Here is a 55,273-nt window from a genome sequence, read left to right on the forward strand (position 1 = left end):
TGAGTTTGGAGATTAAAGTGACGGAGAGTATTGAGAAGCCGATCAAATATTTTCTTCTCAATTTCCGTCAGTTCAATTTTGTCCTTAACTTGAATAACTGCTTGAGGAGTTGAGGTTCCCATTGCTCTGCAACTAAAACGCCGCCGTAAGAAAGAATGGAGGTAGCGTGGAGTTTCGGGTCGGAAGTTTCGAAACGCGAAGGCACTGGTGCTGCTGCGGAGAAGAGGAGGGAGTAGAAGTTGAATAGGTCGGAGGTTTATAGCTGCGTTCAGGTATGGTCTCATGCTCTTTTTTTTTTTCTATTCAAAGAGGTTTCAGAATCCATCCCCAACTTATGCTTCTAAACCCGGTCTGGTCCAGTGAACCAGCCAGGTTATGGAATAAAATATCTCCATTTCATATTAACTACGTGTTTTAATAGTTTAATTGAATTAAAATATATTTAATAAATTTAATCATAAAAAATATCTAAATTAGATTAAATTATTTATATATATATATATTATAAATTTCATTATACTTATTTTAAAATAAAATAAAAAATTATTATTACATTAAATATATAAAAATAACAAATAATTATAATTTTTTATTTTAAAAAATAGTTAATATAAAATAATAGATAATAAATTAAGTTTAAAATTAAAATTTAGATTAGAAGAATACTTTACAGTTTTAAACTGGTTTGAAATCAGTTTAAAACGCGCAATTTAAATTTCTTTAGCCCTTAGAATAGAGTATAATAAGAAAAGAAGAAAAATAAAGATGAAAAATTAAAAAATATTTTAATTTTATATTATTCAAGAAGAACAGAGAAAATAATAAATGAATATAAGATTGAGTGGAAAATCTTACTATTTATTTTTAAAAATTAATTACAAAAAAAAAAACACATAATTTTAACACTTTTTGCAATTTAATTACATTATTTTAATTTTGATAATATCATTTGTGAGCTTTTAACTCTTTTACAATATATATACCACTAAAAATCAAATGAAAATAGTGCTGACATGGATTGATGACATGGATGTTGTTTAGAAAAAAATTGTACATGTGGCATATACATTAGAAACGATGTGTTTATTTTTTATACATCATATTCATTTCTATTTTTTTTAATGTACTTTTCTCAATTTTCTTATGAACCAAACATTAGAGAATTATAAAAATAATCATCTAACTAAATTATACAACAACGTTACTGCTTATTTCAATATAAAATTTGACTAGCTCAAATTAAAGAAAAATAATAAGAATTCAATTCGATAATTTTTTAATCTAATGAAACACAAATAACTCAATTAAATTTTAAATTCATTTATTATTTTTTGCACTAAAATTTCAAATAAAGTTTAGTTCGATTCAATAAAAATGAAATATTTTCAAAATTAATATATTTATTTTACAATTTCTCACTTTCCAAGCACAAAATGAAACCAACATCTTTCAATTCCTTCATTTGAGACCAGCTATATTTAATTTGCTTATACTAATGCATAGTTATTGATAATCTTTTGAGCTAAATTTTTAGTTTAAAATACTTTATGTTGATTATAAATATATTGTATTATAGAAGATAATTATATTTAGTTTTATAAACACTTAATATTGCTATTTTACTTTAATAACTTTAGAATTTAAGAATTATAAAAGAAGAGATATATAGTAAATTAGTAGTATTATTTTTTAAAATTATAAATTAGTGGCATTATATAATCACTAATTCTTTTATTATATTTAGCTATTATTTTATTTAATATGTACTTAATAATATCATTTTATTTAATTAGTATTTAATATTACAATATATTTAATATTATTAATTTATTTAAATTATAAAAATAAAAATAAAATAAATAATAAAATATAAATAGTATTTAAATAAAATATTTTACTTTTATATTTAAATATTTTTTTAAAATATTTTTTATTATAGAAATTATGCTATTTAAAATGAATAACACCGTTAGAATGTTTTAAATAAGTTGAAAAGAGAAAAGAGAAAATAAAAAGAGTTGATTTTCTTAGGTGTTAATTAAAACTCTTTATTTTATAAACAACTATTTTTCAAGAAAATTGGTGAATAATGGGCTACGTTAATGATTTTTAGAAATTGGTGTTTGAAAATTTAGTCGTTTAGTTGGAATTTGATTTTGGCTGTATTGGGGAGGGAAGAAGATGGTAAAAGAAAATTTGTAATTTGAGACACGTGAATTTTATATATTAAATAGCAAGAATTATCTATAAATATGAAGTAAAATAAAAAATTTAAATTTTATTTGTTTATTTATTTAATTTTAAAGCATACTATCATCTTCTTGCCTCGTGGATTAAGAGGAGGCATTAGGTCTCTTATTAAATAAAGAGTAAAAGAGTAAATTGTTAAGATAACAATTTTATTTCTTTTTATGTTTTATTTCATAAATAAGAAAAAATAAATATATTTTCTTTTTTTTAAAAAAAAAATTATAAAGAAAAATAGGGCTTGTTTGGTTCAGCTGATCAACGCAGCTGGTAGCTGGTGGCTGATAACTGGTGTTGGTAGTTAGTGGCTGATAGTTGGTAGTTGATAGCTGATAAATTAAATCGTTTAGTAGAATTTTATTAGCGGTTGCTATTAGTATGTTAAATGACCACCAAAAATATAATTTATCATTAAATATAATTTATTAGATTATGTTATATTTAATGATACAAATTAGTAAAAATTATTTATAATAATTAAAAATTTTATAATTAATTTCTTTAGCTCAATTATATTTATTACTAAAAGTATTTATAAGAGTTATTTTAAAAGTAAAAATTTAAATTTTAAATACCATAATTTTAAATATTATACTTATTTAACTATTAATAATAATTTTAAAATAATAATTATTTATTTTAAAATATAAAAATTTAATTATATGATATCAATTTAAAATAAGTTATTGTTAATAAGTTTAAATAAGAATAATAATTTTTAAATAAAAAAAAAATCAAATCAGTTATTCCCTAATAAGAAAAAGATCTAAAATAAAGCTGATATAATTAGCAGTTGATTGGGACTAAATCAATTATTAGCTGTTATTTTTTAAATATTTACTAAACACTTTAATATAATTATTCAATAAGAAACAGTTATTAGCTGCATCAAACTTTTGGACCAAACACTCTCCTAATCTTTTGTCTCTAAGAAACTTTGCAAACATAATATTAATGGAGGGACAAGAGAGAGTTAGATTGGTTTTGGATTGTTTGGATAAAATTTTTATTTGATAGTACAAAATTACATTCAAATTTAATTTATAGATTACTTAAGTAATTAAGCTAAATGACTGTATATATGTAATAATATTAATAATAATATTTTTAAAATTATGAAAAGAATAATGTAATAACAAATTGAAGTAATACAGTTAAATCTTAGCAGTATTATTTACAGAAAAAGATAAAGTGATTTTTTATTTATTATAATTTCAAATTGAGATTGGATCCCTTATTTTTAAATTTCAGATTAAGTTTTTAAGAGTGAAACTAAAATAGTTGTAATTTTGATCGAAGAACTAGAACAAAACCCTTACATGTCTCGTACCTATGATTAAATTTTTAATACAAAATTTACAAAAATAAACGTTAATTATTACAATTACATAGAACATATTTTGCACTCAAATCATTCATTATACAAGTTTATTAAAAATTTCATACATACATTAATTATAAATTAATATTCTCTGCATTTCATATTAATTAATTTTTAGTAGTTCATTTGAATTTAATTTTTTTAATAAATTTAATTATAGAGAAAAAAATAATTAAATTATACTAAATTACTCTTTTATATATATTGTAAAACTTATTATATATATTCCAACAATGATAGGTCCAAATTATATATAGATATTTAGGGTATTTTAGAGCTTTAATAATGTGTTTTTTATATATAATATGGTGAAAATTTATGTTTTTACCTCAAGGTCGATTGTCTAATTCTAGATAATATTATCCAAAAAATAAAAAATATGAAGCTAAATACTCAAAAAGGAGTTAATTAGACATATTCATGTCAATACCCAAAACTAAAATGCACTTATTGCGATTTGCAAAGCCTGACCAAAAATTATAAGGCATAAGGGGGGCATTTTAGTCACTTTATATAATTATTAAGATTTATATTAAGATTTATATTAAGAGTTATTTATGGAATAGTATTTGACGGAAATAAGGATACCTATAGTCTTATTTATTAGATAGACTTATATTGAGTATACATATCTTTAAAGAGACTTACTTAGAGGAGGACTCTTTTCTATATATATTTCTGCAAACTTAGTTCTAAAAGAAGAAAATGAGAGGTTTTTCCTATCTGCTCTCTGCATTTGTTCACCGTTCTTTTCTCTACAGTTCTTTCATAAATATTTTAGTTTATTTTTCATTACTCTTTTTAAGATCTAAGGAGCTTTTCAAGAAGGAGAGAGTGAGAACCAATCATCTTTCTACTTAAAGAAATTTTGAATTTAGAGGAAGCTTTTACTTTATTGTTTTATGTCTTTCTATTTAATATCATACAATCATTGTGTTAAATATGTTAGGCTAGTTTTCGTAAGTGTTTAGTTTAGTATTTTTATTTGTGTATGAACTTTGTTATTTATTTATTTAATGAATAATTTCTTATCTCCATTCCTTTATTAGTTTCAATTATTATTGTTAGTTAACTATCATTTTAATTCAATAATAATAATTATTATAAAAATATTTAAGTTGAATGTATTAGAAACACCATCTTTACTTCAATCTATGTTGGTAGAAAAAATCTTAGTTGCATCATTAGTTTGAGTGGCTAAAGAAAAAGGCACGCCACCGTCTCATTCACTAGATCTATGCTTAAAATAAAACAAAGAAATTACTAAGTAATTGACTAAGCTAAATACTATTTTTAGCATATAGTTTTAAATCATAAGCATAAGCATAAGCATTTGCATTACATATTTATTTATTGTTTAATTAATTTACTTTATAAATATTATTATTTCAAAATATTGGTTTAGAGTGTTTAGATTTATTTTTATTATTTCGTATTGGTAATTAGTTTTTATAATAAGTGGCATTATAGTTTCTTGAAAAATCGATTTCGAGGTGAATTTACTTATACTATAGGAATGATTTGTACACTTGCGAGTACTAACTTAGACACATCACGACATAAAAATAAAAATAAAAAGAAATTGATATTATATTAGATATATAAAAGTGACAGATAATTGAAATTCTTTTAATTTGAAACAGAGAGTTAATATAAAATGAAAAGAATAATTAATAATACAATTATTACAGCTATAATTTAATATAAAAAACCAATATTAAGAAAAACATACTATTACTATTGGCAAGATAGCACAAATGCTTTACTCAACAACAAAATCTGTTTTAATTTCTTTTCTTAATTCTAGAATTTTCAAACATTTATTTTTGCCTTTTATTTATACAACTTAAATTATACTTTTCCTTTAGAAATTATTTTTGTCCAACTTAAGTATCGTTTTAAGAAATCAATGAATTGGAGTGAAAAGAATATAATGAAATTTAAATATATAGTAATTTTGAATATCTTAATAATAGAAAAGTATTTTAACCATATTAAGTTTTTTTTTTTATTATAATAGAGGCTATTATTAGATTCTTTAATTCTTCTACAGAACATTAGATTCCTTAATTATTATGTAATTACCTCAAACAACATTTATTTTGGTAATAAGATACTCTCATTAAATATGCAGATGAAAATGAGATATGTTCCAAATTAATAATTACTATTTAGTAGATGTCACTAATTATTTACCATTATTTTTGTAAAATATATTTGTTAGACTTTTAGTTTTATTAGGAAATTCATGCCCCACTAAACCCTTTATTATTAACCATTCACAATAACTGAAATTTAAATAAAACAACTTATTTATTGTAAATAAAAAGAAATATTTATAATATTACACATTTCAAAGTAAGAAGGTAGAATCATCAAAGGCGAGTTATTTCTGTCCCTCTTTGCTTTCTGGTATAATTTCTTTTGTGATGTTCCCATAGAAAATGCTTGGCATTTTGTTTATTGATTGCCCTTTCGCCCCTTTTTGCTGGGCTCATCATGGTTGGGTTTGGTGTTGATGATGGGTATGTTCGTGCCATTTCTTCTCAAAATGAGGCTCAAGTTGGGACGTTGAGTGGCACATTGGAGACAGAAAAATGAGAACTATGGAATGAGACTCCTCGTTTAGGGGCTGAACTTGAACTGTTCATGTGGCAGTAAAGGTGCTATATGCAATTGGTTAGCAGCTACAATGTCATTTTCTATAGCAGTAAAAAGCGACCAGGAGTGGCATAGGTAGAAATTTTAGTCAGTCCTGTGCTAGGCTATAAACATATTATATAATAGCAACCATTAAACTATTTAAGCTAAGGTTGTGTTTTTAATTATTTTTTTTTTTAATTATCTTCGAGCTAAAATGAATTTCTAGTCATTTATTTTATTATTTTATAAAATTATATATATATAAGTATATTAAAATTGGCCTCTTTTAAAAAAAGTTAAACTATCTTAACTTAGGGTATCTATTTTTAACTCAGTTTATTTATTATAAAATTTAGACAAATTTTAAAAGAAGTTTACTTCTTTTAAATTATAAAATAGAAAAAATTTATATTTTCTAAAATTTAAATAAAAAGAAAACTAAATAGTTTATTATTATTATAAAAGTGTTAATACTGATGACTAATTTATGGTAATTTTTTAAAATTCTTTTATAATCATACACAAATGACCTATTTTGTATTTTTATTGCAAAATATGATATTTAATATTTTACATATTATTAATTCAAATTGATAAAATTAATATCTCTCTCTATATATATATATAAATTTTAAAATTTAATTATATTTTGAAACTTTATTCCAGTTTAAATATATTATTGGCTTTCCCACTACTCATACTGACTTGTTATGTACTGAAAGTTTGAATTGTTAATGTTATGGTTGATCGTTGGTTTAAAATAAATAAAGAAAAAGAAAGAGCGAAGGTAGAAATTCGATGGGACATTTGTTACTTATGTTAATCAATGAAGAGTTGGTTGAGAATAATGATTGGGTAGTTTGGAATTTCTTTTTTGTTCTTTAGTTACGCCCTACCTACTCGCTTAATCTTATCTTGCAATCAAAGTTTCACCCATGTTTTCAAAAAAACAAAAAAAAAAAAAAACATAAATCTTAGGTTAAGATATTTTTTTCCAAACATTTTGGATTGATTATGAAATTTTTAGATTATAAAAATTGACAATATTTAAAATTGATATTTAACTGCTTACATATATTTAATACTCTGTAAATAAAATGACGAGAGTTTTTTTTATAGTTTAATTAAAATTTTAAATTTGAGCGTTGAGGATGTCGTTACATTAATATTTTATTATCTGTTGACACGCTCTAAATTAATTTCAGATATATATATATATATATATATATATATATATATATATATATATAAAAGACTTCAAAACGAATGCTATGTAATTAATAAAGGCACAGATGTAACTTTTAATTTAATTATTATAGTAAAAGATAATTGAAAATATGTAAATATTAATTAGCCCCTGAAACCACTTGGTTTAGATTTTAATAGGCAAGGTACAGGCTTCTTCAAGCATCGAAAGTGAAGTGACAATCCTCAGTTATCGTCTTCCCTGTGGAATTTCCATACCGAAGCCATTATTCCAGTTGAGGTTGAAGATTTGGTCTTCCTAACCTGTTGGACCAATAGTATCACTAGCTATGGTGATTAGTAAAATATTATAATTATCAATAATAATAATAATAATAATAATAACTAAATAGCCTGTTATGTTTGCATGCTTCACTCACCTTTCTAAATACTAGGCTTTTTGCTTATGTTATTATTTTTATTTCAAACTTTAATGCGGAAACTAATATTTTAAAAATTTATATCGCCGGATACTGAAACGGAAAGTAAAAATTACGGAAAAAAGTCTAATAGTAAAGTAATATCACTCTTTAGGTTTGAGCGTTAAAATTTATATATAATCTAAATATTCCTATTGCAACTTTTATATAAGATAATATAAAAAATATAAGTACTTTAATTTAAAAATATTTTAAAAATTAACTATTTTGGATAAAATTTAAAATAGCTCTGAAAAAAATAAATTTCCACTATGAATTAATATGAAATGTTTCGATTTTTATAACATTTGAATAATCAATATATTATATTATATATTTATGAAAAAGAAATCAAAATGAAAACTAAGAATACGGTATCTTACTCTTTGTCTTGGCTTACTCCTTTCTATCTTTACAGTTTTGAATTGATCGGGTCTGTTTTTCAAATACTCTTTTAATTGCTCGTCATTCATAACATCTATCATCTCAGTCTGTTTAACATTAAAAAAAAAAATATGAATGAAATTGTTGAATAATAATAATAATAATAATAATAATGACATGTACCCATTGTCTAAGATCTTGTATTTCTTTTTTCAAGACCTTTTCTTCTTCTTCTTGATGTGGAAGTTCCTTCTTGTCTTGTGAAGAAATGGGAGTGGGCTCTATAGCTATCTGCCTTTTCTTTTTTCCTTCTCTCAAAGCAGACATGGTTTCTTGTTTTCTCCTTTTTCCTGTAATAACTAATATAACAATGCAGTCAATAAACTTATTGAGAATTTGGATATGGAAAACCCATTTAAAAAGAAAGAGAAGAGATCCAAATGTAACGGTTGTCTAAAAATTATATCAGCTATGTACGGTTATGGAAGTAAAGTAGAAGGGTATGACCAACCCTTCTCACATTACTTCCATTGCATAATATATATGAATATTTTATATTTTAATATTAAATAATTTATATATATATAATTATTTAAAATTAGTAAATATATTTTTAAAAATAATAAATACATATTAATTATATATTGAATTCGGGGTGTATGAACAATTATCACTGTAAATAAATACTATAATTTGCCAATTGTAATATTTGCCTTAAAATATTTAGTTAACTCTTACACGCCATTATTTCTGACTTCCCAAATGGAAAAACAATAATTAGGATAATGATTTTCCCATTAAGCTTTAACTAAATATTTTTCTTTTAATTAATTTTTAAAAAAAATTGTATAAAATGCCTTTTGTTCGTCCTAATCCGTTAGTTAGTTAATTAATTAATATATTTCTAATTTGTATATTTAAAATTTGACACATGAGTAAATATGTCACAGTAAAATGATCATGTTTATTCCAGTTGAGGACTTCTATAATTAGGTTTAGATTTGTATTAAAATAGCATATAATGACAAATAAAATCAAATCAGAGCCTAAAATAAAAACCTTTCCATTCTTAATCAATTAAGATAATAAAAGAAAAACATAATTGGTCATAATTCATAAGTTGTTTAAATTAAAATAAGAAAATAAAATATAAAAATTTATATATGAGACGTTAAGAGTTTTTTTCTAATTTAATTAAATGCTGAAACTTAAATTATATATATATATATATATATATAAAATTGCGTTAAAACTCTTGAGACAATAATTTGTCACCAGTAAAAATTCTATTTGACGCGTTTTAAATTAACTCTAAATACAGTGCACACAATAAAAGACAAAAAAAACAAACATTTTTAAACTGCTATAAACAAAAAAAAAATATTTCACTATTTTAAAATAAAATATTTCTTAAAATTTTTCATATTTCGTACAAAATTTTACCAATATTTTAATAACTCATAATCTATTTCAGAAATATCTTTTAATATTCCTCTTAAATCTTTCAAAAGTACATTTTTACACATATAAAGTCGAATAATATGTATTTATAATTAAATTAAAATTTTACTTATATATAAGTATTTTCATGTATTATAAATTCTCCACAATAAAAGAATTAAAAAGAAAAATCATGCTTTTAATATTTTGAGTAACACGCAAAAGCCTCCCTATCAGCCTTTGATGGACCCTCAGCCGCCGCCCCCACCCCCCGGACGGCTGCGAAACGCCCACTGCGGGATTCAGACGTTCCATTACAATTTCCACAGGGATAAGGTTCAATTTAACCCTTGAACTTATCACCAAAGTTCAAATCACTCCTTTTGTCCTTTTTTGGATAAATTGAACGCATTACTTATTCTTTTATGGAGAAATAACCCCTATATTTCAGTTTTGAGAGGGAGTGATAACACATTCTAATTTAAATAATAAAAACGACTTAAAAAGAATTCCAGTCCAGTCCTAAATAATGAGATATAAAATTATGCTCATGTTGATTGTACATTTATAATGCGCCAAATAAATAACCTATAAATTATATTTAGACATTATGGTCCGATAGTCCAATTTATGTTTGATTATCAAAGTTAAACCCATAATTATATATATAAATGTTAAGAATTTTGAAGATGACAACAAGAAAATATAAAAAATGATATTAATTAATAATTCAAGTTCCTTCTTTTTTTTTCTTAAATAAAAAAGAATGTCTTCCTCCGCATATATCCCATGTTGTCAATTGATGGTGCTCCAAATAATTGACAAGGAAAGAATAAAAGATTTGAATGAACACACGACTTGGCTAATTCCTCCTTAGCTATCCTAAATCTCACAGTTGAAAAGAATAATAATTACAAAAAATAATTTTTAAATAGATTTTGTGTACCTCGATATTATATAACCACATTTAATAAAAATTATTCAAACACTACATTATCAAAGTGAATCACTCTTTAACGTAACATGAATATCTAATAAAAAAAAATAGATAACACAAATTTAAAAAATTAGGAAGAGGGTTCTATTCTTTTTTTCATACCCAATTTCGCCATTTTAAATTTAATGGATATATTCATTAATTTTAAAATAACAGAGTATGTATCAGTTATCTAATATCAAAATGTAAAACACTCATAATATATAACACGTGTTACTTTCCTATTTGTTATAGTGCATGCACCAATCCTATATAAAAAAATTTCATAAACTTTTCTAAGCTGTGATTGAGCGACTTGTTAGATTTCTACTAATCGGAGTAAAAATTTCCATTTACACAACTTGTTTAACTATTTTAAATATATTATTTGAATGTGATTTTCATTGAAGATCCCCATACAGTTTCCTTACTGTATTTGCAAATTGCCACAAATTTCTGCTCAATTTGTGGTCCTACTACAATAGTTTAAAGAGGTTCAAGGTGAACTGGTAAGCCATTTACTGGGATAGGAGCTGGATCAAAAATTATCTTTTCACCTTCAGCAGCTTTCTTCCACTTGAATCTGGTCACCACATTATGCATAAAAATAAGAATCTCCAGCCTAGCATACTCTTTTCCAGGGCACATAACAGGTCCTCCTCCAAAGGGTACAAAAGTGTAAGGTGCAGGTCCATCCCCTTCAAATCTTGATGGATCAAACTTCTCTGGATCTGGGAAATATTTGGGATTCTTGTGTGTTGAATGTACTGTCCAAAATGTCTTCAATAAAATAGAATGGAACCCATAATTAGCTTCTCAGAAAGCATAGCTAAATGTATGCTGCAACATTCTTACTTTTCTATAACAAATAAATAACTTAACAGTATTACCTTCCAGCCCTTTGGAATGGTAAAACCCGCATATGTGAAGTCAGTGATAGCCTCTCTAAATGCTCCTTGAGATGGTGGAAACAATCTCATTGTCTCACAGGCCACACACCATGTGTATTTCATCTTCTGAATGTCTTCCCAGTTCAACAATTCTTCAGGGAATTTCGACTTTGCGATCTCCATTTGTTCTGTTAAGCAAGAGAGTTGAGTTCAATTCTGACATAAATACTAAATACCCCGATAAACATTAAATTAACTTGATTACCTTTGAAGACTCTAGTATAGACATGGGGATGCTCCACAAGACACTTGAACATAAATGTTATTGTAGTGCTTATTGTATCATGGCTGGCAATAAGTAATCCCATAATCCGATTGTAAATTCCTGCATCACTCATAGACCTGCCATCATCTTCTTTATGAAGAAGCACACGAGTTAAGACATCTGGAGATGTTATGTCTTTATTCTCTGATAGCTCCATTCTTCTCCGATTCATTATCTCTAAAAGATCTTTGGTAATCACCTTGCTTGCCTTAATAGCTTTGTAATAAGGTGTACCTGGAAAATAAATTGGCACTGATAACATTCCAGATGTTACAAGAGCATAAGGACCTGAAAGTTTGCTCACAAGATTCGGATCTCTTATACTCATAAACAATCTACAAGCTAATGCAAAGGTGTACTTCCTCACTAGTGGAAAAACCTTTAATTCTTTCCAAGGACACCAATCTGTCTTCAGGTGTTCTCTTGCCATTGAATCCATGACAGGAATGCTTCGTTGTAGAGCTTCAGGCTTGAGAAATTCAGTCAATATTCTACGCCAGCTTGTTGACACTTCTTTGTATGAGAATTCATCAGGGTCAGGAACGATAAAAGCTTTTAACAGCGACTTTGGCCACCATGCTTTGACGTACTTATTCTCACTTGTGAACAGCAACTTGTTCCCTGAAGCACCACAGAAGACGGCCATGTTTTCGCCAAGTAACGAGGTCTGGAAAACATCCGGCGAGTACTTTTTCACCCTATCTTTAACGAACTTTTCAGGGTGTCCTCGCCGGGCGGTCATCAGAAATGCAAGGCTTTCCCCTAGGAAAGGCCATCCTTTTGTACCAGGTGGAAGCTTGACATGTGGGGACTTATTATGTTTGAAATAAACAAGAAAGATGAGAAACAAAGAAAGAACAAGAATTACAAGGTGAAGGAAATAAGGATGCAAGAAATCCATGAACTTTCTGGTCTGAAGAATCAAGATTGAAGATGGAGCTAAACTAGTTTAATTCCTTGGCAGAGTATAAGGACAATTCATTTATTAGATTTATTAAATTTAATCATAATCTTGGATGAAAGAATTACTAGTAATATAATAAATTATTAACATGAGAATCCAAAAAGTCTGTACTAGGAACCGCAATTTTCATGGAAAGAATTTACTAGGGCAACTTGAAAAACCAATTTTGATAGGGTAAAAATTAGAAGAAAAGAAAGAGAACCTACGCAGCAATGGCACGATTAAAAATTGGAAAATTTTACCTTGGGCCCCTTCACAACCAAGTAATTACCTTCGTGCATCTCTTGCAAATGGTGGGACATCCTTCCTTTTTGGAAGCACATCATAACTCCTCAAGCAATCCTGCAATACTAGTTATGCCTTGTCCCTATTCTTTTTATCAGTATAAATGGCTTGAATAAGAGAATCCAAGAATTCATTACCAAAAATTTGAAGATTCTCCCATATGGGTGTTAATGAAATGTTCAGCTTTTTCAAAATTCTTAAGTTTGAGAAGAGCCAAAAAGAAAAGTGAGTTGGGTACTTGCCTTGGATTTGATTTTGGTTCAGTCTATGTAAGAGGTGAGGAACTGAAGTGAATTTGTGGGGTTTTACAAGAAAGATAAGGTATTGATTAATGGATTTTAGGGCTCTTATGGTTGGTGAAAAAATAGGATAGAAATCAAAACGAGTAATTTCCATTTTTAGTGTTTAATTTGTCAAAATTTATTTTGAAATTGCAATGGGATTCCTCATTAATAAAAATTACCAACTCTTCTCTTTTCCTATAATAAAAAAATATTTTTTTATTTTTATAAAATTACATCAAATCAATTATAAATTTTATAAATTATTAAACAAGTAAAAAAATATTTTATTATTTATATCTATACCATTTTAAAATATTTATTATATATTATTATTTTCTAGAATAATTAAATATTATTATTAATTAAAACAATAAATATACTCATATAAAAGATAATCATTTCTATTTTTATTCCTTTCTATTTTCGATCTTGAACCAAATACATTGAAAGTAAGAGTAAAATCTTTTTTGAGTAGATTTGAACAGAAGAAAGAAGCAAAAGAAAAGAAAAAAGAAGGAACAAGAGAGTTTGAGGGCAGTGATAAAGTAACTCAAAATCTCCAGCTTTTAACAATAACAGAGGAAATCGGATTCAAAAGTTGAAGAGACTGAGTTTTCTTGTTTGAAATGAAAACGAGTTAGAGGACCATATTTAGCATCTAAATACCATTTACTTTCTCTGTTAATCGAGAGCCTTAGATTATAGAATTTGAGGACTTTGATTACTTATTTGAACTAAAATATAATTTAGAACCTTTGAAGGAGTTTTTATTTATTTATTATAAGTGGTAATAAACCATCTTGACTTCTTTAACCAACTATGTAAGGTAATGCAAATAATTATAAAGTTAGTTGTTTACTTACGTGGATTATATTTTTATTATAAATAATAATATAAAATAAATTTATAAAAAATATAATTTTTTTATAATTTTTATTACATTTAAAAATATCATAATTATTTAATTATATACAAAATTAATTGAAACCAAACCATTCTACGTATAAAGTTAGTTGTTTACTTACGTGGATTATATTTTTATTATTATTTTAATTATAAATAATAATATAAAATAAATTTATAGAAAAATATAGTTTTTTATAATTTTTTGTTGCATTTAAAAATATCAGAATTATTTAATTATATACAAAATTAATACTACAAAGATAATTGATATATTACTTTTTGAAATTCGAATAATTGTATAATTAAAATACTAATTTATTATTTAATATAACATTAAAGATATAGTTAAAATACTATTTTTAAAATCTATTATTAAATTAAAAATAATTATTATTAACTTATCTAATAAATATAAAAATTATACATATTACAATATTTATATATTAACAATAAATTAAAAAAAATGAACTTTTTTGTGGCTTCTATGAGATAAATTTTATTCGCTTCAAATTGCGAAAGAAAGATGACATAATAAATTGAATATAATTGTAAATTTATTTAATTTGAGAAAAAAATATAAAAATATAAAATAAAAATAAATAGAGTTAAAAAATATATTGATTTACTAATGTAGAGTTTATTTAAGATTTCAAATTCTACTCACACCAATTTATGCATCCTAACCTACCCCTTTTATATGGTTATGGATTATAAATGGATAATATATAGAAGAATTTTTATGGTGCATTGTTTCTTGAAAAAAAAAATTATTTATATGATTTTTTTTTTTCAGAATTTTTTTAGAAAAAAGATACAAAAAAATACATACAAGATACTCGAATAAAAATTTGTATTATTTTGACTTTAGTTTGTATTTTATATTTCTTTTTTTAAAAAAATTTATCAGAAAAAATATTAAAAATATACCTAAAAAATACCAAAAGTTTATTTATTTAAACTTGTATTATTATGAATTATTTTTTTTAGAATTTCGTCCAAAAAAGATATTAAAAGTATATCTATAAGATACCGAAATGATATTATTTCTTAACTTGTATTACTATGAAATCAGCCAAATAAGATAGATTTATTATTTTTATTTTATATCTTTATATTTGATATTCGTAAATTGAATGATATTACATTTTTTATAGTAAATAGTGTGTTGATGACATCAAGACATACCTTTCAAAAAAATACCATAATATACTAAAAATATATCAAATGCCGTTTAAAATATATGAAGATATTATTAAAATAAAATAAAAATATATATTTAATAGTAACAAAAAATATGTTAAAACGATACCAATTAAATATCAAAAGTATACTATAATACAGTTCCAAAAAACCGTATAAGTAAATTATTTAAATAAAACTATAAAAATTCTTTTGAAAAAAATGGTAAAAAAATTATTCTAAAAATAAAAATTTATGCACGCTTTCCCATAAATATGTAAAAGTTCCTAATATATAAAAGCTAAATGGATTGTCAAAGGATAATAAAAAAATAACTCTCATTTGTTATAACATAGAATTTTGCTAGAGTACTATTGTAGTACCATAATATTATAAGTCTATTTTTTAATTATAGATTATTAACTAATATTATTTTAAATAATTAATTTATTTTATTTGTTCTTCTACTAATATAGATTGTTAATGGATTCTTATATAAATTTTAATTATGGATATAAGTTAAGAATTTATAATTGAATCTTATGGTTGTCAAGTATTACTAATTAAATTCTAAAAATAGATAAAATATTTTAATAAATAAAATAATAAATTTAATTGATTAATAATTAAGTAACATATATAATTAACTAATCTAGTTATTAATTATGTCGATAAATTATTAAAATTAAAATAATATCAATATTTATAGGTTTATATGGTATTGTATACCTATAGTACATTAGAATGACTCTATAACATATATAAAAGTAAGGAAGGAGGAGGACAAATAAAATTACTAAAAAAATTAAATTAGTGAATTAAAATATATTAATTTATATATACATATTAATTTCTGAGATCTAAAATTCTTTTGACATTTGTGCTTAATTTTTGACACATAAGATTTTTATTTTAACATGTGTACTTATTTTTTACACATGAGATTCAGACTTATGTGTAATTTTATAGTTTTTTATTAAATTATTGATTGATAATTTATATTCCAAATTAAGCACGGACTCTAATCCTAAAAACTAGCAAATCAATAATTTTTTAATATTACATTAACTGATAATTAGTTTCCTAATCAGATAATGATACTAATTCTATCCTAAGAAGTAGCATATTAATTATATTTTAATATTATATTAACTAATAAATATTTTTATAATTAGATAATGATTCTAATTATAGAAAATAATATTTTTAATATTATATTTAATAATAAATAATTTTTAATTATATGGTAATTTTTTAGTCTTAAAATAGTAATATCAATTATATTGATCTATTAAATTATATAATATTAAAATCAATTAATCAATAATCTTTAAATAATTTTTATATTATTACATTAATAAAAATTGAAATTTTTTTTAGGAATTAAGAATATTTAATTTGCTACTTTTTAAAAAAATTTATAAATTAATATTAATATTAAATTTTTTATTAAATTGTATCTATTAACTTAATTTATAATTAAAATAATAATAATGTCAGGCAATACAAGAGTAAACGACTAGTTATTTTAAATTGCCAAGCTTATTAGGCTACTTAGTTTGAAGGGGCAAATATTGATATACTAAGAATTCAAGCTTTTTTAAACATTGTTATATATAAAATAATTCAGATTTTAATCGGTAAAAAATTTGTAACTAAACCCAAAAGTTGAAAGCATAGATAGAAATATGACAAGTGAATTCGAAAGGATAAAATTTGGCTAAAATAGATTAAATTGAAAAATGTATTTATTAAATATATTATTTTTATTATTCGATGACGGCTACACACATTCAACACTAAGTAGGTAAATGACCCAAAAGTGATTAAATTAAAGCTAAACTACTGTGGTAAATGGGTAAGTGCCCCTCTATGAATTAGTTATTTATTTACCATCTATGAGTTACAACTGTGTAAATGGGTAAATCGCCACGTCAGCACCCGAATTTTACCAAACTTTACATATTCAACCCTAAGTGGGTAAATGACCCAAGTCAGTCCAAAAGTGATTAAATTGAAAAGTATATTATTAAATAATAATAAGGTTTGTAAAAATATAATATACTAAAAATATTTTTAAAAAATAAAAAACAATTAGATTAATAATAATTAAGTAAATGGGTGGGTACGAGTTTACGTGGGTTATATGAGTTTGGATACTCATATAAATTTTAAATGGGTCCTAAATAGATAAATGGGTAATTTAAAACCCACCCTATTTATACCCAACCTACACTCACCCCAATCCATCCATTTGTCACATCTAGTTATAATTAATTCTACACAAATTTAATTATCTAAAATTTTAAATTAATTTTTTATTTAAAATATATAAATTTTAAATTTATAAATAAATTTTATAAATATTAACCAAATACAATGTAAAAGCCTCCTATAATCTGCAAGGTAAGGTGTCGTTGTTCGCACACTGGACTTTCAATACTTATCCAATATACCATATCTTGTCCATGCATGATATTTTGCTGGATAATTAATAATATAAATAATCACTAAATTTTATATTTAATATCATTTTAATTAAAAATATTTTAATTTATTTCATTTTAATCATTCAATTTTAATTTTAGTTACATTTTAATCATCATATGCCAATAAGAAATTGACATGTTATATCTTTTTCTTAATTACTATTTTTTATTAGTTATTTTTTTCAAGTGTCAATCTTTCATTTGCAAAATGACTAAATTAAATATAAAATAAAATTAAAATTAAAATTTTGTAAACAAAAATAAAATTAAATATAAAATTCAGTGACCATTTATATCTTTATCTTAATAAGCTATAGAGTCATAAGCTAAGCTAGTGCTAATAAGCTACATGATTCTTTGCTTAATATTCTTCTTCTTTTTTTCTTTAAATTTTGGAAATTCTTTTGAAAAAGTGACTTGATGCATGCTAGCTTTTGATTTAATAAGCTCGTTAGCATTGCATTCATAGGCTTAATTTTGGGTATATTTCAAGTTTGAATTCCATCATCATTTTCTAAGATAAATGAATGAATAAAAGTTGTTAGCATTTAAAATTGTATATTGTTAATAATTTACATATCATAAATTTGTTGGTAAACATTGTTGTATTAAAAAATTTAAAATGTTTATTATGCAGTAATTTTAAAATAAATTTTAAAAATATATAAGAGACACTATCATAAAAGGAGCCTAATATCCTACATTCCGAACCACATGTGGTCCGTCCAGATATAACATACGCATTAGAACTCTGACGCATGCAACAGAGTTTTGACACACGCTTTTTTTAAGAAAATTTATATTTTTTAAATCGGTACTAAATATTTATTACTTATATCCATTAAACATGTACTGAATGTTAATTATCTAAATATTAAATATTTATTATTTATTTTATTAAAAAGATATTTATATCACAATAAAAATATTTGTAAGATAATTCTAGCTTAAAATTTTTTTTTACTGACTGTAAAGGCGATTTATATTATATTTATATTATATCCGTTTGAATAAATTAATGAATATTGTGTTCAATAGTAGTGAATATCTATTAACAAACTAATGAATATTATGCCCATAAATATAAATGTTTATATCAATCACAAAAATATTTCAATATATATCATAAAAACAATGAATCTAACTTTTATAAAAAATTAATATTATTTTCATTTGAAAATAAAAATCTCATAGTGATTTAAGAAATATATATAAAGTTATAACTATTGAATCGACAAAAAAGAAATTAATGAACATGTAGTTCATAAATGATGATATTCTTCACTAAAATAATGAGCATTTAAAAATTGACGGGATACAAAACGAACATGGTTACAGTAAATAATGAATATTATTCTATGAATGATAAATATTGATGTGCATTATAAAATATAAATTTTTATAGAAATATCAATTACATATTGATGAAATTCTTAAATTGACAAATATGTAAAAAATTAGTTTCATTCACTACTAATTTAAAAATTTAGTATATAAATAGTTTTTAAAAATTATATTATATTAATTTTAATAGATAATTTATTTGATCATTTGCTGAAAGTATATTGATTTTTTCCGTTGTATGACTAATTGAAAAATAAAAAGATGTTACTAATTATGTTAATTTTTAAATTATATATATATATATTAAGATTTGAGATATAAAATTTTTGTGACACGTATTACTATATTTTGACACATATTAATATGTGTAATTATTTTTATATTTAAAATTTAAATTTATATAAATTAAAGATATAAAAATATCTAATTTATTTTTGTTTATAAAAATATTATAAATAATTAATAAAATAGTAAATTATTTTTAATTTTATCTATAAACACAATTTATATTATGATTTGAAATTAAAATAATTATGATAATCGTGCAATGTGTAAATACAAAATTAATTTTTATAAATATAAGTGCTTATTTAATATATAATTTTAAATTATATAATATTAATTTTTATAATTCATTTTATTATAATTTTAAATTAAAAAAAAAAAACTAAAAGTACGTAACAGCAGTCCTTCTGGATTACACTGCAATATAGACCGGAATGGCGCTGCCTCCGGAGCACACTGCAATATACACCAGAATGTAGGGCATAAATTGCCATCATAAAAGAAGTATTGATCGGGTGGAAAAATTAGCACGCAAATAAAATATGAATAGAAAAAGAAAAGCAAATTTTCGTCAATAAAAAAATTAAAAATCATGGTTTTTGACTTTTGATGAACCCTCAGCTGCCCTCTTTCATTTCTAGAAACAGATGCGTAATGCCCCAATATGTCTTTTTACGTAAAGGATTCATATTACAATACGTAACTATTGATATAATGAATCACTTTATTATAAAAAATAAAATTCTTATATACATTAAATTTAAAATAAATAAATATTTATTAATAATTATAATTTTAGTGTAGAGACATCCATTTCAATTACATAATTTTTTTTAAAAGAAATAGATTTAATAAATTATAAATAGTTATATAATTAATTAAGTAATTATTTTTTGTTGGTCATGTTATTATTTATTTCTATCCTATTTTATAGATGTTCAATATTGTGATGGTTACAAGGACCACATAATCTCAAGCAACTTTGGCTTTTCAACTTCATTTCCTTTTTTTTTTTTATATATATATATATTTCCATTGATTTAACTCTTTAGTAACATCTTTAAATTCTTCGAACTCCAATTCATTCTTGTATTGCAAGTCTCTTCCACTAAAATTTTAGAAAATTCTTACGTAGTCTATATATATATATACGCAATTAATAGAAGAGTGACACATATATATTAAAAATATTTTTTTTTATAAAATATTTTTTTCTAAACAAATTATTTTCCATGAAACAAACAAAGCCTAAAATACATTAAACATAAACATTATGTAGTTACACTCTTTTAACAACTTCACACATTAAGAAGAGATTCTTCACTTGACAATTGGTAAATGATGTATTCGAAGTTTAATTAGTCTATTTCGTAACAATTTCTCCTCCATACATTTACTATGGTCTTTTCAATAATTTAAAGAGGTTCAAGGAGAATTGGTAAGCCCTTCACTGGAATAGGAGCTGAATGAAAAATGATCTTTTCACCTTCAATAACTTTGTGCCACTTGAATTTGGTCACCATGTTGTGCATAAAAATAAGAATCTCCAACCTTGCATACTCTCTTCCAGGGCACATAACAGGTCCTCCTCCAAAAGGTACAAAAGTGTAAGGTGCAGGTCCATCCCCCTCATATCTTGATGGATCAAACTTCTCTGGATCTGGGAAATATTTTGGATTCTTGTGCGTTGAATGTACTGTCCAATATATCTTCAACAAAATAGAATAGGACTAATAATTATCCTTGCAGTAAGCATAGCTAGCTACTACTGTAATTGTAAATGTATAAATAACTATAACAGTATTACCTTCCAGCCCTTTGGAATCGTAAAACCTGCATATGTGAAGTCAGTGATGGCCTCCCTGAATGCTCCTTGAGATGGTGGTAACAGTCTCATTGTCTCGCAAGCCACACACCATGTGTATTTCATCTTCTGAATGTCTTCCCAGTTCAACAATTCGCCAGGCTCTTTCGACTTTGCGATCTCCATTTGTTCTATTAAGCAAGAGAATTAAGTACAATTCTGATATAAATACTGACTACCCAGATACAACTACATATTAAAAGAATTTAATAACTATATAGCTAAATTAACTTAATTACCTTTGAAAACTCTATTAGAGACATGGGGATGCTCCGCAAGATGCTTGAACATAAATGTTATTGCAGTACTTATGGTATCATGGCTGGCAAAAAGTAATGCCATAATCCGACTATATACTCCAGCATCAGTCATAGACCTGCCATCATCTTCTTTATGAAGAAGCAAGCGAGTTAATAAATCAGGGGATGTTATGTTTTTCTTCTCTGCGAGCTCCAGTTTTCTCCGGTTCATGATCTCTAAAAAATCATGGTTGATCACTTTGCTTGCCTTAATGGCTTTGTAATAAGGTGTACCAGGAAAATTAATTGGCACTGATAACATTCCAGATGATACAAGAGCAAAAGGACCTAAAAGTTTGCTTACAAGATTTGGGTCTTTAATGCTTATAAACAATCTACAAGACAATGCAAAACTGTACTTTCTTATTAGCGGAAAAACCTTTACTTCCTTAAAAGGATGCCAATCTGTCTTCAGGTGTTCTCTTGCCATTGAATCCATAACAGGAATGCTTCGTTGTAGAGCTTCAGGCTTGAGGAATTCAGTCAATATTCTACGATAGCCTGTTGACACTTCTTTGAATGAGAATTCATCAGGGTCAGGAACGAGAAAAGCTTTTAACAATGACTTTGGCCACCATGCTTTGACATACTTATTCTCACTTGTGAACAGCAACTTGTTGCCTGCAGCACCACAGAAGACGGCCATGTTTTCGCCGAGTAACGAGGTCTGGAAAACATCGGCGGAGTATTTGGTCACCCTATCATTAATGAACTTTTCAGGGTGCCCTCGGCGGCTGGTCATCAGAAATGCAAGGCTTTCGCCTATGAAGGGCCATCCTTTTGTACCAGGTGGAAGCTTAACAGGTGGGAACTTACTATGTTTGAAGTAAACGAGAAAGATGAGAAACAAAGAGAGAGCAAGAATTACAAGGTGAAGGAGATAAGGATACAAGAAATCCATGGACTAGCTTAATTACTTGGCGGGATATACTTATAATATTACTTGGCAGAATTATAATAACTCAGGCCGACCCACTATTCTCTACAGGAAGTGAAGGGGAAGGGAGGGTTTTCTGATGGATATATAGTGAAGGAATGAACTGAATTGGGAGGAAAAACTCTTATGGTTATTGTGCAAAATAAAAAATTTACTACAGTTACTTTTGTGTTAAGAGTTTGAAATATAGTCACTGTCAAAACTAAAAGAGAAAAAAATTAAAATTAAAATCAAATAAAAGCATGGAGAAATGTTTATATTTTATTTGAATGATTGAGAGAATAAGAGACTGTAATCCTGAATAATTATTTCCTTTCTTTTTTTCAATTAAAGTTATTATCATATTCTAAAAGTTTTCAAAATTAATAAAGAGTTACTTGCATTGAAATAAAGAATTATGGAAAAAGAATTATATATATATATATATATATATATATATATATTTTTTTAAATCTAGAATACTAAATTATTGATGATTTATGATATTAACAAATATGAAATCAATAATTAATTTTTATTCTACAAAAACTAATCATAATTTATATGAAAGAATAAATTAGTGACAAAAAGAGCATGAAATTAATTTTTTTAGATAAAATTTTTTAATTTTTGATAATATAGATTTATTTATTAAATATTTATTCTTTTGTTCATATTATCTTACAATTTTAAGGAATATTGTTTTAATTCTATATTTTAAAAATCTAGTGTATAATTAGAAATATAAGATTTTTATTTTAATATTAAAACCAACATTTATTTAAAAAATTAATATATTAGTTAATATATAAAAATATTAATTCAAATAAAGAAACATAATTCAAGAAATATAAAAACTCTAGATTAAATAAGTAGACATGTCTTTTTCTACTATATTTCAAGACTTCTAGGTCTCGTAATTTATATATGAATTAGTCGCTTATTTATATATTGTATAATTATTATGATGATTTTAATTATAAAATTTTAAGTTTTAAAAATTAATAATATTTAAAAATTTGTGTTAAATAAAACCTTTGAGTATAGAGTGAATTGATTATTAAGATCATGGTAAATCATGTTGACTTTTTGTATACAACTAATTGGTGGATGAATTAGGCACATAATAAATTTATTATGAATGCTGCAATTTAATGCAATTTTCTTTCAAAAACTTTCAGTCAATCTCTTATACTATTTGATTGACTTATCCTATCTGTTGGCTTATCCAGGGGCAGTATCACACCTTGGAGCTCTAATAGCAATCTTGACACCGGGTGAATAAAATGTGTTAGGCCTAAGTAAATTTACAAATAAAACAAAACTTACGTGACACTATACAGAGACAGTTGCACCTGCTTAATTAATAAAAATTCTATGCTATTATACATTAACAATTTCCTTTTGCCCTCCTAACTCCAGGAATTTTTAATCAATATAAATTATTTTTAAAAAGTTTATGAATTTTTAATGATTTTTATAAAATTTATAATGAATAATGTTTATATACTTAAAAAGAAATTTATAAAAATTGATAGATTTTTATTGATTAATTTTTAATTATTTATAATTTAAATTAACTAATTTACTTTTACTTTTTTTTTTGTGTGTTTACTTTAAGCATTATTTCACATAATATTATCTGCAATTCCATACAGAAATAATAAACTTTATTTCATTATTCTCTCAAATCTATATCTATATTTAAATCCTTTACCTTATGGCATGAACACTATTTTTTTTATCAAAACAATAACTTTATTCAAAAAGAAATTATCATTTTTTAAATTATCTCCAACTAAACTATCAAATTCATTTCATATCTTACTATATTTTGTTCATTATCTATTTCATAAATACCTAAACTAATAACAATCACGTTTACTAATTATTTGATAAATACCTAAAATATTTATTCTTACCAATAAAAATAATTATTCAAATTATTTTCCTAATAAAATCTAGAAGTGTATAGTGGGGTTATTTGCTCAAAGCAATTCTTCAAAAATCACTAGATTCTTTATTTGAATTTTATAATTTTTTAGGAGAATCCCTCTTAAAATTAAATTAAAAATGTTTAATTATTCTCATGCATTTATGAGTATAAAAAAAAATTATTAGCTAAATAATTTTTAGCTTTTGAGTTTCATCCAATTTTTTTTTAAGATGGAGAATATAGTGAAAAGAAACAAAAACGATAATGTAAAAGAATTTGAAAACAAGAAATATGAATTTTCAAAAAGAAAATCTATTGAAATCTTAAAAAATATAAAAAATAAAATTTTTAAATTTTTATTCAATAATAATACATAAGAAATTATTAAAACTATATAAAAGTCCAGATCTATAAAAGTCAATGACTTTTTAAATATAAACTTCTTGTAATTGAATATCCTGTAATTTCAATAAATGTTTCTAAAGTCTTTAAAAGTTGATCTTTCTTTAATTCTCTTAATTGAATACATTTTTTTAAATTTCTATTTCACACTAATAAATTTCACCTCACAATCTTAATTTTAAGTTGTTTTCTTAATATAGTCTCTAAATTTTAATTTAATATCAGTGAGATCATTTTTGACAAATTTTGGATATCATATATCATATTTTAGAAGAATTCTCCTTTGAATCAAGCTAAAAGAATAGTGTTATAAGAAATTTTGTGATCAAAATTAAAATTCAGAAACTAAAATGATAGTATAAAATGGCTGTAGATGCAACGGCATTAGTGATCTCACTTCTGTGCACATATAGACGTAACTTCTGTATTTTTATCAATTGGGATCATCACAGAAATGGTGGAGGAAAATATTAAAATTTAATAATTAAATATTTAAACATTTAAAAGTTACGGAAAAGATTAATACTTTTTAAGTGTATAGAACTAGTTAGTTCAATAATACCGTCAACTACAAATCTAGAATACCAACAAAAACAGAAAAAAGAAAGTCTGAAGAGATATTAAAAGCTATACCAATCCTTCAATTAATGGAAACCAAACCATCCTACACTTTTTTCAAAATTTCTCAATTGTACACTATCAGGATTCCCCTTTATACAACCTTGTCATTCCTGCCAGGTTACACCTAACTCCAACCCCATCCTAAGTAGCAAAATCTTGGAAATCAACATGTAGCCAGCAGAACTAACTCAAATTAAATATACATCCATTAAGACTCTACTGAGCTCTTGCATTTCTCCCTCCCTTTCTACTAACAGCCTCGCACAATCGGCAAGGTAATGTATCGAGGCTCACCGCCCGGGTCTTTCCATAGTTGCCTAATACACCACATCTCCTCCATGCATGATATTCTGCATAAGCTGCAGGATCATTAGCCAGAGTCTTGACATAAGAAGCCAATTCCTCAATGGACTGAAACTTGGTCCCATCTATTATTGAATGAGGAGGCACAAAGTCTTCCACATTTGGTGCGCCAAAATAAATTGGAACTGCACCAGAGTCTAGGGCATAAAATAGCTTTTCAGTCACGTAACTCTCCGTTACAGTATTTTCGATTGCAAGAACAAACTTGTAGTGAGACATGGCACAATGTAGATGATCCCACCATTTTGGCCTAACGCTGGCATCACTGCCACACTCAGGGTAGAAAGATAGAGCCATATCTAGTCCACCGACATTGTTCAAGCACTTACCAAATGAATGGTGCGGAACCAAGCTGAGGAAATGTTTGGCTAGCTGGTTTCTTTCAGCGAGACAACGTGATGAAGACCAATAAACAAGTGTGTCCTTGGAATTAAAGGATACACAAATCAGCAACTACTTTATTCATCAAGAATAACATGATCACAAAAGCAAAAAAATTAAATTTAAAACTAACTAGTAAAAAAGCATGGGACAGCACAGAAGCCAGAAACTTACATTGTTCTTACGAGGAGACACATGATAATTTCTACCATTATGAAAGAGTGCACCAGCATAAGTTGATTGAACATCATCTTCTGCATGATAACTAATAAATAAATCCTCATAACCTGACCGTTTCCTACCAGCCTCAAGATCCATATAGACACGAAGTGGATCTCCATTGCGCCTCTAGAAAATATGACATAATTGCCACTTAATTGTATGCAAAAAGAAAAAGAAAAATCGAGGTACAAAATAGGACATTTCAGAGTAGATTAAAGAGGAAAATGACTTGCATGTGACGAAAAAATTCACTGCATCTTAGAGTCATCAAATCCTCTGTATAATTGATAACTGCAAGAGTAATCATGACTTAAATGTGACATGTCAGATATTTTTCAAAATTTCAAGATACCGCCGGTCTTTCAATTTGCAGAATTATACCTGCTTTTTACATCTAAAGTAAAGTTAAAACGACATCCATATTGCAAATAACACAACTTGACAACAGCAATTGATGTGAGAGAGAAAAGGATAGTGTTTCCAAGACAGTGATCCATCATCCATCATAATCATAGCAAGGCAGCCCAATGCATGAGCCTCCGACCACTTCAGGGTCTAGGGAGGATTATTTCTTCACAGCCTTGCACATCACGGAAAGCCTGTTTCCCTGAAACAAACTGTGATGCCTAGGTTGCAGTGGATCAACCTCACAATTTTGCCTAGGCCCAACGTCAGGCCAAGAAAAATAAGACAAAGAAAATATATGCTATACACACGAATAATGGTATGGTAAAATAATATGTTTTTTCTTTTAGACTGTTTTTCTTTAACAAGTCCTTCTGAAGATGTAGCCCTAAACCAGATCGAATGGAAGAAAAGGATCCATAGCATTTGACTCAACTAGTTTGGAATTACAGATTAGTTGAGTCCAGTTTGCTGTATTGCTTTCCTCTGTTCCCAAATGTTGATATATAGAAACTTATATTATATGATTCATTTCTCTAAAGTATCCAAAAGGACCTTGAATGGGAAACACAAGATCAAATGATTCATAATGAGAATGATAGTAGGCTAAAAATAATAGAAATAAATAAACCATAACCATTGACAGCCAAAACTCCACAAGTTATAATCTTGCCTCATTCCAATCTAAAAGCATCCTAAATAGCTCTATGCTGGAGACATCAGATGATCATACTAATTAAGTAGGATGGTTTGCCACTCAATATATAATAAGAATAACCATTAAAGCCCCATTCATGATATAGTCATGCCTAGCAGTCATAACAATGATTCTCCCACTAAAATATGAATATAAGATCGTATGAACATTAATGTGCATAAAGCACTATACAAATTATTGTATAATGATCTTCTTCATAATATCAACACAACTTGATAAATTATGTCATATGCATTCACTATATTCACGGAAGCTATTCTCTTCCATCACTAACCATAGCCTTTTATTCTAGATTTTGTCATTTTATATTCATGATGTGTTTTTCTTCATTATGATGGAAGAACAAAAAAGAAACAAATCAACATTGCTTCATAAACATACCATCTTACCAGATAGGAAAAGCAAATAATTGTAACCAGCAATTTTCTTTTTTAGTAATTGCAGCTGGATACTCGCACATAAGCATAACCTACCTCTGTCAAAACTTGTGCCATTTCTCAGAAATTATTGCAGGATCTCCTCCCCAAGTGCAAGGCCTTTCGCTCCAGAAGAGAACAATAAGCATTTCATATGTTCTCTTTCTTTTCACATGGATGTGAACATCAAATCTACCAATCATGACTCCTGACCATGTTAATCTTTATGAACATACACATTTCAATCAGATTCCTCTATCATAAGGTTTCATTTCATGTAGTCTCATTCTTTCAAAATGAATGTGAATGTTCAAAGAAAATTCCCCAAGTGCGTACAGTAGCAATCTCCCTGACCAAAATAACTATTGCCACACCATATGTCATAAAAATAACACTCACTAACCAATTATTCTCCAAATCAACTATCCTAATTTGGAAATATATAAATCCTAATTATCTAAACCAGCACTTGTATCCTAAGATCTTCATTCAGTCAACAAAAGAATTCTCTTCTCACACTGAACAATCCAAACTTGGATGCAGACAATAATGGGTTCAAAAAAAAAAGTGTTGGGGATCTTTCAAGTCTTTCCATAGAAACCAGACATCAAGAAAGAACATTAGATGCCATGCATCAAAATGGTTTGCTCGACTATTAGTTTTTTGGTAGGTTCTTTTCAAGTCTCTTGATAGCCACTTATTTTAATAACTCTTCAATTAACACTTAATTAACCTTTGAATCTTTCTTTCTCTAATGAATCTCTGTTTCTTTCAGTTTCAGCAATTTCTCCTTCGAATGAATTCAATCTACATGTAATCCTAAGGAACCTTAGGTATGAAGCCCAATGACTTTTACCTTTGCAGTTTCTGTTGTTTTCCTTCAAGTCTCTAGGTGTATTTTATACAATTCAACCTTCAAATCCCTCCCTTCAAACCATATGCAAGCAATTTATAAGAACTCTTCAACTCTTTTTCTAAATACATAGCTTTAGAAATAACCTAAATTACCTTCAATTTACTGTCTTAGATATTTCACAATCCATATTCTCCTTTTTTGGTTTACTTGAGAGCCATTCCCCCTTCACCAGCCCCAGTTTCAGAAAAAATTTCCTACCTTTACTAGCTTTTAATTCAACATCAAAACAAGCCCTAAATTGTGATCGTCAAGCTGTCTTGCATCATATTTTTATGAGACCTTATATTTATTTATTACCATGACCAGAATATAGATCCCTTGGGTTTGCAATTGCTTTCCACCATCTCCAGAGTTGACCTTCTTAAGGCCAGAATCCTACCAAAAAGAACATGTATAATTGCCATCTAAGATAAATTATAACCATATCAACTTATTGCAGCAATTTCACTCAAAAGATCCGTAACTCCCTGTGCAGGAGTATTAAACAAAACTTCAGAGAAGTAAGATGGATGGAGTTTTTGCTCCTGAAGAATGAAAAAGTGGGAAATTTTCTCACCATTTTGACCAGCGTAATTATGAAAGTATATGTAAAATTGACTAAAATTTATTGGAAGGATTTCATTCATACTTGAAGTTTGAGTAAGCACCTAATTTATCCAACGAAAATGGACTGACATCCTAAATGCACTCACCTTTAAGACTAACATGCAAAGCTTAATAATGAAAAAAGAAGACTGCATATATTTGGGAAAATCAATTCTATGTTTAAAGCCTAAATCAGGTACCCAAAAAAAGAAAATCACATTGCTATCTGCATGTCAACGACATTTATATCACACCATTCTGCACAAGGCAAAAATTGCATCCACCAAATTTGCACTATATACAATTTCATTAGATCAATCATTCCCACATCTCTAAAAAAAGGAAAAAAAAAAACTTGAGTTAAAAGAGATGAAAAACAAAATACCCGAAGTGGAGGTGTAGTTGTTTCAAACAACAAAGCATCAGGTTTATCAGCAAGAACAGAAGATTTAGTCCACAAACAGCTCAGCCCACAGCGACAAGAATACAAATTATCCAAATTATCTGGAATCCAAGTCCACCCTTTAACCAAAACACTAACATGCTTCATCTTCAACTCAGTATTACAACCAGAGTCATCACCGCCAACAACTTGCAAAGAAGCAACAGACCTATTATTATTAGACCCAGAAGAAGAAAAAGAACGCAAATTGATTAAATCTCTGAACTTTTCTCTAAACTGATCACAACCCACTTGAGAATCCCATCTCTTGAAAGCACCAAACAAGTCAACAAAAGGGTCTGGTGTGGATGATGACGTAGTGGTGGCTAGTCTCGCTTCAATGGGTGATGGAATTGAGGATGTTACAGATGGGAACTCAATGAAACCAGAGAAAAAGAGGATCAAGAATGTGAAAAACATCATAAGGGCGATTGTGTAAGAGTTGAGAGGTTTTAATGTCATGGCGAGAGGGAATTGGGAATTGGGTACCTGTTTTTCTCTTCCCCTGTAAAATTTTAGAGGAAGAGAAATTTCTTAATTGCTATGTGGGAATTTTGAAATTCTGATGCTATGGGATTTCAGGTTTTTCGTTATTTACATCTTTTGTTTGCGGGGAGAAACTGCAAGTCTGTTACACAATGGATCTAAGAGGTTTTAGTACGACCCGCCACCGAAGGGGCTTTAGCTTTCAACTTACTTGTGTTAGTTAATTAGGACAGGGGTGCACGTGGCAAGATCCCATTTGCTTGAACCGGGTCCCATTTCCGCCTATAAAGATAGATAGGCGGCCGAGTACGTATGCTTCTTGCTTGGATTTTTATATAATTATTATATTTTCTAGATGGCTAAATGCATATTTAAGAATATCAACTTCTTGCATTTTATATTTTAATTTTGATATAGTTTAATATACATATTAATTTATTTTTTTATAATAGTTAAATATTTTAGAATATATGATCTCATTTAATACGTTCACGAATACTACTTATAAATATTTAATTGTCATTATAAAATAAAATTTAAGTATCCTAAAAATTAAAATTTTTTATGAGATTATAAAAATAATTTATTAATTTAAATTAAAAATTAAAATATTAAATTAATTAGATGACTAAAATTTAAATTAATATGTATTTTATCTTTCTTAATTTATTTATAAGTCAAGTTATTTAAAAAATACTAAAAAGAAAAATCTCTAATATACTCCTCATTTCCTCTTAAAACTATTTACTAAATCTCATTTTTTATCTCATTTTTTACAAAACTAAGATGAAAATCTCAAAATCAGCCCAAATATTGTCCTATTATCATCCCTGGTGGTAAGAAAATATTAATACCATTATATTAATTTGTTTACATTCTTTATTTTATCACAGTCTATTTTTTTACTATTTGCATGAAAAAAAAAAGAGTAGCTTTTTTTCAATAGAATAAGATAGTTCCAAAAATATGAACTTTTTACAAAAATATTAGAAGGATAGTTACACCACTTTAGAATTTTGAGGTTTAATTTCGTTAAAGATTCAAAAGCTTATTTACACATTTAAATATTATACTTATCAATTTAAAAAAGTTTAAAACTATCATTACATTTAATTATATATTTAATGGCTTTTGATTGGGTGTCATATAACACCGGTCTCATAAATAATCTAAACCGTCAAATTTGTTAACTTTAATCATAACCGCTAAGTAAAAAAGAAATTATTAAAGAAAGTATAGGTCGTTGCTTAACTTTTTTTATTACAATGGAGTCTCCAATAAGGAGAATTCGTTTGGATAAACTAAAGCACTTGTAATTAAGGTGCCTGAAGATAAAGAAGCTAAGAAGACCTCTGAAAGGTGCGACTACGGTGGATTCTTGATTGTCATCATAGTGGCAACTGTGATGGTTTCGTTAATGAAAAAACTGATGATGCAGATGGCTTAGTCTAATATTTAAACGTCAACGTTTACTATTTGGGAAGAGAGTACTATGTAGTACGGTCATCTCAATATCGATTAAGTGTTGATTATCATTATTTTCCTTCCTTCTTTTTAATAGGAAAAGAAGCAATTCATTAAAGGCAGTCTTTCCATAATAGTTGGAGAAAATTTAAGCCCATCGAAAGAAGAGTTACAAGAAAGAAAAGGCAGATAAGGCAGATGATGGGTGGTAGGGATGTTTAATGCTTCTGTTGCTGCAGAATGCTTTCTATATGATTTCATATGCTTCATTTAATATACAACTTTATGAAAACAAAAAAAAAAAAAAAAAGTATCACATGACACCCAATAATGACCCATATTTAATATATAGTCATCAACATTATTATTATTATTATTATTATTATTTTTTCTTCATTTTAGAAATATATAACAAAGATTGAGGTTAACAAATCTTTCAGTTAAAAATCCAAAAATATTCAAAGTTGAACTTGCTAAAAAAACTGTTAACTAAATTTCAAGTTTGACTAGTTCTGATTTGTATCAGACTCAGTGATTCCGGAGCAATTTGAACAAAAGCATACTGTCCATTGCTTGCCTGCCAAAAAAGAGACTATAATCAGCCGAGTCACACTCCAATGAACATCATCATGTTCACAACAATCCATATTCTACAGTACTGCTGTCTAACAGGATTCCTGATGCAACTATAACAAACTACATACAGTTCATAAAAATGACACTACATAAGAGCATCTGAGCAAATCCGAAACAGCTACACTGCAAGAATGGAAGACAATGGGAGCAATATTTATAAACCATCTTAAACTATTCCACCCACAGCCACCCAAATAGACTACAAGAAGAAGATGCTGCTGCTTAGTTCGATCTGCATGGATTAGCTGACGTCAAGGTTTTCGAAATAATGGCAACGCTCACCTTCAAGCAAGAGACCATTACCAGCGAATATTAATTCCATAACCAGATAAACAGGGCCACCACCTTCAAGGTTGTCTAAGCTTTTTGTTTGACTTGCTTCATTAGATTTACAAATTCCCCGAAAACTAGCCAAAAAAAAAAAAATCCAATGTAAATAAGCATGTGGAAGAATTTTTATGCAGTAGAAATTGCAAAGAAATGTACATGTGCAGATGTACAAAGACATGTAGACCCAAAATATGACAATGCTAATAAAACCGCGATCTTGCGTAAGGGGGTGAAAATAAACAATTAAAGGAGATTACTCATTTACCAAGTAATCCCTCTGCCTTACAGCCGTTGCATCATGAAATTTCTAAACAATTGCATTAGTTTACTTAATAATGTATTGAGAAAAGTGGATTATTTATCATGCAAGAGAAGGGAAGAATCCTATTTACCAGTATCTGAATCATGAGGGCCTGGGGAAGCCTCGGGGTGGTATTGAAGCGACATGATGTTCAGCACAGGATAAGCAAGACCAGCACAGCTTCCATCATTCAGATTAATGTGAGTCACTTCCACACCTTCAGGAAGTGATGCTGGGTCAACTGCATAGTTGTGATTCTGTCACATCAAGAATTTTGAAGTGAAGACAGAATTACAGTTGTCAGGAGTTCAGAGATGAATGGAAAGAAGCACACAACTGTACACACATTGAAACTGAGAATTTTAAATCAAAGTTTTCTAGTTCAACTACTTTATAATATAACTGTTCTGCGTTTGCTTCTGTTCACTTCATGAGTCACCTTGCACAAATTAAAAGTTCATACCAAGTATATTGTAATTTTAATAGATGAACTCACCTGGGCACTAATCTCAACGCGGTTGTGCCGAACATTACGAACTGGATGATTTCCTCCATGGTGGCCAAACTTCATTTTAAAGGTTTTACCACCCAATGCTTGGCCAAGCAACTGATGACCCATGCAAATTCCAAAAACAGGAACCTTTCCTAGTAATTCTTTTACTGTTTCAACAGCATAAGGAACTGCAGATGGATCTCCAGGGCCATTACTGAAAAGAACTCCATCGGGCTTCAACTTCAGAGTTTCTAATGCTGGCCATTTAGAGGGAACCACGGTGATTTTACAGCCATAAGATGCTAGGCGCCTCAGAATATTGTGCTTGATCCCAAAATCATATGCAACAACCTTGCATTAAGAAAGATATGTCTACAAGTGTAAGAGGAAATTGCAAGCAAGGTTTATTCAGGTTAAAATACAATAGTAGTAATATACTAACATGGAAAACCTCTCCTTCTCTCCCATTCGAGTTAAAATCCCATTCAGAGTTTGTTGGATCAACCCATTTGTAAGGGGCAGTGCATGAAACATCACTTATTAAATCAACACCTGCAAAAAATGGACCAGTAAAACTAACAACTTTTGCTTCTTTATAATGCTTCCAACCATAATTGTAAACCAAATATTTCTTTTTAATACCTACGATATCCCATGAACGAGACATCTTCAGAAGTTCCTCATCTGTCTTGGAATCTTCCGTGCTCAGGACACCAATAAGGCTTCCATCTTCCCTCAATCTACGAGTGATTGCACGTGTGTCAACATCATCTGTTGCATGAGGAAACAATACAAAACTTGGCAATTAGATGATGTAGACAACTCAAGTTCATCAATTTTCCTACAAACGCTCATAATGGACGCCTAGAGAGATGTATATCAGTGGAAATAAACTTACATATTCCCATGATGTTTCTTTCTGCCAAATAATCTCCAAGTGTTTTGGTGCATCTCCAATTTGAAGTACTGAAAGACATTTATCAGAAAGTTCTGTAAATGACATAAGAAGACCTCAATAGTCTAAGTGAAGATGCAACCTACTGAGAAAGCAAAGGACGAAGAAAGATACCCAATACTTAAACTCCTGATTACCAGACCAGCAAGAAAACATTGTGTTGATTCTTCATCACCTGACAACCGAAGGCATCAAAATTTGATTCAAATAATAGATGAGCCACATATCTAGAGATTTGAAATGACAATTCACCCACCAAAATTTACACCAGTGTTCCCTATATGAGGATTTGTCATCAGGACAAACTGCCCAGCATAACTAGGATCTGTAAGAATTTCTTGATACCTATAACAAAAGTGAGAACAATTAAAATCAGAATCCGAGAATGATTTACAAGCAATTTCAACCAGCAGAACTCCACGACTATAACTTTCTTGTTCAGTAATAACACATAAATCAGACTAAACAGGCTATGTTACTTGGACCCGCATAAATTTCTCAGGCATGGAATGCACGTGAGAGTTTGACTTGTTAATAACCACTCTACAAAGCACAAACTTGGCAAAAAGGATTCAAATATCAAATACAATTAGGCAATGCTCATTCCATTTTTCTAAATTTTGGTTCATAAATCTTCTATTCCGGTTTATATTGCATAGATATGCTACAATAATAGAGCCCACAAGTCTAGTCATCGTTGAACAATAGGGGTGAAGCCAAAGAAGGTTAAGAAGACACAAGTGATAGGTGGCCCTTTAATCTCCTTTCATTATGCAGATAAACCATATCCAAAGCCTATAGTAAAGTAGTTCCTGGCAATAAGAATTTAAAAATAACACCCTACTGGTACATAATGATTAACTATTCAAGAAGTTGAAGAAAAAAAGTAATATATAAGTTCACAAGGCCCAAAGTACCATTCCACATTCTTCTTCTCTCATAAACCACCATACTGTCACCCTACCTCTCTTCAACCCAATTTCTTAAACTAAATGAATATCTCTCTCTCAAATGTTAATTTTCAAATCTGTTTCTCCCTCAAGTATAATTACATGCAAGGACGTAGAAATGCAAGTCCAGAGAAAATGAGCATCGCAAAGATGAGGGAATGAAAATAGATGCCCAAAGTGTTGGACCAAAAGATCATTTCATCATAGGATCACTAAAGGGCTATTGAGGAAAACTTAGAGAATGGTGATTGATAGACTCGGTGACATCCAATGCAAGCTAGATGCACCGAAACTAATGGTTCAGCACATCCATTATATTGAAGGGGGAAAAAGCAATCCACCAGCTGAATGCAAATTAGGTTGAACCAAAGGCCTAACTTGGCTAGTCTTTGCATAACCTTTAATGGACTGAAGTGCGGGAAAGTCTTAAACTTGAGTGTTCCCATCCATTAATATTGGCCAGCTTTCGGGCGAGTGTTTTCTAATAGAGTGTTAACCACTTACTGGCACACAGCAAAGCGTAAGAATACTGATAAAGCCTCTCCTTTCCCTAAAAATTAGATAGCATAAATAACAACAGTGATATAAAGAATTCCAAGTAATCATATTCATACCCCGTCAAAGAAGTATTGAATACAACTTCACCAACTTGGGTTCCTCTAGCACCAAAAGACTTGGCTTTCCAAATTGACCCATCTTCAAGAACGAGTCTAGCATCTGACGTTTTCCAAGGCCTCTCTGCCAAACCTGAGCCTCGCCAACAAAACCCCATAAACTATTTTAAGACATTTATGAATAAACAAACGATAAATCCCCATTTCAGTTCATCGCTTTTTTCCCGATTTAGGAGCCAATTAAGCAAAAAGCATAAAGCTTTATAGGTTCAAAATGCAAATTAGAAAGACCCGGAATATTTTATAAGAAAAAGAAATAAATTATGAGGGAAAGCAAACTAAAGGAAAAGGAACGCGAGCTTACCAGTGGCAGCACCATCAGAGTAGAGAGGAGAAGAAGAGCATCTAACTGTGAAAAGAGAAAGTGATGGTCTTTTGGGGGGGTTTAAGAGGTGTGGTAGTGAAGTAGCTATATGGAATTTCCATGGATTTGTTAGTGTAATCTCCATTATATTTTCTTCGTTCTCTAGGGTTTTAAAATTTTTGGTTTAAAAGGTTTAAGTTATATGTACTATGAATATTGGATTTTGCTCTGCCTTGTGAACTCTAGTGGTTATAAGGCCCCTGTCTGCTGTTTGTAGCCAGTAACTACAAGCTATTGAAAAACCTAGAAGTTGGTAACACTGCCACTTCTCTTTTCAGCTTCAAACTTAATAATCCATCATAATCCATTTTTAAATAAATCAAGAAAAGTTAAAATTTTCTTTACAGATCATTACCATTTGGTTTTTATTATTTTATTAAAATATCTTTCTTAGATATTTAAATATTAATTATTTATATTAATTTTCTGGATTTAATATATAATTTTAACTAGATTTAAATAAAAATTATTATTAATTAATTTTATTAAAAGTAAAAAAATTTAATATAATAAAAATGCAGAGACTGAATCATGTATTATTCAAGAGATAAATATTATTTAGTCATTATTATGTTGCTTATATAGGCTTTATAACTTAATAAATCTTATTTTCATTATTTACATAAAATTACATTAAATAAGTGAATGACTAAGATCGATCCCACAATCAAATACAAAGTTAAATATTATTAAATTTTAAATTTATATTATTAAATATAAATAACATAATAATGATAATTAATTAAAGTAAAAATAGTAAATATTTATAAATTAAAACTTTTTAAAAGTAAATTAATTATTTTTATCACAATTAATAATTACGTCTCTTTTATTATTTAAAATAAATATATATATATAATTAAAGGATAAATATAAAAAAGTATTACAAGATTTTATTTGTAAAACTTAAAAATATGTTTAATAAAAAGTTATAATTTTAAAATAAAAAATTAAAATTTAATTTTAGATAAGAATATTCATTTTAGTAAATGAGAAATATTTTCAATAATTAGAAAATAAAATATATATATATATATAATTTAAGATAATAAAAAATAATTATTTTTTGAAACAGAAGAAGTAATTCTTAAATAACACTTGATAATTATATGTTCAAGTTATAAATCCATAATTAGTATTTTTGTTGATGAAAATTAAAAGACTTTAAGTTGGAATCTCCTCTTACCATCCATCAATATTAAAGGAGTTTATCATTTATGTGCATTTGGGTTTATACTTGATAAAAGAACACTTTGTGAAAAGTATCTTTTGGCAAAAAAAAAAAAATCTACGGTCAATTCCCGGGTAGAAAAAATTGGCATGGGAGCAAGTTATTACCTTTAATTCCAAACACTAATTAAAATTACTGATTCAACTAATGATTGGAGTATTAAAATCAATAATTATAATAAAAAGCCACAATTAATTACTAATATCTTGACAGAGACACCAGATTTCAAACTCAGCTTTTTACAATGTGATTTTCATTTCAATACTATCTGTACATAAGATGGGATTAACAGAATGATTGGGTGCTTATTAAATTTCAAATTAAAATCTTATGATATTCCTCAATTCTCATAATCAATAACAAAGCCGTTACATGACTATATATACACACACACTATGAGTGCCCTTCACTTGATGCTTTTTGCCACATGAAAATGAACATACTGGCAAGCAAGGAACTAGTAAGAGCTGTGACCAGCATGAGTATCATCTTCTGGAACCAACACATCAAAATCACTTACTGTCCACTCAGCAGTTTCCCCTGTCCGGCTGACGTAAATTTCCGTTCCGACATTAATTGAAGTCCATACGCGCCTCGCAGGTTTTGTTCCCGGATCCTGCAAGAAAGTTGCAGTTCTGCTGGTCACTTTGCAGTCACAACAGCAATGAAACTCAGATCATAATAAAAGCTAAGCAACCATTACTTGAATGCTTTGATCATGAATATTGCTAGATACTAGGTATTATGCATTCAGCAGATACATGCTACTCATTTTTGGATCTATGCTAGATGATTGAGGGTTTCTTATCTAACAATAATGATCGGTTGGAGTCTACTACAGCTGCCACATTGAAAAGGAAAGTTATTCGACGAATGGACCTACTACTATAAGATTTATGATGAAGAATATATCACTATTATATACAAGGATCATAATTAATTTTCTCGCAATAATATTCAGGTTTTTGCAATGATTAAGCCATTCACGAGTTCACTAATGTAAAATGAATTACGAATATATAGAGTAAAATGTCAGCGGTCCAATACACGTATCAAAAGCAGTATACAAGTAGAAGCCCTTAAATTAGCCTTTAATTAGGAGATTGAACAAAGAGTAAATACAGAGAAATCACTGGTTATCCTATTGTAATGACAAAATGTTAAATATGATTGGTTCTGGGAACAATGCACTAACAAATATAAAGAACTATCCTAGAGATCTTTTGTCACTCTTTAAGATTTTCTGGATAAACCAAAAAGGATGCAGGAGTCATAAAGGTTCCAAGGCAAAAGCTAATAAACAATCATAGCCATCTGGTTGTCAAGAGCAATACTTAAGACAAACATAACCTCACACCATGGTAAAAAACTCCAAAAGATGAAATGCACAGAAGAAAGAAATGCTTCTGCCTGATGCAGGTCAAAGCCACCCTTTGTAATTAATCAGATAAAAGGCTAATCAATAAGCATATCAGATATAAAAAAGGATTTGTTACTAATCCAAGAAATCCTTCTTTTTACCTTATATGCATTATAAACAAACCCTTTACACTTCCCAACATCCCCTCATAATTATAAGCAGCAATTAAGTCATGAAGAAGACCAATATGGCATTAACTATCTCCACTGACTTGGTTCAATATATTATAAAATCTAATGTTAGCATAACAAATTTGATTACAGAATTATAGGTTCTCCTAAGAATCCCTGAAATATTATCCCAAAGAAAATGTTGATCGATTCAATTAAAGGGTGATTCAAAAGAAAGAGAAAAAAACTATAGCAAGATGACCAAAATTAAACAAGTATTAGTTTGACAGGTTTATATTATGAAGGAATCTGCTCTTTTATCACATCAATCACCCATGCAAATTTTGTGTACCCTAAGTTTTCTCTTAAGTGCATAAAGCGGAATTATTATGTAGCAACAGAAAAATTCATCATCCAGCCTGCTCTCCCCTTTCTGACCCAAATTAACAAACAAAGTTAAGGATCAATTCTTTCAATCTCTTGGTGACCACAATATAAAAATTAAAAAAATATACCTGATAGAAGTGCAAACGACTAGAGAGGGCCCCAACATCAAGCTCCCAGGTCCTAGGGTTGCCAATCCATCCATCTCCTTGCTTTTCAGGATAGCCATGCACAGCCCATTCAGGATGTGGTAGAATTTGTACCAATTCTTGTGCTTGTGGATTACTATATGGGTCACAGATATCATATGGTTTCTCCAGGTACTTGGCATTTCCAGGACTGCAATAGAGATGGTAAGCAGAATATGGAAACCGAGATGTCTCATTTCTGTAAATTATTTCACCAGTAGGACTAACATGGTAAGGAGGGCAGGACACTAAGTTATCTGGACGACACCAGCTTGTAGTTGCTGGGTTAATTATCATCTCACTGTATCTAGTCACATCTGTCAGAGCATCACCATTACAAGGATCTCCATTGTTCTTCCAACAGCTTCCTATATCAAGGAGATAAAATTGGCTGTTGCCCCCTCCTCCACGTGTAACATTTAGTGTCAATTTCACCTTAAAATTTGGAGACTCAGGCAACTGAAATATGGAATGACTTGCAATTTCAACTTCAAACCATTGGAAAGATCAAAAGAATATGAAAAAAAAAAAAGAGTAAGAATAGTGAGAAAATCTCAGCTTGAAGAATTTCAAGAGAAAGTATTATAGAAACATAAACTTTCAACGCTGCTATACACAACAATAATATACTTTAAACATAAACTTGTATAGAATGTCCTGTTAACAAACCTTTCTCATAATACCGCTGCCATTATAGTGATAGCCACCATTAAATCCTTCTGTTGCATCTGAACGCAGGTACAACATAAGCCAAGGATATTTTGCAGATGTTGTTAGTCTGTGTGAGAAAATCCAACTCCCTGTGCTCAAATTTTTCTGCCAGATGACTGAAAAATAGGAGTTCCTTCCCACACCTTTGCTCAAGTCAGCATCGAGGTCGTATGTCCCAAAGTATCCTCCAGTCAAAGATGCAGCTTTGTCCCCATCAAAGACTAAACGCGAGTAATTATGGTAAATAAGTGGTTGATTCATACATCCTTTACCAAAACATGGGAAGTTTCTGCTTGTTATTATTTTAGTGACTTTCTTGCCATTTTCAGGACAAAGCGTAGTGTTTTTATCAAAGTTCCCATTTTTTAGCATAATCATCCAAAACTGCCATGGTTTTGGAGATTCATGTACCTCACACAGAGAAGCAAGATATAGCTCCTTTTGCACAGCAAACATGTCAGGGTCTTCATATGATTCAAAATCTGCTGTAGGAAACTTGTCACCAGCTCCTAAGCTGTTATCTGAGTCATTCACTTTATGATGCACTTCACACTTGCTTAGACTATCAAAGAAGTTGCGACTCAGACAATCTGAAAATTAAAGATAAAGCTACAAAAAGATTGTTGAAAAAGTCAAAAGTTTATGTGATTTTCTATGTTACATGCAACAAATGCATTGGTATAAATTACACAAAAGGATTTCAAATGGTTAATAATGTTCAGGATATCACAAAATTACTGAGCTGTTTCACATGTCAGATACACAATTAAGCTGTCCTACATATAAGTATAAAATAATGGAATACAACCCTTCTGCCGTGATTGCGACTAGCAAAATGTGAAAATGGGACTCTAATTGGCAAGCGTTCCTTTACTGACAAATTAAAGCCATTAGAGAGAAGTTAACTTGAGCAAGATTTTGTGGAGATAGAAGAAAGAACAAATTTGATAATTTTGGTGGCAATTGTATGCACAGCTGGTCCAACTTTTAGAAGATAACTTGAGCCAAGCAAATAAGGTGAGTTTAGGAATCCAACGCATAATAGAAAGCCATGTGAAGAGAAAGATAGGAAGATTATGCAAATAGTCCGAAAATGCATTGCATTACTATGATAAAATATTGGACCAATTTGATCCAAGCTAATTGTTACCAACATTTTCAAAGCATGTTGGAAGTAATGTATAGATTGGAGAATTGCAGCCGCTCAACATTGAATATGAAGTGTCAAGTCTAAGCTTTATACAAACTGAATTAGATTCAACACATGGACCACCATAGCATCAGAAAGATCAAGGTTTATATGTCCATCAGTCGAGAATCAATTGGCAATTGAATATTCACAATATGTTTCCAGAAGAAATTAGAAGTAGTTAGCTAAATTAAAAGAACGACATAGCTGCTATAAGAACCTATGATCGTTAAAAATGTATAAACCAGGGAATGCCAAAGTTAAAATTGAAAGACATAAGTTAAATATGGAAAATTGAGGATCTATCCACAAAAATAAAATTGATGATAGAATTCTGCTCTCATGAGGCTTTCTGTTCTGCTATACAAAACGAGAAAAAAAAAAAAAAGATGGTCCTATTTTTTGCTAAGCACTGGATTTCAGCAAGTTGATAAATTATATTTATTCTGACAGAATTTGAAAATATAAACAGCAACCAAATTTCATTTTAAAAGCTAAATCGGTTCCCATCTCCTTAAAGTATCAGATTATCAATATTATCCACTTTTCCATCTATTACAACTGATATGAGTATTATATGGAATCCCGATTGTCAGCAAAGAAACAGTCTACTAAACGAAGGTCAAATTAGAAAGCGTGATATTACTATACAGTTTACACGCTAATAACACATATAAGACAGAAAACAGTGCCAAAATAAATACTATTACAACAGCTATTCAAATAAAAATTAACTTTACCAAATTAGTCAACTGTAAATGATAAGTAGAAACAATTATGTTAATCACCAAATGTCAAACACATAAGATAAGGCAGATAATGTTCAAATGTGTATCTTTATCTAATACAAGAACAAGAGGGTGTACCAGAGATTGATGGGCAAGACAAATCAGCACAATCAGCCAATCTGGGACTGCCCATGTGAGGAGCTTCAAAGCCAACTTCATTACAGAAATTCCAAGCTTCTAATGCCACTCTCACATTTGGACTCTTCATTCCCGGGTCTCCTATTGCTGATACATACTCGTCTGATAATGGATAAATTGCTCTTGCTGCTATAGCAAAACCCAGATTCCAAAGCACCAGTAGCAGCAAAATCATTATTTGGAAAATCGAGGAAGCTTGAGAAGAACCCATGTGCTCTCTTCTTCAAGGAACTGGAGAAACGGATCAATTATAGGACTTTCCTATTAATTATCATATGTGAGAGACTGTGTGAGTGGCTGAATAAGTCACGGTTTTGGATTGGTTTTTCAGTTGGTGGGATAATCCATGTTAGATTTTTGGCATTTTCATGATGGTTGTTATTACTTGTTAGCTTTCAGTTGCTTGAAAGCAAAGTTTACATGGTGGGCCTCTAAACTTGCAGAACAGCATCCTTCAGTCTGCTGCTTTCAGCCTTGGCTTATGTACCATTTTCTTTTTTCTGCAAGAATGTGACATGTGGATATGGATAAATTATATATATACATACTTTCATGGAATTATTTCAAGAAAAATGGTTGCTTTATTTATTTACACAGAAGATTGTAACAAACAAAAACAAATATATCAGACTTTAATTTTATTTTTATTTTTTAAAAGTGATTGAAAGTATCAAGCTTTAGCAAATAGTTTACATTTTGACATGAAGAAATATGGTGTGTAGTGTTGAGAAATTTGAAGCTGTATATCAGAAAACATATAAGCTATTTTAGCTACTTGAAAAGTATGTTGATGTGTATATAGCATATGATAAATAATTAAAATATATTCATATATATTTTAGATTTATATTAGTGTTAAATGTAAAGTACTTAAAATACAGTGTTAATGGCTTACTTATCACAGCATATATATATATCGTTTATTCCTACAACACTTATGTTTATTATAGACAAAGTCTCACCCAATCTTATTGTCTTAATTTCTTAAAAAGATTATGAACTTTATATTTTTTTTAATCAAATTTAGCCGATTTTTTTTTATTTTCTTTTTCTTAGTTTTTGTTTGAAATTATATGAGTTTTGTTTCCATTCATTTTAAGTAAAATTGAATTCAAATTGGCCCCTGACTTTGCAGTTTATATGGGCAATGAAATGAAAAGATTTGGTTGTTCCAGCAATTGCTAGAGAAAGCTGCAAAAGAATATGGATTTGATTACCAACTTGAAATAGTTTTGCCTGATGTCTATCCTTTCAATACAATTTACTGCCTGCCTTATATATATATATATATATATATATATATAATATTTAATAGGATTAATTATAGAAAAAAAATAGTTAAATTAAACTAATTTACTTTTTTTCAAACATTCTAGAATTTATTACACATATTTCGATATGAAGATAAAATATAAAGAAAATTAATATTGCATTGGATATATAAATTTGATAAATAAAAAAAATTAATTTGGAAAAGAAAGAATTATAATGAACCGGAGAGAATATATAATTTGATTGATGACAAACTATTTATGTTTTATTTAATGATCGGAGATGAATTGAAAGCTATACGGCGATAATTTTAAAGAAATAAAAATAGATGCAATGTTATTCTTAACATGTGAAATCTTTCATGAATAGCATATGAATATTAAAAGTATCCAGAAAAAATCTAGAAAATCAGTTCGATTCTATCTCTTTTCCTTTGAGAAAAAGAAAATCTCAAAGAATTGATCTTCTCTTGGTTATTGAATCTTTGTTTGAGCAATAAAAAGAAATTGTTGTTACCCATTTTGTTTTCTCTTTTAAATTTTTTTTTTTTTGGTATTAAAGTGAGTTTGAAATGCTAATGTTAACTAGAGACCATACTCACACAGTCTTTCTTCAATGTCCAACATTTCTATAAAAAAGGATTGAGATGCCAACAACTGAATTCATCACCTTCAATCCATTATAAGCTTGGTCTAAATATTGTTCACCATAGTTAAACTAGACCTGACCTAAATCATAGATTTGATTGAGGCTAAGTCTAAATCAAATTCAGACAAGGCTTAATCTGCCCCACAATTTGGGCTCGATCCATATTTGTACTCTAAGCTTACTAAACTTTTTTGTTTTAATTGGGTAGGTTTCAAACCTTACTAAAAACCTTCTCTCTAAGCTAAATCCACTTTCATTAGGAAAAATAATAAAAATATCTATATTTTTTTATTTTTTATAAAAAGATACGATATAACCTTTTTTTATTTTTAATGTGTAAAAATATTAAAAATATAGTATTTTAATTTTTTTTTAAATACTAACCAGAAAACAACCATACCGTATTTTTTTTTTAAAAAGTTCAAAAATAATATTTTTGAAAAAAAAAGATATCTTTTTATTGATTTTAAAGTATTTCTAAAGAGTTTCTCTTTTATTACGGGAGTGTGTAGTTTGTGTTAAGGATATCTAAGCCCATAATCTTATCTTTGACTTAAATTCTACGGTAATATTACATGATCTGTGTTAATTTATATCAACTATTATCCACCTAACAAGGTATAAGATACTTTTATAAAACTGTCTATAATATTTTGAAGTTGCAGTTTTTATATCTTAATCTGTACCGACTATTATCTTCCTAATAGGGCATATGATGCTTTTACAAAACTGTATAATGTTTTGAAGTTGTAATTTTTGTTAATAGCATAATGCTGTTAAAATATTATATATTCCTACAATAATTGGTACAAATCGCCACCCGATGTTTAACAATTATTATAATGTTTAATACACAGTTCAAATAGTACAAGGCATGAATAGATGCCCTAGAAAGCACGATGAGGGAAGCAATAAGGTCCATAAATTATCTTCTGAGTTAGCATTAAAATCATCAGCTGTTCCTTCACCACCTTAACCAAATTCTCTTCCTTTCCCTCATTTTCAGGGCAAAATGATGTTCTGAAAACCAAGTTGAGAATTCTAATGGATTTTGATCCACCATTGCATCTCTCACTGTATACCATTACCACACAGGCCAAGTAATTGAACTAAGATCAAAGCAATAAATGGTAATATTGTTTCTTGATATGATCAATTGGGTCAATCTGATTTTTGACACACTAAAAAAAGGGGTTTATCCTTTTCAAGAAAAAAAGAAAAGAAAAAAAGAAAACAGGTTCTTTAGCAAAATTAACGACATGCCAGGTTGCACTTGAATGTGTAGCTAAGTGCAAACAATATACATTAATGCTGTCAATAAGCCCAATTGCTTGTCAACTTTGAGTAGTTTTCCTTAACCTAAACTAGTTTGTTTCCTAAAGAAACTAAACCAAAACCTAGTTGGAATTCATTTGTTTAGAGTTAGCTTATATCAATATACAAAAAATAGAGTAAAGGATAAAGTTTAGAAAGAGATTTGTGATTAACGCTTTTATATTTGGAGAAGCTAAAAATTATTAAATATATGTCTAAAAATATAAAATTAATCTTGAATAGTAACTATCGGGCTTTAATTTGATGGCTAAACAGTTAGTGTCGAAGGTTAAAGTCTCAAGTTCGATTCCTTCCTTCTTTAAGTAGTTTTATTGTGTTCCTTATTTTATAAAAAGAGTCTCGTATTTTTCTCTAAACTAACACACTGATTATTTAATTATTTAATAAAAAGAGTAAATTTTGAATTAGAAACTTTCCTTTTTCAAAATACGGTGATTTATTTCTTATGTTATATATAAAAAAATATCTTTTTATTTTTTCTAATTTAACACGTTAATATGCTAACCATATTTACTTTAAAGAAAAATATATAATTATATCTACTTTTAAAAAAATAAAAAAATTGAATAGTAAATACTAATAAATATATCAAATCTTAATCCAAAATCAAATGCTATTTAAAATAGTTAAGAGTGGCCCAAACAAATATAAGTACAGAGAAACTATCACCCACCCACAATCAACGTGGAATATAACATCCTTAACATAAATAATAGTTAAACTTGAGATGTGACTTTTTTTTTTTTTTTTTCTCTTAAAGATGTTACACCAGTTACTACAGCAAAGGATCCAGTTATCTTGGAAAGAGACAAAATGAAGATCCCTTTTCAGGGGTACGGCTGCGCCCGGACAAATACCGTGTCGCCATGTGGAGCTTCCTAGTTTCTGTGTCGTGATCTCATTTGTTCTGCCTTCTCTATATCCTAATTTTATTATCTATTCTTATTAGTCTCACTCAAAATTTATTATTCCTTTCTTTCTATTATAATGATCACTTTTACGAATTTATTCGAATTAAAAAATTATTTAATAAAATTAACTATAAAAAAAATAAATAAATTAGACTAATTTATTTTTTTATAAATATTTTAAAATTCATTATAATTATTTTAATATAAAAATAAAATAAAAATTAATATTGTATTGAGTAAATAAAAATAATAAATAATTAAATTTCTTTTAGATAACAGTTATAATAGAGTGGAGAAAGTTATTATTATTGAATGTAAGAAAAGAAATTTTTTAATTTAGATTATTAATTTCTTAATTTTTTATAAAATATATTTATGTTTTTAGGAAATAAAATATAAGTTTATATGTTTTTACAGAAAGTTTTAGAATTTAAAAAATAAAACTGAGATTGAAAAGATATTTATCCAACTTAATAGTATACTCCTAAATACATGTGTTATTGATAAAAATAAGTATTTTGGAACCTAATTCCATTCATGTTGATGGCATATTAGCAACAGAAGCCATCAACAAAACTTGATATGGTCTATTTGGTTACATTATATTTTCTGTTTTATTTTTTATTTTTCAAATTATAAATATTTATTTATGATACACTAATTGGAGAACAAATTAGTTCTATCTTTAGCGCTATCTTTAGCGCACTCATTCTTTAAATCAAGAAAGCGAGTCGATTATAAAATAAAATCGTCTCATGCAGGTTTGAATCCTGCCTTTTTGTTGAAAGATTCCAATTTAAGGGTTTTTCTTGACTCAATCAAGAGAAATAAGTTAAAAAGATCATAAAATAATTTTTATTTTTACGAATTACTATAAAATAAAGAATAAATTTTTTTATCTTAGGAAATAAAATAATAAATATTTAAACATATATTTCATTTTAGAATATAAAATAAAGAATCAATACCACATATTTTAAGTTCATAAACTCCAAAATTAAATAATAATATAAAATTATGGTACAATAGCATTTAAAATTAGCATATACATTTATTTTTCTAAAAGCAAATACAACATTAAATACAAAATAAACATCCCATGGATTCACAAATTTTGAAGGAGTCTAGTATTTGTTTGGCAGATGCATCGAATGTACATTGTAATCATCAACGTCACTCATCATTCTCCTTCTTCTTCTTATTATTATTATTAATTCTCCACACTTTCCTTTCCACTTTTTCTTTCCTTTCCCTCTTCCAAACAAGGGATAGAGCAGGGGCTATTCTACTCTCCAACTATCTTCTCTCATTCCTCACAATTTGAGCGGCGTGTTTGGAGCTGTGTGGGTCCACTGTTTGTCTTTTTCCTTCCTTGTTATACAATGATTTATTTCTCTTAAAGTGTATCTTTAAATAATTTAAATTTTTAAGAAAATTATCTTTAACAATTAGAAAAACAGACATGTTTAATATATAATTTAGTTTCTCGGAGAATATGAATTTATTAATTTATTCATATGTCTTAAAATAAAATAATATCTACACCAAATATTATTTGTATCCCATCAATTGGTGTATAAATAATTTTAAATATAACAGTTAACAAGAATATTCAATGAACCCATTGTTAGATAAACTTTAAATACATTAATAATTTATTATTCTTAAAATAATAATAATAATAATAATAATATTGGATTTAAATAAAGATTGGAATAGTATATTATCTGCTTATATCATACCATACTATTGATGAATGGTGAGGATGAGCCCTGATGAATCAAAATTTCTAATTACAAATAACAAAAAAGACCAATATAATTTGAATTAGTCAAATTATGCAGTTTAGAAAAAGGGTAAAGAAAGAATAGTTCATTTTAGCTAATGTATTATGGATCCCATGCCATCAATGAAAGCAACAAGATTTTAATGGAAGCAACAATTTCTTTTCCTTTTTTCCACATGGAATATGACTGAGCAAGAAAATATTGGTCGGTGTGCACCCCACCTCTCTTGATTTATTTTCTACAATTTTCCTAAAATAAATATATTATCAAAATTAAAATTGCAAGCAAGCATGCATCTTTTTGGGTCAAAAGGAAATCTAATTGGATAAGTGACAGAGAAAATGACATAATGGATGTGATATTGTATTTGAGAATTTATTAATTAATTTATTATTATTTTATTTATTAAAAAATTAACAGACTATGGACTACATAATATGAATATGAAGTAATTATCCTTTTACACTTGCCATTAAAGCGAAAAATCACTTACTTAGAAAATAAAACTCGGACTCGAGACTTCTCACTCTCAAAAGCAAACGCTATTATTATTTGAGTTAGGTCTCAAATATATTTATTTATTATTTTTATCTTTATTATTTAAAATGTGTTAGTTGGGAATGTAGTCCTCCATATTCAAAGGAAAGCAATCTTATCTTATATTATATAGGGTAGGTTGGATTATCAAATCAAGGATATGTGCTTTGGGTTTTGGTATGCCACACGTGATTTAGGATTACACTTAGTTTTAGGTTAATTCAACCGATAAGAGATAAATTCTTGTTTGGATTACATTGACAGCTAGAATTATGAATTTTGATATATAATACTATAAGTAAATATTGTAAATTGTGTTATATTTATATCGTATAATTCTTATTTAGATAAGTCTATTTATATACTATAAAATCTTAAAGTATGAAGAGTTTGTAATCAACTGTGAATTGATCAGAAATATAAATTACTCATTAACTCATAATTTAAAATATTTAATTTAAAAGAGGTTCTGAATAAATTTTTATATTGATATTTAAAATAGATCTAATTATTAATTAAATTCTAAATTTTATAACTAATATAGAGCTAAAACATATAAAATTTCAAATGATCGATTTAGATTTAGGTTCTTATAAATAGCACAAAAATATAATTTTCTTATATGGATTTATCATGAGACAAAAATTGGTGAATATATAATACTATTGCCCGAAAAGGGTAGTTTAATAAGTACATAAAGTATATAGGAAGAGTAAAAATATCTAAATAAAAAACAGTTTTGAAGAGGCTTCTAAAATGATAGAGCTCCAAGGTGTAAAAATATATAAAATTGTACACCAAAATAGAAAACAAAAATAGTTGAAAATCTATAAATAAAGAGTTATAATTAAACTCATTTCAGTTAAAGATTTTTTTCAAAAAAATATTCGTTGTAAGTCATATAATTTTTGCTGATAATTTATAAATAAAGAAGAATTATAAAATCATTTTCAATAGTGCTTTTTATTTTAAAAATGATAATATCTATAATAAAGAGAATTTAAAAAAAAATTCCAATATAAAAACTAATTTTTTTTATTTAAATTCAATAGCTTCTTTATATTTTATTCTTTATTTTTATTTTTAAATTCAATAGCTTCTTTATATTTTATTCTTTTTTAATTTTTTAATTTTTATCAATAAAAAAATAAAAATAACTTACATTACTTAAATTGATTTTTTATTTGACTCTCTATTTCATATTTAAAAAATATTAAAATATAAAATTAAAAAAATATAAAATGCATAAAAATGCTCTACCTACAAAATATTATTTTATTGCACAAATAAATTAGTAAATAATGTCAACAATAATTAATAGAATATTCCCTCCTAACATTCCGTTCTATCAAATGGAATCTGTATACTGAGTGTTTTTTTTTTTTTTTTTAAAAAAAAGAGAATTCTATAAAGAATTTCGAATATGTTTTATATCATCCAGCTAATTATTGACAAAATAAGTTATCTTATTAATTTTTTTTTAAATTATTAATTTTAATTTGAGTTCATAATAATATTTCTGACTATAGGAATCAATGATGTCTTTACTGACTTCAATGGGTATCCTACGTTCTATCACATCAATTATTTTGTTGATGTTGAACAGTATAATATAACCATTATAGGTTTTCCATTTTTGAAAATGAGAGAAAATTAAAAAGAGAAAAGAAGACAATTTAAATTTTACCTCTTTTTTCTTCGTCTCTAAAATAAAGGATGAATATGACAAATGAGAGGAAAAAGTTTATTATTTATGACCCAACTATTATTTTACCTCTAATATTATTTAATTATTTTCTATTAACAAAATGTATTTTTTATTTTATTACTCACCAAAATAATTCAAAATAAATTATTTTTGTCTATTTTTTATTTTAAATATTCAAATAAATCTTATTTTATAAGCATCTCAATCCTTAATTAATTATTAATAAAAAAAAATTATTAAAATTTTTTATGGTTTAACGTACTTTTACTTTAAGCTTTGTTATTTATTTTTTATCACTTTAGTATAATTTGAATATGATCGTTAGTAAATAGTGGTCAAACTGTATAACATCATTAGGGGATTCTGACGTAGCACGCAATAGCCACTATTTTTTTAACTGCCACATTAGCGCTTGCTACTGGTATTATGCATTTGATCGTTATTTGCTAACGGTTAATATTCACAGGGTACCAAAGTAACAAAAAAACAAACCACAATCTCTAAAATAAAAATAGGTAAATCATAAGATAATTTATTAAAATTTTTCCTTGATAATAATAGAGTTTATAAAATAAAGTGCAAAACAGTAAGTCTATAGTACTATAATTTTCTCATTTTCTATTTTCTTTTTCTATTTTTTATCCAAAAACAAAAAATAAACAGTAAAATAATGTATTTATTTTTTTCTTCCCTATTATATAATAGCTATTATCTTGCTACTAGTATTATGCAATTTAATCATTATTTGTTAACAGTCAATATTTACAGGAATACCAAAATAACAAAAACCAAAGTATAAACTCTAAAATAAAAATATGTTGAACTAATAGTAGAATTTATAAAATAAAAAAGCAAAATAGTAAGTCTCTAGTAATATAATTTTCTTCATTTTCTTTTTTCTTTTTGTATTTTTTATCCAAACACAAAAAATAAAAATAAATAAAATAAAATAAAATATCTATTTTCTCTCTCCTCTCTATAGAACTTATCAAATATAGGGTGAGGGGTGCAAATCTTCGAATTCGTAGGGAAAATCCGACCATAAAAACTTGTGACAATGATGTATCCATAATATAAAAATCGAATTGGAAAAAGTACATTTCTTTGACACTTTTTATATATGAATTGATGTGGGCGAGTTAGGTCGACAATATTGAATGTGAGATCCAGCTAACGGTACATTCCTTTGAACCAAAAATAAAATAGAAAATTTGAAAATAAATATCTTTGTTTTAGTGTATTTTCAATTTTATATGTATGTTTTCTTTCCTGATAAATCTGTGTATTTCTCAGTAAAAAATAATAATTCACTATAATACTATAGTTTTAACTAATGGGGTTTAAATTATTTTAAATCGCGCTTGTAAAATATGATTATTTAATCATATAGTAAGATATTATTATTTTATAAATAAATAAGAATATGTAACTTTAATTTCTTATAATTAATAAATACATATTTAAAATTAAAAATATACCAAACTACAAAGTATAAATTTTGAATTTTTACCACAAGTATTTCTTTCAAAGTACAATATAAATAGTAAGTAAAAATTATACAAAACTATACTTGTCACAATATATAATATTACTTAAAATTATCAATTAATTCATAATAAACTTGTATTAATTAACTCATCATAAATCTAATTAACATGTCATTATATTATTATGTTTACATATGTCTTATGTAATCATGCATTTAAAATATTTATTGATTTAAAAAGAAAATCATAATATTAAAAATTGAGACATGAAATGATGTTGGCTTGTTGATAATAATCCATGCAACTTTTCTTTTTTCTTACTCTTTTTTGTGGTTTCCAAAATATTTTATTTTAATATTTTTTTGAGAGAAGGATTTTTTTTTAATATCATAATATATATATATATATATATATATATATTTTGTTGGTCAAGGGTCATAAAACGTATGCCTTGTGGGATCTGAGTTGGATTTGGTTGACCTCATAACCTACTGTTGGTGGTGTGGAGTGGGGGCTCTAATTTTTCATGGGCCACCTACTGCCCACCTCAGGTCTTTTTAATAGATAAAATTAGTATTACTGTACGATTAAAAGCTATTATTAATATAATATTAAAATATAATTAATATTTTATCTCCTAGAATTAGAGTATGTATTTAATTAGGAATATAATTTGTTAATTAATAAATTAATAAAAAATTATAAAATTACACATAAATTTAAATTTTATGTATTAAAAGTAATACAAATGTTAAAATAAAAATAAAAAATTAAATATATATGTCAAAAAATATTGAAGTTCAAAAATTGATATTATATATATATATATATATATATATATATATATATCCTAATTGAATGGAACCGATTATTTTTAAGCATTTTAAAATAGTTTAAAAATTTCAATAAACCAATAACAAACATGCTCTCTAAATAAAAAATCATATATATAAGATGCTTCTCAAACTCAAACTTGGAATCTCACGTTTTGAAGCTTCAACATAACTAAGGAATTAATTATTTTAGATATTGCTTCGTTGGCAACACCAATCAATAACTAGTCAGCAAATATCAATTATCAACAATAATTTCCTTAATTAACTTGAGCTCCAAATTATTAGCAAAGATGTTAATAAAACACTAGAGAGATTATTAATAAAGTGATTAGAAAAGTTGAAAGTATATGAATCATGTAAAATATAATATCCTTAATATATTATGTCAGTTTTGATATAAATATTCTATTTGAATCATACGAAGAACTTATAACTATATCATTATGACGCTCAGATGCTTATCTAGAATCTAATAAGGACCGTTCTTTTTAGAACTTTTGATCATATTACAACTCGAACTTAATCGATCCCACCTTATTCGACTATCTATACTCCATATATATAATAGTCGGTTATCACTAATTACTTCAATAAAGCATTTTCATAATTCAAAGTCTGTATTTAGTTTGTTTTGCCCTTTTTTGGCATGCATTCCTTGTTTGTGTAGGGAATATAAGAACGTTGGCAAATTAGGGGCGGTTGGATGGTCCCAATTTGAAAGGCATAAACTCACCAGACAAAAAGGTAGGAAGTAAATTGTAGTTACTAGTTAGCTTTAGCATTGAAATGGTATCGGGACAACTGACCCTTTTTCACTCTTCACTTTGTTTTATATTTTTTTAGCCTGCATGCATTTGATTTTGGTATCATTGTTTTGGATTTAGGAAAGATTCTCTGCTCCAAGGACACTTTGGTCATTTGCAAAGAATCTTTTTCCAGATTCTTCCTCGAGTGCTTTTGGCCTCACCCTAGTCTACAAAATTTATTTATCATTTGGTATATGCTTGTGTATATACTATATTGTTAAATTCACTTACAGCACAAAAATAAATGGAGTTAAAATAGAATCTATTTAATTTAGCATTAATAAATCTATTAGATAATATTTTGCATTGAATTTAACATATTCCATTTAATTTATCTATTACTTAATTTGTATTGAATATATACTAAATTTTTTCCCTGAAATATACTAAAATCTATTTAAAATGCATATTATATTTTTTTTATCAATATAGCTATACGATTTAAATATTTTTAAATATTATACAAAATTTAGATCACCCACTAATTATAAATAAATTATTCAAACAGTGTCACATAAATTTAGACAAATAATAAAATCAATTTCAAATATATATCGTGTTAAATTTAGACGGTTCATCAATTTTATATAAAACTATTTTTTTAATAATAATTATAACATAAACTACTAAGTTATTCAATTTTTAAAGATGCAATCGATTTTAGATTGATTAAATATAACCTAACTTGGCAACAAATTCATTCATATGAAATTCTAAGATAATCCAATCCCTAATTTTTGTTCTTTAATTAATTATTAAAAAAAGGAAAAAGGGAATAAATAGCTAAGGTGAATAATAATGCAAGTGGGCATTCACAAGGTCATCTCTAAACGACTCATGAAGGACATGGAGAGGTCAAACAGTAATAAATACTAAGTTTAATATTCTCTTAATTACCTAATTAACCTCACCTAACTCCAACTAATTATATATTATATTAAATTAAAAAAAACACTTATATC

At 27.3% G+C, this 55,273-nt stretch overlaps 7 protein-coding genes across 10 annotated transcripts in view; all 7 read right to left on the bottom strand.

The window, feature by feature from the left end:
- Positions 1-329, bottom strand: part of LOC8284794 (tRNA nucleotidyltransferase cca2) — a 7,970-nt gene extending 7,641 nt beyond the window's left edge. For both annotated transcript variants that reach the window (XM_015728181.2, XM_002533833.4), the window contains exon 1: positions 1-329. This exon is cut by the window's left edge and continues 34 nt beyond it. In XM_015728181.2, coding sequence (XP_015583667.1) covers positions 1-284 — 284 coding nt within the window. In that variant the 5' untranslated portion in view covers positions 285-329.
- A 7,237-nt stretch (positions 330-7,566) lies between these two features.
- LOC8264408 lies at positions 7,567-8,771 on the bottom strand. Of its 2 annotated transcripts, none has more exons than XM_048371225.1 (3): positions 8,539-8,771; positions 8,319-8,426; positions 7,567-7,780 (listed from the first exon to the last, which is right to left on the bottom strand). In XM_048371225.1, the coding sequence occupies exons 1-3, from the start codon at positions 8,644-8,646 to the stop codon at positions 7,703-7,705; spliced, it is 294 nt and encodes a 97-aa protein (XP_048227182.1). In that variant the 5' UTR covers positions 8,647-8,771; the 3' UTR covers positions 7,567-7,702. The 2 variants fall into 2 exon arrangements, with proteins under 2 accessions (XP_048227182.1, XP_015584216.1); XM_015728730.2 differs by having other exon boundaries at positions 8,503-8,771.
- Positions 8,772-11,097: 2,326 nt separating this feature from the next.
- On the bottom strand, positions 11,098-13,532 carry LOC125369136 (beta-amyrin 6-beta-monooxygenase-like). Its single transcript, XM_048370635.1, has 3 exons — positions 11,891-13,532; positions 11,626-11,813; positions 11,098-11,515 (listed from the first exon to the last, which is right to left on the bottom strand). The coding sequence occupies exons 1-3, from the start codon at positions 12,849-12,851 to the stop codon at positions 11,222-11,224; spliced, it is 1,443 nt and encodes a 480-aa protein (XP_048226592.1). The 5' UTR covers positions 12,852-13,532; the 3' UTR covers positions 11,098-11,221.
- Positions 13,533-20,931: 7,399 nt separating this feature from the next.
- On the bottom strand, positions 20,932-22,848 carry LOC8262747 (beta-amyrin 6-beta-monooxygenase). Its single transcript, XM_002526753.3, has 3 exons — positions 21,790-22,848; positions 21,494-21,681; positions 20,932-21,395 (listed from the first exon to the last, which is right to left on the bottom strand). The coding sequence occupies exons 1-3, from the start codon at positions 22,748-22,750 to the stop codon at positions 21,102-21,104; spliced, it is 1,443 nt and encodes a 480-aa protein (XP_002526799.1). The 5' UTR covers positions 22,751-22,848; the 3' UTR covers positions 20,932-21,101.
- Positions 22,849-25,721: 2,873 nt separating this feature from the next.
- LOC8262699 (alpha-(1,4)-fucosyltransferase) lies at positions 25,722-30,846 on the bottom strand. The gene is made up of 3 exons (XM_002526754.4): positions 30,116-30,846; positions 26,643-26,816; positions 25,722-26,510 (listed from the first exon to the last, which is right to left on the bottom strand). The coding sequence occupies exons 1-3, from the start codon at positions 30,632-30,634 to the stop codon at positions 25,941-25,943; spliced, it is 1,263 nt and encodes a 420-aa protein (XP_002526800.1). The 5' UTR covers positions 30,635-30,846; the 3' UTR covers positions 25,722-25,940.
- Positions 30,847-32,469: 1,623 nt separating this feature from the next.
- LOC8262697 (carbamoyl-phosphate synthase small chain, chloroplastic) lies at positions 32,470-37,090 on the bottom strand. Of its 2 annotated transcripts, XR_001535768.3 has the most exons (11): positions 36,766-37,090; positions 36,402-36,534; positions 35,094-35,182; positions 34,952-35,012; positions 34,781-34,848; positions 34,525-34,653; positions 34,325-34,434; positions 33,886-34,233; positions 33,481-33,646; positions 33,041-33,165; positions 32,470-32,699 (listed from the first exon to the last, which is right to left on the bottom strand). XR_001535768.3 is itself a non-coding variant. In XM_002526755.4 (10 exons), the coding sequence occupies exons 1-10, from the start codon at positions 36,908-36,910 to the stop codon at positions 33,116-33,118; spliced, it is 1,299 nt and encodes a 432-aa protein (XP_002526801.2). In that variant the 5' UTR covers positions 36,911-37,090; the 3' UTR covers positions 32,713-33,115. The 2 variants fall into 2 exon arrangements, 1 of the variants encoding a protein (XP_002526801.2); XM_002526755.4 differs by lacking the exon at positions 32,470-32,699 and having other exon boundaries at positions 32,713-33,165.
- A 1,189-nt stretch (positions 37,091-38,279) lies between these two features.
- LOC8262698 lies at positions 38,280-43,485 on the bottom strand. Its single transcript, XM_002526756.4, has 4 exons — positions 42,925-43,485; positions 40,828-41,459; positions 40,102-40,617; positions 38,280-38,672 (listed from the first exon to the last, which is right to left on the bottom strand). Exons 1-4 carry the CDS (start codon positions 43,193-43,195, stop codon positions 38,514-38,516), a joined length of 1,578 nt encoding a protein of 525 aa, XP_002526802.1. The 5' UTR covers positions 43,196-43,485; the 3' UTR covers positions 38,280-38,513.
- Between the last annotated feature and the right edge of the window lie 11,788 nt (positions 43,486-55,273).

Source organism: Ricinus communis, chromosome 2 (assembly GCF_019578655.1).
Source record: "Ricinus communis isolate WT05 ecotype wild-type chromosome 2, ASM1957865v1, whole genome shotgun sequence".
Classification (NCBI taxonomy): Eukaryota; Viridiplantae; Streptophyta; class Magnoliopsida; order Malpighiales; family Euphorbiaceae; genus Ricinus; species Ricinus communis.

Bases quoted from the DNA above. Each gene is read 5' to 3' on its own strand.
- LOC8264408 (XM_015728730.2), bottom strand. From the start codon at position 8,646: ATGTCTGCTTTGAGAGAAGGAAAAAAGAAAAGGCAGATAGCTATAGAG. The intron at 8,427-8,502 runs GTACATGTCATT...AATGTTAAACAG, and splicing joins TACAAGATCTTAGACAATGG to ACTGAGATGATAGATGTTAT. The intron at 7,781-8,318 runs GTAAGATACCGT...TTGGTCCAACAG, and splicing joins GGAGTAAGCCAAGACAAAGA to GTTAGGAAGACCAAATCTTC.
- LOC125369136 (XM_048370635.1), bottom strand. From the start codon at position 12,851: ATGGATTTCTTGCATCCTTATTTCCTTCACCTTGTAATTCTTGTTCTT. The intron at 11,814-11,890 runs GTAATCAAGTTA...CTTGCTTAACAG, and splicing joins CTATACTAGAGTCTTCAAAG to AACAAATGGAGATCGCAAAG. The intron at 11,516-11,625 runs GTAATACTGTTA...ATTTTATTGAAG, and splicing joins CCATTCCAAAGGGCTGGAAG to ACATTTTGGACAGTACATTC.
- LOC8262747 (XM_002526753.3), bottom strand. From the start codon at position 22,750: ATGGATTTCTTGTATCCTTATCTCCTTCACCTTGTAATTCTTGCTCTC. The intron at 21,682-21,789 runs GTAATTAAGTTA...CTTGCTTAATAG, and splicing joins CTCTAATAGAGTTTTCAAAG to AACAAATGGAGATCGCAAAG. The intron at 21,396-21,493 runs GTAATACTGTTA...ATTTTGTTGAAG, and splicing joins CGATTCCAAAGGGCTGGAAG to ATATATTGGACAGTACATTC.
- LOC8262699 (XM_002526754.4), bottom strand. From the start codon at position 30,634: ATGACATTAAAACCTCTCAACTCTTACACAATCGCCCTTATGATGTTT. The intron at 26,817-30,115 runs GTATTTTGTTTT...CATATTTTCTAG, and splicing joins CAACTACACCTCCACTTCGG to AGGCGCAATGGAGATCCACT. The intron at 26,511-26,642 runs GTAAGTTTCTGG...TTTAATTCCAAG, and splicing joins TGTCTCCTCGTAAGAACAAT to GACACACTTGTTTATTGGTC.
- LOC8262697 (XM_002526755.4), bottom strand. From the start codon at position 36,910: ATGGAGATTACACTAACAAATCCATGGAAATTCCATATAGCTACTTCA. The intron at 35,013-35,093 runs GTGGGTGAATTG...TTCGGTTGTCAG, and splicing joins GAACACTGGTGTAAATTTTG to GTGATGAAGAATCAACACAA. The intron at 34,654-34,780 runs GTAAGTTTATTT...CTCATGCAACAG, and splicing joins AAGAAACATCATGGGAATAT to ATGATGTTGACACACGTGCA.
- LOC8262698 (XM_002526756.4), bottom strand. From the start codon at position 43,195: ATGGGTTCTTCTCAAGCTTCCTCGATTTTCCAAATAATGATTTTGCTG. The intron at 40,618-40,827 runs GTTTGTTAACAG...TCCATATTTCAG, and splicing joins GCAGCGGTATTATGAGAAAG to TTGCCTGAGTCTCCAAATTT. The intron at 38,673-40,101 runs GTATATTTTTTT...ACTTTCTTGCAG, and splicing joins GTCGTTTGCACTTCTATCAG to GATCCGGGAACAAAACCTGC.